General features: G+C 37.8%; 1 long non-coding RNA gene across 1 annotated transcript; it reads right to left on the bottom strand.

Moving 5' to 3' along the window:
- Positions 1-28,272: 28,272 nt before the first annotated feature.
- On the bottom strand, positions 28,273-29,438 carry LOC123571688 (uncharacterized). The gene is made up of 2 exons (XR_006695905.1): positions 29,169-29,438; positions 28,273-28,470 (listed from the first exon to the last, which is right to left on the bottom strand). It is a non-coding gene; the product is annotated as an uncharacterized lncRNA (long non-coding RNA).
- Between the last annotated feature and the right edge of the window lie 42,651 nt (positions 29,439-72,089).

The raw sequence follows: 72,089 nt of genomic DNA on the forward strand, positions 1-72,089 counted from the left end.
CTTGTTCTCAACTCATTTGCAGGGCAGTGATCTGTATAGTTTGTTTTGTTTATACAAACATTTATTGAATACCTGCTATTATGCCAACCACTGTACTTTGAGATTGTGCTGAAGTTAAACAATGAGAAACAATCCCTGAATTCAAGGAAATGTTAGTCCATGTGCAGAACCAATAAGCACACAAATTATACAAGGCAGTGAACCAAATGCTCAGTCAAGTCTGAGAATGGAGCCTCCAAGCTGAAATATTAGTGTTTAGAGCAGAGGTCCTGTGGGCACTATACCTTTAAGGTTCCTAAAGACAGGAAATGAATCTTGTTTATTATTCTACCTCAACCTCTAGCAAGTACTTCAGTACACAGAGCCAGTGCTCAATAAATAGTTGTTAAATGAATAATTGCATCTACTTACAAATTCCGGGTGATCTCAGTTACATTACGCAGGTTTCACAGAGGCAGACCAGGTAAATGAGAGTACTCTTAAATTGTATCCCAGCAGTGCAGTTCAAGAGAAAGAATTCTAATGTTGGGCTGGTCCTGAAATCAATGAAACATGCGATTTCTCCTAGCAGCCCCATCTGCCCACATGACTTATCTCTACTGAATATATCCGACAGATCCTCAGGTTCAACTGGGTACTTGAGCCTGCAGTCTTTTGCAACCTGTTTGAAAACTTCCAGAAGCAGAAGATTCACTCTCCATGGGGCTCAGTGCAGCTCAGACAAACCTTGACGTCCTTCTTTTTGATGAGATGACATGTGTCTTCCTGAAACCTCCACACATTTGCCCTAGGTTTGGTCCCTGAAAACACAAAGAACAAATATGATACTTCTTCCAAAGAATAGTTCCTCCTCAGATACATGGAGGTTGAAACTCATTGAACCTTCTCTTGGGCTGCCTAAAACTGTCCTCAATGTTACCAACTATCCTTCACTTTCTGAGTCCCCTCATGATCTTGACTAGTCTCCATTAAACACACCCTTAATTTCTCACATCATTTTTTGAGTTTAGTATCCACAATAGAAGAATAGAATATAGTACTCCAAGTAACACCTGATATCAACATAGAGAAGACAAGTGCTATCACCTCCTCTACTCTAGATATTATGTCTTAATTAACATGGCCTACAATCATATTAAATTTTTATCCCAATCATAGCACATTTCTGATTTATGTTGTGTTTACTATCAAATACATTTTCATATAAGGTATTGCCAAGTTGTATCTCTTCATCTAGGCATTGTACAGTTGATTTTTGACCTAAGGGAGGGGTTTTTCACTTTTTCCCTATTACATTTTATCACGGTAGATTCAACTTATAATTCTAGTAGATCTCTTTAAGGTCCTAAGTCTGTCATTCAACAACTTCAATATTTTTTCCCAGTTTAAGTTAATTCATTTATCAATTTTAAATGGGTAATTTATTGAGTGCTTCCTGGGTGCTGGACATTGCTCTAAGCACTGAGGATTCAACAGTGAACAAGACGGACAAAGCTCCTCTTTGTGTGGAAATCACAAGTGTTAGGGTACAGGTAGGAGAAGGGCTGGGAAAGGGGGCATTGTGAGGTGAGGAAAGAGAACAATTCCCTTTGCCACCTCCCGATGCCCTCATGAGATGGGCATGCCTTCTATATGTTAGATGTTTAATAAGAATTAAACTGATCTCGCTCTCCAAGTTGAGAAAAACACTGGGTATGTTCTCCTGACCAGCTACATTTCTCAGTTTCCTACAGGAATGCCCACTGAGAAACTGGCATCAACAGTATGTGGCACTTTCTTGGTTTTCATCCAAGTACTTACTCAGGTGCCCTAAGAAAACCTTTCATAATCCCCTTGGGAATATAACTGGTCTGACTCACTTCACCAGTCTGAGGTACAAACACATTCATATCTATTTTACTTTTCTAATTTGTCTATTAATCCCAACTAGTTCTCCTAAGAGAACTGCATACCAAGGGAATACAGATAAAAGCTGTCTTCATAAAATCCAAAGACTCCTGGGATCGTTTCCTCAACATAACAGATGCCTCTGTTTATGTAACTAAAGGGAACTTATGATTGTTCATGGAAGTATAAAAATATAAGAGAAAGATAATTTGCTATCTTCACTTCTGTATTTAGAAGAGGCTAGAATATTAATTTTAAGTACACTAATCCTATTAGCAGTTAGGGGAGGGATGGCACTTCTTCATAAGAGATCAATTTGAAAAAAAAAAAAAATACAAAAGGCCCTAAGCATTTCCAGGCAGAGGCTTTAAAAGCCCTGGCTTATGTACATAATAAAGATGAAAAAGGTAGAGAGGTAAGAGACCTAGAAATCAGATCGACTTTTCCAGTAGGCAAAGGAGGAAAATGCTCTTCTCTTTTTTCGTGGTTTCTATTTTTCTTTTCTATTTTAACTTCGGAAAAAGAAGTCAAGTCTGAGGGAAGAGAGACTGCTGAGCTGGAATAAACTGCAGAAGCTGGGTTAGAAGACAATGAGCTGGCCAAAAATACAATACATTTTTAAATTTCAGCTTTCCAAACTAGTCTTGACATCTCACCCCAGGCACTGGCAACCTATCCCATATCCAGCTACAGGCAGCCTGCTGGGGAATTTCAGTGCCACATGAGCCATTCACCTGCCCTCGGCAAGATACGCTCCCTCACCTTCCTACCTCCTTCTTACCAGCCTGGTCCTGCAGGCACCCAGGGGCTGGCACTCCACCAGGCCATTCCTCCAAACAAAGTCAGCCTTTCACCAATGGTCCCAAGTGCAAGATTCCCCTTCCTACACACTCTAGGCATCGGCACATCCTCATGCCTTATCCGATCTTGGTTATCAAACTCTAGATGAAAAAAATGAAACCCAGTTCATTTATACCTTAGAAAAGAGTTTGTTAACCAAAACACATTTCTCAGAAGTGGAATATGACTTACTAGGCTTTATATTATTCCATATTAATTTTTCTCCTCTAACTATCAAAAGTGAAAAACACAGGACATCCACATGACTCATTTGAACGCAACTGCACCCCTGTGTTAGCAAGTGACTTGCACCAATGCCATGGGGCTCAGTCACAACAAAGAGTCACCACTTAGAGGAGGTGAGGTTTGACCAACAAATTCTTTAGACCCTGATAGTCAGGGCAAGGGCTTCTGCTGCATATAATAAGAATGATAATAATGTTAAAAGTAATAGCAGCAGCTAATATATACACAATTAAACAATGTACATTACATGGATCATCTCATTTCATACACGCAACAATCCTTTACAATTATACTAATTCCACAAAGCAGGGAATTTCTGTTTTAACTAGTCCTTCAAGAGGCAATGACTTTACCCCAGTGTTCTACTCTTAGGACCGGAAGGATGAGACTTTGCGACCAGAAAGACCCATCATTAGAGTGGGCAGCTCCTTCCTTCCTCATGCCACACCCACAGGCAGCTGCCTTCCCTTTCCTGCAGCAGACAGGTCCCATCATATTCCACAGATGCAACAAAATGATTTCATCTTGCTTTCAGCAATTACACGAAGAGGCATATGACTGAATCAGCCTATTATCCTCATTTCTCAACAGCCCCCACAATATTGCATTTATAAAATTTTGGTGTCATGACCTTCAAAACACATTGGTATTGTGACGTTCCTAGAATGATCCTTTAGAGTCACAGATACTTATTAAAACAAAGACCATGTTGTCTGGTAATAAAAGCTAAGGGAGGGTATGAGAATTTATTCTCCAGGTTAACAAGGACAAGATAACCCTGAGCATGTATCCACAAGTACGATGCTGTGTGGGACACTCCCTTACCAAACTCTTCCCTGCATAGTAACCCTCAAGAGAAGCCTGAAATGTCTTCTTATTGTTACGCTTCTGCATGTGCACTTGTATTACCAATAATACCCTGTCAATGCATTGAGTTTGTTTGCTGTTTATTTCCTAACAAGAAAGTGTTCATGGTATGAAGTAGAGAAGGAGTATTTTCATGGGATAGGCATTTTGGAGAAGAAACAAAGCAAATGAGAGAAGTGGGGAAATGCTTTCAGTGAAGGTATTTGCCTTGATTCACATTTCTTCCAGAATTTGATTTCTTTCTCATTACAAAGGTTGGATTTCGAAAGTCTTTGTTACCCAATGAGTTTAAGAGGTGCTTAGAGGCATCTGAAAGCAGAGCCTTGGCCAAGTAGGTGGCCTATTCTTGCTCTACCACTCACATTTCTATTCCTTTCACCTTTCACATTGGCAGTGAGAGGTTAATATCTGCAAGGTAAAGCACTAAGCAAAATTTAATGCCTGAAGACTCCCTTAGCCTTTGATAATTGTTAATTCTTTGGCAATAAGAACGTTTACATCTTTCTCATCCCCAGGCCCAGCACAGTGGCTGGCACTCAGAGAGCAGATGATTATTTGGTGAATTTACTTGAGTCAAAATGAACACTCAACCAACTCATGAGCCTGCCAAGGAAGAGGAGAAGCTCTTTGGGACAAAGAGGTAACAGATCAGACCAAGTGGTAACAGATCCCACAGAACCATAAGCTTCTTCCAAAGCTGCCCCAAAGCAGTATAAGGAGAATGTTATTAATTAATAAATCCAGATATGATAAACTTATTTCTCTAAACACAAGAGAAAATATATTCCCCAAAATCAGAAAATAGAAAACAAAGCAACATGAATCTACCAAGAAAAGGTTAACAGTTAAGCACTTTGCTGCTGAACTTGGGTTATTGTAGACGGACGATGCTAGTATATGAGGTAAACATACAGACTTTTGTTACTAGATTTTTCAGAGCTGATTTAAATAGAAACCAATAAGATATCTGGAATCTGGAAAACTTGTGTGTTCCACTGGCAGCAGTAAATCTAATCTTTTGGTTTTGGTTTATTTCATTCTTAATTTTACATAATGTAATTTTTATCATTCTGAATTTTAAAATAATGAGAGTTGAAGCAAACATTATTCTCATTTAAAATAATGAGAGTTGAAGTAGAGGGAAGTCCTGATGACTTCCCTCTACAAGCCTCCCACTTTGAGGAAACTATCTTCTTTCACTGGAGCAAAAGCACATACTTTCATACTTTTTCTTTCTTTTTTTTTTTTTTTTTTTTTTGCATACCCTTCCTCAGCCTTAAATATGAAATGTATGGGAGTTCTTCCTCACTGTAATAGTCAAGCAAAAATATAAACCAGTTAATGCTCTTTGTGTTTGCCCTCCCTCCTCACTCCCACAGTCACTTTGCAATACCAGGTCCTCATCACCTTAAGTTTTTTTCTAAATAAGACTTTTGATAGCCTCATCCTCCCCATCTCCAGCCCAGACTTCTCCCTTAGACTGCTTCTGCTTACCTGTAATTTCCTTAAGGGCAGGCACCATATTTATTCATTTGCATTCCAAGCACTCTGTGCACCGTCTAATACACAGTGAGTTTTCTTTAAACGATTGATAATTGAGGGAATGGATAACCAAGCTGGCTTCCTAAATATAACTCATTGCATTATTCCACTGCTGAAATCTTGCTAATGGCTGGCTACCACCTGCCTCATCAAAATAGAGTTGATGGCATTATTACATATTTCCTATTTGTGAATTCACCTACTTGCTAAAATTTCTCTGTAATCCCAAAATCAACACTCAAGTGCTTTCAAGGTCACTCATGGGCATGTGCAGAGCAGCAAATTTTGAGTCACCCAATGTGCATGTTCCTAGCTGAGGCTGAACAGGGCAACGCTCTGCCTTCTTGTTTCAGCTCTCAGACGTTAAACAAGTGTCCCTCATAAACAAATGGAAGAACATACCATGCGCATGGATAGGAAGAATCAATATCGTGAAAATGGCCACACTGCCCAAGGTAATTTATAGATTCAATGCCATCCCCATCAAGCTACCAATGAATTTCTTCATAGAATTGGAAAAAACTGCTTTAAAGTTCATATGGAACCAAAAGAGAGCCCGCATCTCCAAGACAATCCTAAGTCAAAAGAACAAAGCTGGAGGCATCACGCTACCTGACTTCAAACTATACTACAAGGCTACAGTAACCAAAACAGCATGGTACTGGTACCAAAACAGAGATATAGACCAATGGAACAGAACAGAGTCCTCAGAAATAATACCACACATCTACAGCCATCTGATCTTTGATAAACCTGAGAAAAACAAGAAATGGGGAAAGGATTCCCTATTTAATAAATGGTACTGGGAAAATTGGCTAGCCATAAGTAGAAAGCTGAAACTGGATCCTTTCCTTACTCCTTATATGAAAATTAATTCAAGATGGATTAGAGACTTAAATTTCAGACCTAATACCATAAAAACCCTAGAAGAAAACCTAGGTAATACCATTCAGGACATAGGCATGGGCAAGGACTTCATGTCTAAAACACCAAAAGCAATGGCAACAAAAGCCAAAATTGACAAATGGGATCTAATTAAACTAAAGAGCTTCTGCCACTCCGAAAGAAACTACCATCAGAGTGAACAGGCAACCTACAGAATGGGAGAAAATTTTTGCAATCTACTCATCTGACAAAGGGCTAATGTCCAGAACCTACAAAGAACTCAAACAAATTTACAAGAAAAAAACAAACAACCCCATCAAAAAGTGGGCAAAGGATATGAACAGACATTTCTCAAAAGAGGACATTCATACAGCCAACAGACACATGAAAAAATGCTCATCATCACTGGCCATCAGAGAAATGCAAATCAAAACCACAATGAGATACCATTTCACACCAGTTAGAATGGCAATCATTAAAAAGTCAGGAAACAACAGGTGCTGGAGAGGATGTGGAGAAATAGGAACACTTTTACACTGTTGGTGGGATTGTAAACTAGTTCAACCATTATGGAAAACAGTATGGCGATTCCTCAAGGATCTAGAACTAGATGTACCATATGACCCAGCCATCCCATTACTGGGTATATACCCAAAGGATTATAAATCATGCTGCTATAAAGACACATGTACATGTATGTTTATTGCGGCACTATTCACAATAGCAAAGACTTGGAATCAACCCAAATGTCCATCAGTGACAGACTGGATTAAGAAAATGTGGCACATATACACCATGGAATACTATGCAGCCATGAAAAAAAGATGAGTTTGTGTCCTTTGTAGGGACATGGATGCAGCTGGAAACCATCATTCTCAGCAAACTATCACAAGAACAGAAAACCAAACACCACATGTTCTCACTCATAGGTGGGAACTGAACAATGAGATCACTTGGACTCGGGAAGGGGAACATCACACACCGGGGCCTATCATGGGGAGGGGGGAGGGGGGAGGGATTGCATTGGGAGTTATACCTGATGTAAATGACGAGTTGATGCATGCAGCACAGCAACATGGCACAAGTATACATATGTAACAAACCTGCACGTTATGCACATGTACCCTAGAACTTAAAGTATAATAATAAAAAAATTTTAAAAATTAAAAAAAAAAAACAAGCGTCCCTTCCATGGTCTATTTAGTGCCATATTGTCACACATTTTTGTGCCATTCATTCATAATTTTGCTGTTTAAAATGACCCCTAATTGTAGTGCTGGAGTGCTACATCGTGTTCCTAAGTGCAAGAAACCTGGAATATTTCTCAGGGAGAAAACGCATGTATTAGATAAGCCCTGTCCAAGCATAAGCTACAATGTGTTGGTAGTGAGTTCAATGTTAATGAGTCAACAACATATATAAGGTGTCTTTAAGCAGAAACACATATCAAACAAGGTTATGTATTGCTTGGTTGTAGAAAATGTGAACAGAGGTCCACAGGAACCTAACCCCGAATTTCCCCTAGGATCAAAAATTCAGTATTTGCTAATTCAGTGTTCAAGGGGACCTCATGGCTGCCATGAATAACTAGAACCTGTTATAAATTGTGTCTAATTGCATCCCAGGGCCCTCAGATTATTGAGGACCATGCCTATTACCTCAGCCCCTCAACCCCTCAGCAGTTAAGTATCCACACAGTTACCTTGCTCCCTCTAAACCAGGCTTCTGTCGTCTGCTTTCCTTCATGTTTAACTGTAAGCTCCTCTCCAGATCTCACTTTCTCCATGAAGTCTCTTCTACAGAGTTTAGCCCCAATTAACGGACTCATCTTTGAACCTTTAATGTAACTGTTACCTTGTCTGTATCATAATACTTAACATTTAACGATATGCAATCTTGATTTAGTCCCTACTTAATGTTATTTGCTAGCCAGTTTGGTTACAATCACCTTAAAATCACCTCATATTTATATCAGTTTCCTTTATTTATATGTATATATAAATATACTATCTACCTAATAAGGCCAAGTGGTTCTAATCTACCTTTTTTCATATTATTATAGAATGATGGAGCTATAAAGAGCATAAAACTCCTCTAGGCCATCCTATATTTTTATAAAGGAGGAATCCAGGACCTAGCAAGTGCTCAAGGACATGTCATTTTTATGTCTGAAACGGAAGTTGGGGCCATGACTCTCAGCTCTGTGCAGTTTCCATTGCTCTAAACCAGCCATAATGAAATCCTTTCTGTTAACATTTATTTTTATAGAAACAAAGCTAATGCATACTTACATCCATGAAAATAAAAAATAGGAGTCAGCTGTAGCTGCACCCTAATTCACTCTAGAAATGGGTCATGTTCATCCATGGACATATGAACCAACCAGAGGGAAAAATAAGCCACTACCAACTCCATGAGAGGTGTCCCATCAAGGACATTTTCCTTTTAAGTTAATGATTGTTTCAAATTGTCTGTGTTTTGATTTTGTGTATACTTTTTTCTACATTTAAAGCCTTATAGTCACAGAAAATTACAAAGTAATTTAAGCTTCAGTAAATATTTTTGTTACAGAAAGATGAGATAGGGTACTTAAGATAGGATTTTGGAGAATAAGACAAAATAGGATAAAATTAGAAAGGAAAAGTAGAATAGAAATATAAGTACAAGAAGCTAACAAAGCAATCTCAAACTTCTGACTGATAAGAAAATGTGTTCATGTATATTTTTAATGAATTTTTGCAATGTCTATACATCATCTTAAAATATTTCAACACATATGGTAATTTTTTTTTGTTTGTTCCAATTAGTTTAAATGTTCACTATAGGAGAAGTCCGTTGCCTTAATCAAAACTATGCTGTCCAGGGGTGATCAGATGGGGACTTAAAAGGGAACTTTCTAATCCAAATGCAGCTAACAAAAGTCTTCTATTATCCACGTCTCCACCAGAACGGAGGCTTTCTAAATGAATATGGTGAATGTCAGAAATGGGTTTTAATTAACAGAAATACTGGCCTGTAGATCAGCATGATGAATATTGAAAATTGGCTCTTTGACATAATTAAGGGAATTCAGATATGTGGCTTGGCTAAACATACTTTAGACACTTGTGTATATTTGTTTTAACAGACTATGTGCTAGGCTTGATTCCCTAAGTCCTGACTCCAGCTAGTGGCTTAACAGGAATATTGGATGGCTGGTGCTAATTATTCATATGACAGAATCTTTCCATAGAGTGTTATTCTTGGCCTTAAGAGACTCTTTCAGACAAAGAGTAGCTGAAGCACATAGAAGAACAGAGGGCTGGTGTGTCACTGAATTTACAGAAAAAGTTGCAAGAACTGAGTTGAAGCAACTTTGTTACTTAATGTTTGTTCATCAGTATCTGCATGGTGGCAAAATTTGACATGAGATGCAAGTCCATGGAAGAATGGCTGCCACTCCCTCAATCATTTTTTGCTTTTATCATTGCCAAGCCCATTACTATTTGATGATGCTGTGTTAGAGCACATTTTCACAGGTCAGTTGGCTAAACAGGTGGTAGAGTATATCAAACTGCTAGAGTATCTGGATTCCATGGTACACATTTAAAAGAGTAACGTAATTTCTGGTAACACTATTTAAACATAAAATGAATAATTACAAGTGCCAACTGCAAAATGCATGATTAGGTACATAGTTCTGCTGCAGGATTTAAGTGGTACGTGAGCAAAAAGTTTGAGCATCACTGTTCTAAGCTGCCTGCAGGTCTATCTTGGCTAAGGACACTTACACGTCTGTTAGATGTGGTTCATCTGATCCCACTTACTGCTTCTGCTGCACAGTTCACCTTCCCACTTGCCTCAGTTAATTTACCCTCTGCAGAGCAGCTCACCTGAACTCCCCCCAGACCTCAGGAGTGACAGCAGAGAAAACACCACCTAAAAAATGATTATGGTAATGCAATGGCCCAGAACCTACAGAAGCATGATAATGTGGGTAGGAAGAGTGCTGAGAGAAAGTGGGACCTGAACGTCCATGTGAAACCTGCACCTAGTGTGCAGGCTAGAGTGGTTGCCACAACAACCCCTCCTTAAGGGCCAATTTGCAAAGGCTGCCTTGCACCCAACCGAGCAGGACTTCTGAGATCAAGCAGTAGGTGAAAGACTTAACTCTTCCATCACGGACAATAACAGGGTGATGGAGGTATTTGAAATCTCTTGAGGTAAGCAGTGTATGATATTGGTGCAAACTCAGGGTCTCCTTCTCCAGGCATAGAAATTGGCTATGCAAGTGGTGATTACATCCAGAATGCTACTTCTAAAATACACAATTAGACATTTCCCTAACTTAAAGCTTTTTCGCAATTTCCTATAACTTTCAGGCTGACAGTCAAACTCCTTAACTGAGCACGCAAATGCTTCATAATGTAGCACATTCCATACTCTCTGGCTTCATCTGCCGGAAAGCACTCTGCATTCACTATGGCTATCTCCAATGAGGAGCAGGCCTCCAGCTGTGTCAGGTTATTGTCCCAACTTTGGGACTATACAAAAACTAGTAAGTCTGCCTAGAGAGCCCTTCCCACTACTTCACCTGGCCTGCACCTCTTCCTCAAAGACACAGCTCAAGTATCACCTCCCAGACCTCACATTTCCATTGTTTATTTCCTTGTGCCCCTAAAACAACCCTGATTTGGCATTCATTATATTGTGCTGTATGTATTCATTCATTCACTGGCTAGCTCTCCTTGCGATTTCCTAGCAGGCAAGGCCTGAGGAAAGAGGAAACCAGTTAATTATATAAATGAACTAAACAACGACATAAAAGGACCTGGGAGATGGAGGAGTTGGGATAAGAAGTAGAAATGAGGAACAGGAAGAGGTTCAGAGGCAGAGGGAATCAATGGGTTCTCCCCACCTGCTTTCCCATCCCAACATGCTGGCCTTCGCCCCTGCTTTGTGCTCTGTCAGAAACACCAGCAGGGCTCAAAAACCAGCCCTGCCACTTAGCTGTGTAGCATGGCATAAATTACTAATCCTCTCTCAACTCCAGTTTCCTCCTCTCTAAAAAAAAGATATAATTACATTAACTTCCGTCACAGAGTTGTTATAAAGATGAAATTCGATAATGCTTATGATGCACCAGACACAGAGCCTAGCACATAATAAACACAGGGATAGATATTAGCAAAAAAAAAAAAAAAAAAATGCATTTCTAGCTCATGTTGGAGAATAAGAGAGCACACTTTTTGTTGTTTTGTTTTTTATTTTTCTTTAAGTTCTTTTGTTTTTTTATTTTTCTTTAAGTTCTACATGTGCAGAACATGCAGGTTTGTTACATAAGTATACATGTGCCGTGGTGGTTTGTTGCTCCAATCAATCTGTCATCTAGGTTTTAAGTCCCGCACGCATTAGGTATTTGTCCTAATGCCCCTCCCCCGCCTTGCCCCCAACTCCCTGAGAGGCCTCCATGTGTGATGTTTCCCTCCCTGTGTCCATGTGAGAACACACTTTTTCTCAGGCTTCATAAGGCACATGGCCTGGACTAAGGCATTGGACTAGTCTGATAGAAAGTTATACTCTGATCCAGAACATTTCATCTCAGTGTTGAGCATATTAGAGCAAACCTAAATCAGTAATGTCACCACCAGTTTGAGTCCATTCTTTAGCTGAAGGATGACAGCAATAACAAGCTTGGGGTTGGGGTCAGGAGGATTTTGCTATTATCTGTATTAACAACATAGTTTTAGTGTCTTGACCCTTAGAAAGAAAATTAAAAGGCATATGAGGTTGTTATAGGAAAGATCTAAGGAGGATCCAGCCCCACAACAAAAGAGGCTTCACTTAGCAGGGCCTGAGCTTCGCAAGCCTCCTGGGAATGCTAAAAAGTTATTTTTCTTCTCACATGCATAGTAACAGAGTATTTGCCTGTTGACCCAACCACTAGACTGGATTCGGAGGTAAAATATTATCCAGTTGGATTAATTATTATATCACATTGGACTGGATGCCTCTGCCATGCATCAGATTTCTTGGTTGGTCACTGATTAATAATTATCATCTTAACATTCTAAACATGCTGCCTGATTAGTAGTTCCTGGCAGCAGTGGCTGATAGCAGTTACTGGAATCTCTCCTTACTGGGTGATTACGTAATAGCTACACCTAGCTGCACAGCTGGTCACGATAAGCCACAACGTTTGTCCTGAAGATACCGTCATGTTCACCACACTGATCTCCTCATTATTTGCTCAGCACGCTTCACTTTTGCCACCTTTGTGCCTTGCTCTCTCTCTTTCCTCCCCCTACAATGACTTTTCTTCCTCTCTAATTGTCCAATTCTACAAGTGTTTTAAGGCCCAAGTCAAATGCCCCTTTTGACCATCATGAATTCAAGTAAAAAAGCTTGTTTTCGAATTCCCACTGCACTTTATTTTCTATGCAGTGATTTTTGTTTTAGATCCTCTTTCTTTACTAGCGCAATGCCTCACACACAGTAAACACTCAATGACAGTTTTTTGAAGGCATGAACTAGTGACCCACTACAACTAAGGCTGCAATAGATTACTTGAAAATATAAATAAATAGGTCATCTTTGTGAAAAGAAAACACTTTACTCCATATGAGGAAATCCTGCTTTGTAACCAACAGCTAAGTCCACTTCCTGCTCTGTGTCTCCTGAAGGGCTTGGGAAGCAGACTCTAGGCGGAATGCATTCTAGAATTTCATCTCTGGCTTGTCACCAAAATAACTTGGCCCTGCTCTCAATCCGTGGATACTGAAACTATGCCCTAAAGTATTAGCAGCAGAGTTCAGAGTTAGAGAAATTTGGAAGTGATGTGATGACTTTAAGTTGATGCTTTGGATTGAAGAGAAAAAATGCCCTCCACTTCGTGGCTCTACTCATTCCTAGAAATGAGAGTCTTTGAGGGCCTAGAGGTGATCAAGAGTTGGGTCAGGGTAAAAGTTAGGGAAAAATAGAGGAGATTTATATAGACTCAAAATTCAGGAATTATTTTCAATGGTCAGATTGAGCAATGGCATGCTTGTTACGAAATAGAAAAGCCTCACCAGTTAGAGATGCAGGCTGCAAAATGACATGATTTCTGGGATTTGCTTGAAATACTCAAGAGAAAAAAAGGAGGAATGAAGAGGGAGAGCAAGATCTGCAAAATGTTGATAGCTCTTTAATGGATTGATTAGTGCATGAAAGCTCATCATACTAGTCTCTCTACTTAAGTGTATTATGACGTTTCTACACTAAAAAGATTTAAAAGAAACACTCTTTTAAGACAGTAGTTGTCCTCTTCTAGCTGATCTCCACACAAGAGTTTTGTCTGAAATGACAAAGAAGGGGGAAGGGGAATTATTATATAGATCACCAGATTTTGCCATCTGATTTAATCCAGACAACTCCAAATGTTACGTGCTCTGTTAAGAAAGTCAAAAATCTATGTGTGCACCATGACCTGGAAAAGATATCCATTGTCTTAATTTCAAACACACTAAAAGTTATTTACATTGTGTCCTCAGTTGAGACTTCAGTCGTACTCCGGTAGACCAGTTCTTTGGTGTGTGTTTGTGGAGTGGGTAAAAGGGAAGAGAGATCATAAGTAGCCTATAGGTTAATAAAATTCCTGGCAGTGTACCTGGTAATAATCTTGGTAAACATGTAGTTATTCAGCATATCTGTCCTGATTTAAATTTAGCTGTAAACCATTAATCAAATAAAGTATCTTTCACAGAAGTTAATTAATAACTCTGTGCTTTTCTTTACTTTTTTTTTCTTCACCGTAAGGCAAAAATCAAAGAAATTCAGACCTTTTCCTGTTGTCTTAGAGTAAAATGGCCCAAATTTCTATTCACAGAGTAATGTAAGACACCAAATGGATTTGTTTTGTTAAATGTAGCTTGTTGCTGTTTGCAAGTACCACCAAGGACTGGAATCCTCAGATAGCTGAGGAACATTTTTTCTTCATTGCTATTTTTTTCCCTGGGATGAGCATATGTTTTTAGAAAAAAACTGTACATTTTTTGGTCCCAACGTCACTGAGTATCAGATGGTAGAAGATGATAGAAGAGACAGGAAGTAATTTAATTGACTTGCCTAATAGAACTGGCTTGGCAACATATTACAGGAAAAGGAACACTCTAGTTAAGGTTAAAAAATAAAAATAAAAAACCTTAGCGAGCCCCTTTATCAGCTGCTACTTGCATAGAAAGAATTTTACAGGGTTTGTGGGCCTAATAATACTTTAGCAGATCTAGGCTTTGGGAAGTGGAATTGACTAAGCTCAGCTTAAAGAAGCCGGCAGAGATACTGAAACTGGCAGCTGCCTACATTTTTACATTCCTCTGTCATTAGAGTATTATGTTCATTCGAATTTCTTTGGAAAAATCATCGAATTCAGCATTTCTTAAATATGTTTATGGAATTGAACTATTATTAATCATTATAAGAAAAAGTGCTTCATGGTCAAATGAAGCTAGGGAAATTCTGGGTCAAATCAAGTTCGGGTGTTTCTTTACTTTGAGACTCTCCAGTACCTTTAATATGTTAGTAGGTATCATGACTCTTCAAGAAGAGAAATGCTGTAAGACCAGAGCAGTTTTCAGAAATCGTCTTGCAAGACTAGTGTTCCAAAAATACATTGATGACTATGATCTGAAAATAAACCCAGGTACACACACATACACACACACACACACACACACACACACACACAGAGTGAACATTAACAAACTGGAAGATATTTGGGGACCATTTTCTTTACTAGTGTGAATAAGTCTAAAGGCAACTACAATTTTATGCCTACTGACCAGGGAATCTCTCTCTTTTGTTCAAAGAAATAAGAAAGACCTATTTTCCCAGCAGCCCTTCAGACTAGAATCTGGGCAGCTACTTCCTTCCTGCTCTAATGCTAGCAAATCCAGGAACCAAGAAACTGTTCAAGAAGGAGATTCCTTCCTTTCTGCTTTTAGGTAAAGAACATTTATTACTGTGGCAAAGAAACAGGCTCCCTATAAGCTCCAGGGAACTTACTAAGACCTGGCCCTGACTTTCTGTAAGCCTTGAAAGAAATCAGTAGATAAATTACTTTCATTCTTTCCTTTTCCCATCAGAATAAAGCAAGTATCCTTTAACTATCTTAAAAGCCATGGCTATCCAAAAAGAATTTAGTACATTTATACAGTAAATGACAATAATCATACACTGCCAAATGGACATTTGATGCTATGAATGTGATTGTTTTAGCTGTCTTGACGTAAAAATTAAAACAATTCCAATCCAATAATCACAACTCAATTCTGATAATAATAATAAAGACTATGACTAGAACTGACCCCTGAACTGGGAGACATGTTTATTTAAGCATTACATTTAGTCACAACTCCAGTTTCCTTTTCCATTTATTATTTGTCAGAAAGGAAAATTACTGCATGTTAGCCTGAATTGTTCATATCCTTGGGACACTACACCAAGAGCTCATATCCTCTCCATAGTATTGAAAAAGCAAATGCAAATTGTCGTTACAAAGAGTACAAATACCCTGATGCATAAGCCAACAATTTTCTTTGTTGTCATTTATAATAGGAACAGGAAGGAGCTTGATACAGAGAAGAATAATTAAATATCTATAAATACGTTAAAGTTTTGGAGTGAGTTTTGTTTATTTGCTTGCTTTTTATCTTTTTATTAAATATGCACACTCATAGAATGATACATGCCTACCATTACTTCTTGTTTTGATTGTATTTTGATTGTATTCACTGATTCCATTAAGAAAAATGTTCATAAAAGATCTTTTTAATATTTTCAGTAAATACACTTTTATTTTCTTTCAGGAAAAGGAAATAAGACATTAACTCCATTGGAGTGACCCCCTATTTTGAGGATCCCAACCCTTCGTGCCAAGCATCCTGTCTCCAAATATTCTCAAAGGTTTCACCATGCAGAATACTAGAGCAGTCAGTGCTAGGTTCTATGGGGAGAAGCAACTCAACTTTTCCCAGCTGTGGTTCTAGATTGGCAGTAAAGGAGAAGAAAGCAGAGAAAAGGGTGATTAGTAACTAAGAGATGTGACCAAAAGGAAATCCAGAGGACTCCTCAAAGGAAGCTAGAACATTTATTTTTTATAATTCTAAGTGTATATGGTTATATATAAATTACAACTGGTTAAAGGGATACAGGTATGCTAGGTATTCAATGCAAGGCACTGACACAGGAAATGGAAAGAAATTTCTGTGTGTGTGTGTGTGTGTGTGTGTGTGTGTGTGTGTGTGTTTGAGAGAGAGTCTCGCTCTGTCATCAGGCTGGAGCACAGTGGCGCAATCTCAGCTCGCTGCAACCTCTGCCTCCCGGGTTCAAGCAATTCTCCTGCCTCAGCCTCCCAAGTAGCTGGGACTATAAGTACATGCCACGATGGCCACCTAATTTTTGTATTTTTAGTAGAGACGGGGTTTCACCATGTTGGCTGGTATTGTCTCGATCTTTTGACCTCATGATCCACCCGCCTTGGCCTCCCAAAGTGCTGGGATTACAGGCGTGAGCCACCGCACCTGGCCGATAGAAAGTAATTACTTAGGAAGATAGTGAGAGTAAAGGACTCCTGGGCAAGGCTTCCCTTTTAACAAAAAGCAGCCCCAAAATCATTTCTTTTCTAACAAAGAGCAACCTGAAAAATTGAGCTGCAGACATAGGTAAGCAAGCTGAAAGCTGGCATGGGTAAATGCTGGCAGCTGTGCCAATAGAAAAGGGCTAACTGGAAGCCAAGTATGTTCAACATGGAGGCGCCATCTTCCATTTTTTCTGTCACCACATGTACGGCAAAGAACCAGGCAACATGGCCCCTGCCAGGCAAAGAACCCATCAGCATAATAAGAGGTTAGGGTGGGGCAGCCAGCTTTATCACATGCCATACAAACGGCACAAACTAGTACTAACCAGTTTTTTGCACCTTATGCAAATAGCACACCTGGTCTGGCCAATTTTTTTATGCCCTATGTAAAACAGACACCGTCTCCTCAAGCTCATCTATAAAACCCATTGCATTCCACCACAGAACCGGCAACCCGTTTCTCTGGGACCCCTCTCTCTGCAGCAGAGAGAGCTATTCTTTCTTTCGCCTGTTGATCTTCCACTCTTAACCTCCCTTCGTGTGTCCACGTCCTTGATTTCCTTGGCGTGAGGCAATAAATCTCAGGTATTTACCCCAGACAATAACAGCGCTTCAATAAAAGAGCAATAGGAATAACTGGTTATGGCCCCATGTGCATAGCTTTATGTTTATGTTCCTGAGATTCTTACATGAGGATTTTGTCCTCCCGTGAATAAAAAAAGAGGGGGGAGGGTCATTGTTCGGTTGTTTGTTTGGTGTTTTTGATTTTTGTTTTTTGTGTTTTGCTATTTGCAAAGAGAAAAACTCTAAACTCTAAATATGAGCTTTATTATATTCAACGACAAAGCTTCCCAACGAATCTGGAAACGCTTTGAAAAGGCCCAGTGATGTATGGATAGACCACTCGTTTGTGGTAGAGGTCAAGAATATGTTCTAACCACCAAATGGAAAGTCTGGGCATTTTTGTTTCTTTTTCTATTTTTACATATGTATTGTTTGAATTCACACCACCAACTTGAGAATACATTTGCAAGAACAATATTACAAAAAAAGCAACGACTTGTAGTATGTTTCAATTTTGAATAATATATAGCTACCAGCTTTCAATTATAAATCAATGGAAATTATATATTTCTCATTTATTTAACACCAGAGAGAAAACATACTTCCACATGATTAGATAAAAACCCAGTTTTTGTGCTTTCAGCATAAAATGCCCTTCATGTTTTTCTCCCTTTTCACTTCTTCTGTTATATAAAGGAAAGATTTCAACAGAAACTTATGAAAGAAGACAGACCAAAAAAATTCCCTTATTTGGAAGTTGATGTGTGATGCCAGTTCTGAGAGACTACAATGACTTTTAAAATAACTTGTATAAACCCAGAAGTCTATGTAACAACTTTATGAAATGATCCAGGGTAAGATAAAAGAAACATTCAATCAAAATCTAAGAATAAAGCCAAGGTTAAATTAAGCTGTGTTTACCAGAAGTTATAAATTAATGACAAAGGTATGCAATTTTATATTTAAAAGTATATATATATATATATATATATATATATATATTACTTTAAACATTTTATTTTTAGAAAGCTTTGTTACATTGTTTATGTTTAAATAAAGAAACTTTTTATGAAAATAATTTAAAAGTAAGAAAATACATTAATATCAGTTTACTGAAGATTACGCCTAGTTCCAGAATGTAGTCAAAGTACCTCATCACTATCCAATAGGAGCCTAACTAGTTAAATTAAAAAGTGATTTAACCTCCTTAAAATAGGCTCTGCAAATAGAAATGCTAAACAATAATTTCACATAACAGCCCCTTTGAATATTTTTAACTAGTAGTCAGAACTGGCTAAGAAAAAGGCATACTCAGCTAACACCTGCAGCATTTGATGAGAAAATTCTATCTCTTCTCAATGCTGAGGTGGATAGGTATTTATGGAAAGTCACTGGTGAGCAGTGTAGCTCTTCACAAATATGGGCTTCTGTCTTCTTCATACTCACATATTGACTCATGGATTTTCATGTTTTTCACTCTCTTTCTCACAGTTTTATCTCTTCTCCATTCAGTCCAACCCAGCCTCTATGAATCAGCCCACCACAGTCTAGGTGCCAGCCTCAGTTCTACTTACACTATTGCTGAGACAGAGCCTGAGGGGGAACTCTGTTGACAATGGTTGCCAAGCCAACTGCAGCAGCTAGAATTAAGGCAAGAATTAAGAGTGAAGTCTAAGCCCATGAAACCCAGGTGGGCAAAAGGTCAGGTGCAATCCTACATGATGGAAGGAGAGAGCTAAGTTTGAAGAGTTGGGGGGTAGATTTCAATATGGCCAGAGATAAGACCCAATCCTAGAAATAGTCTACTACATTCAGAGGGATGGTGACTGGGGAGAGGGTAAAAAGCAACCAGCATCCTCAAGGACCACCATCAGACTTTATTTATTATTACAAACAAATGCCTCTAGTCATGGTAGACCAATGCAGGCATCAGGTTATCTGAAAGTGATGCCAAAGTGTTCTTATGCTATTGCACACATTCTATTCTTCTAAGTAGGATATATCCATAAATAACCTCTTCTGAAGAATTATAGAATGGTCACATTGAGAAAAATACCTGGAGGTCATAATAAGAAAGATATAATTGAATCTTTGTCTTTTGTGAGTAAACATCCTGATATAGTGAACTGGAAATGATTAATGCTTTTCTTCTTTCCTTGCCAAAAGACAGCCATTTGCTTAATTCAATAGAAACAGAAAAGCCTTTTTTCCCATAAATGGAATGGAACTCAAGTGGCTTTCATAGGCAGAAAAAAAAATGAAGCTCTCATTAGATTATTTATAGAAGTAATCCAGTTTTGGAATAATAACACTCTCCTAGTGGTTTTCCATGGAATTATGGCAATAGGTAGTTACATGCAAATTCAAAGCTGGTTCAAGTGAATCCTCTGAAGCAGGACTCCATAGACACCACAGAAATATGAGGATATAACAAAAGGTGAATATGTACAAGTAAAAATAAGAGTGACATAAAACAAAGCAATGGAAAGATTTTGATGGGAGAAGTAGATGCAAAAAGAAGATTTCCCATGTATTTTTTGGTGGAGTATGGAAACCCTAAGTCTGACTATTCTGTTATGAAGCTAGTAGCCTCTGTGCTGCCTTTCAGCCCTGCCTGCTTCCCTTTGTGGTCATGTTTTATTTTTACACCCATGAGAATCTAATTCAAACAGATGTCTTGCACACAACCCTTGTTTATTTAGATTATTTTAAAATCTGTGTCAAAGGAGTGAGTAATTGAATTAATGTGTAACGTGAATACTATTTACCCTTTTTCCACCTTCTTCCTTCTGTCAGCTTAATGTCCTCCTATTCATTTTTCACTTTCCAGAAGTTGAGGGAAATACCAATTGCATGTGGGGAATTCTATTTTGGTATATAATAAGGGGATTTCTTGATTGTTCATGTTCTGTGCACTCTAGGTTTCTTGGTGCTTTTCGTGTCTTCCATAATCATTGAAAACTCCCCCAAAAAGCATAGGTTATTTTATTGTTACATTTATTAATAAAATCCAACAAACTTTTCTTTATAATTCCATTTTTTTCTATCTTCTGTGAGTTTGGAGGCCACAATAATGTCAATGTTGTCTTAACATTAAATCTTAGTCAAAGAGGACCATGGCTCATTTTTTTTTATGTATGCATATTTGATATGGCTTTGTTGTTTTAGCAAACAATTCAAGCGGTGCAGAAAAATACAAAAGAACATAATTGTCACCTGAAGTCCAGCACTCAGATATTTCCAATGTTAACGTTTCTCTGAACATAGGCCCCAATGTGTCTCTGTGCCTACAGACACATATGAAAATGAATATATAATTTTATATTAAGGGGATCTTTCTATTCAGGCTATTCAAAACATGGTTTTTTTACTTAACCATATCTTGGACATGCGATTCCATGCTTATAAAATCAGAACTCTGGCCGGGCACAGTGTCTCACACCTGTAATCCCAGCACTTTGGGAGGCTGAAGTGGGCAGATCACGAGGTCAAGAGATCGAGGCCATCCTGGCCAAAATGGTGAAATCCCGTCTCTACTAAAGATACAAAGACTAGCTGGGCATGGTGGCAGGCCCCTGTAGTCCCAGCTACTCGGAAGACTGAGGCAGGAGAATCACCTGAACCCGGGAGGCGCAGGTTGCAGTGAGCCGAGATAGCGCCACTGCACTCCAGCCTGGGCGACAGAGTGAGACTGCATCTCAAAAATAAATAAAATAAAATAATAAATAAAATAAAATAAAATAATCCTCGCAGCTTGCAAGGCTGAGTGTAATCTGGCCCTGTCCACTTTTCCTATTGCATTGGCGACTTCTCCCACCTTAGTCATCTCACTGGTCTGCTTGTCATTCCTCAAGCAAACAAAGCTTATTCCTACCTGATGGCCTTGTATTTTCTGCTTCCTTCTTCCTGATGCTTTTTCTTATGTTTTTTCTTGAGAGACCACGTCATGCTTGACATTTAGATCCCAGCTGAAATATCCTCTATCTAGAGATCTCCCACGATGACTTTATATGAAGGGGCTACTCAGTCCCTCTACATTTAATCACCCTGTTATTTTCATGAGAATATTATCTCTGTCTGAAGTTATTTGATTAAGTTGTCAAATGACTGGGACATTTTTAATTGAATCATCTTAACAATAAGGAGATTAATAAACCAACCAACGGTACTTCAAGCAAATCAAGACATTATCAGAAGCCAAGACTCAAGGAACAATGGGCATGACTTTAGAATAACTTAGGGATCCTTGACTTATATCTACAAACACAAAATGACAACTGGAATGTCATCCAGAGCATACCAAGAAGTCTCACAGTTATCATTTATAAGTTAAAGAGTTTAAACCATCCTGGCATAGCTTTCTTTATTATAATATTTATAAACTGCAAGACAGTTGTCAAAATCTAAATTTTAGGTACATAAGCTTCCAATAAGTAAAATTATCTTTATGTTGTAAGGAAGATTAGAAGTTTAGCTTCAATGATGAGGTCCCTAAGACATAAAAATGGTAATAAAATATTTTTTCTCAAAATCTACTCATTAATAAGCAATCTGGCAATGGAGTCTACAGCCAGATTTTCTGTGAGTAATTGTAAATATAAATAATATTAGCATTTGAGAAAAACGTGCATCTCATCTCTGAGAGGAAAATTTTTAGAAACATTGAGAAAGAATGACCTGATTCAATTAACATGAATACGATGGACATTTGAAGAAAAAGGAGACTAATGATTCTAAAAATCATTGAATAAAGAGCATTTTATTTGATTTAAAATAAAAATGAAAACCACTATTTTGAGGACTGTTTTGGTTATTTCTTAGTAATAAATTTACAGGGCTTTAGGACTCTCAGAAGTATCCTGAAAAATGTGAACATGGGCACTAAACATACACATTAAAGAATAATTAGTAGAAAACAATTCCTGTAGAAATCAGGACAAAGTGCTTACAGTTCATTTAAGTTAAAAAAATGTATTTTCCGATTTTAAGGATACTTGAAAATTAAGCATGTCTTTCTTCCCACTGAACTATATTTTTTAAGACAATTTGGGATCTTCAGTTGGCCATGAATGTCTATTGAGTATGGATGTGTTTCCTCTACCCAGAACTTGAACTCATTAAGGGAGTGAAGCATTGTTAATTTCATAATTGTACAGAAAATTCACTTGTAGAAAGGCCTGCTGTAATTGAAGCATTGTGTCGAGCGTTCTGAAGTTGTCAAATGATATTGAATGATGAGAATGATTTTGGTGATGGTTGTTTTGTACTATTGGGGTGAATCAATTTTTCTATCCTTTTATTAAGCATGTTACAAGTCTGCAGTGTTCTTCCCATTACTCCCCAAATACAATAATCAAAATCTCCCATTCCACTTGCACAACATTCATATCCAGTCTTTTTAGGGCTCCCTTTCCAGGTGTTTTTAAGGGTTTCAGTGATTGCATGTACATGTTCCACAACTCTGTGTAGGTTGTTGGATATCCATTGTCAATTCAGGCAGCTGCTCCACAGATCTCTGCTGCTGCAGCTCTCTGAAGTCCAGATCACAGTGTTCAATAACACTTTACTGAAGACTGGGGCATTATAAAGGGAAATGGGGAGTCAGAGACAGAAAGCTTAAAAATGAAATTAGTTATTTCTCCTCCTAAAGACAATTGGTCATATCTTCTCACTGGAAGTCTCTCACCTGATCTTCATCCTCCTTAATGCTGACGCTCACTGCCAACAGGTTCCTTCCCACAGACAGAAGCATTCTAAAGGGACCATTACATTTCATTGCTCCCCCTACTTAATCAACATGAAACCATAAAATGTGTAGGGATGCCACTCTGCCCACAAGAGTCAAGGTTTCCTATAACAGAACAGTTGAATTTTTCTTTATTCCTAACTTTTCCAATACAGAATGGCATTTTGGATTTACTTATGGATAACTGGAAGGGGACATTAGAGTTTTGCCCAAAAGTAAAACACAATCTTGACCCAAGGATAAATTATGGCTCCACCCTTAGAGCAACAGAGAAAACTACTAACAGCTTTAAAATCATAATCTGGTAGTTTGAATGAATAAATTAGATCTATAACATAAATTGATCTGGAAAATATTAAAATGTTGCAAAATAACATAGCATAAAATAATTTATGTAAATGTATTTTATATAAAGATACATATGGACGGTAAGTGTACAGAAACATGAGCAGGGAGGTTCTTCAACAATCTTAAAATATTGGTTGTGCGTGGGGAAGAAGACAGAATGAGCTATGAAAAATAACACAGATGGGACTTCAATTCTATAAGATTTTATTTTCAAAACTAAAATGAAAAAAATGGCAAAATATGTACACAGTATAAATCCAGGTGGTAGATAAGTGAATGAATAAACATATTTAGCAGTTCTGGTTTTGATATTTGCAGAGTAGCTTATGGTAGATAAATCATTCCATAGACAACAATCATAAAGTCTGGATAAAATTTAAGAAACAACAAGTTGACGTCACTGTAGCATGACCAAAAGAAGATAGATACCAGGAGGGAATTATACTGTGTAATGTAGGTATATTAGGCTTTTCCACTTTGTATATTTTCCAGTCTGTATGTCTCACCTACAATTCAAGCAGAAAGATGCAGGCATAGAACCACTGTCTATAGAAAGGTGGTTAAGAACCTGAACATAACCAGTTTAATTGTCTAACTAAAAGAAAAATATTTTCCATAAGATTTAAACAAGGCCTATAATTTGCTTTGGCTGTATGTCCATTTTAACAACACTGATTCTTCCCATCCGTGAGTACAGAATGATTTCCCATTTTTTGGTGTCATCTCTAATTTTTTTAGCAGTGTTCTATAATTCTCATTGTGGAGACCTTTCACCTCCATGGTTAGCTGTATTCATCAGTGTTTCATTCTTTTTATGGCTGCTTGAAAGTGGAGGGTGGGAGGAGGGAGAGGATGGAAAAACTACATATCAGGTTACTATGCTTATTACCTGGGTGATGAAATAATCTGTACACCAAACCCCCATGACAGCAATTTTACCTATATGATGAACCTGCACATGTATCCCTAAACCTAAAATGAACGTTAAAAAAAATAGAAAATAAACCAGATCTACAGTCACATAATGAAGTATTTAAAATATTCAAAATTTCCAGGACATAATCCAAAATTATTTGATACACAAAATGGGAGGAAAATGTCAACATCTTGCAAAGTAAAAGGCAATTAGTATATGCTAATTTCAAAATTACCTGGATATATTGATATTGTTAATAATGCCTATAAAGCAGCTTTCATAACCATGCTCCAAGAAAAAAGGTAAGCATTCAGGAAACAAACAGAAAGATAAAATGTCTCAGCATATAAACAGAATATATAATAAAGAACCAAATAAAAATTTTAGCACCAAATAGTATAATAATGAAATTTAAAAGTTACTCGATGAGGTCAATAACAAAATGAAAGTGACAGAGGAAAGCTTTAGTGAACTTGAAGATAGATTACTAGAAATTATCTAAGCCACACACACAAAAAGAAAAATGATGTTAAAAAAGATAAACAAAGTCTCAGAGACTTGTGGGGCCATACTAAAAGACCTAACATTCATGTCATTGATATATTAATAGCAAATGAAGAAGACAAAGAGTGAGTGCAGAAAAAAAATTTGAATAAATAATGGCTAAAAGCTTCCTAAATTTGGAAAAAGATGTGAACTTATGAATTCAAGTTCATTGCACTCCAAAATAGTATAAACTAAAAGGAATTTATGTCTAGACACATCATCATCCAAACATATGCAAATATCACAACAGAAGTCATGAAGATAGAAATAGTGGAACAAAAATGAGAAGAAACCAAGGTTTAAAAAGTAAATAAAATAGTAGACCTAAATCCCAACATATAAATAATTAAATTAAAAGTACAAATGATACAAATACGCCAATTAAAAAGCATATTTCAGAATGTCCAAAAGTAGATCTAACTATGTGCCATAATCAATCTATACTTTAAATGTAATGATACAGGTAAAGTAGAAATAAAAGGATAGAAAAAATGTAACACCTAAATACTAATCAAAATAAATCAGGATTGGCTATATATTATATTGGTCTTCAGAAGGAAAAAAAGCTTTGAGCTAAGAAAGATTTTCAGGGATAATAGGGGACACTACTTAGTGATAAAAGGATGAACTCATCAAGAGACTTAACAATCTTAACCATTTATTACCCAACAACAGAGCCTCAAAACACATGAGACAAAAATTGACAGAATTAAAATTGCTGTTGGAGATTTCAACACTCTCACTCAGTAGTCGATAGAACAAGTAAATAAAAATTAACAACAATATGGAAAAACAACTCACTGTTAACTAATGAGCTGGTTAACATTTATGAAACATCCCACCAACAGAAAGAATGTGCGTTCTACTCAAGTGCACATAAATATATACCAAGGCAGACCATATCTTAAGTCAACAAAAACCTTAACAAATTTATTATTCATTTTTTTAAAAAAATAAAACAATACAAGATGTGTTCTCTGATCACAATGCAATTAAACTAGAATTCAATAACAGGAAGATAACTAGGAAATCTCCAAATCCCTTGTAATTAAACAACACAATTCTAAATAATTAATAGATATGCTCTGGTTTCTCTTCAAATCATATAAATCTTTTACCTTTTACTAAATAATTCACAGATCAAAAAGGAAGTCATAAGGGAAATTGGAAAATCTTATGAACTGAATGACAATGAAAATTCAACATATCAAAATTTGTCAGATGTAGTTAAGGTGGTGATTAAAGAGAGATTAATAGCACTCAATACTTATACTAGAAGAAAAGAAATTTCTCAAGTGAACAATTTAAGTATCTATGTTAAACTAGAAAATGAAGATCAAAATATGCCCAAAGCAAGCAGAAGAAAGGAAATAATAAAAATAAGTGTAGAAACCAGTAAAATTGAAAACAGAAAAATAATATAGAAAATTAACAAAACCAAAAATTGATTAATTGAAAACAACAATAAAATTGATAAACCTCTAACCAAGCTAACACAAAAAAAGAAAGAAGATACAAATTGTCCATAACAAGGACAAAATAGCAGATATTACTAAAGACTTTGCAGATACCAAAATGATGATAAGGAAATACTACAAACATAAATTTGACAACTTGAATGGAATGGGCCAATTTCTTAAATAACATGAGCTACCACAACTCACCTAATATGAAATAGATAATTTGGATGTTCCCATATCTAATAAAGAAATTGATTTTACACTTTATAAACTTCCCTAAAATGAAGCTCCAAACCCAATGATTCACAGATGAATGCAAACAAAGATTTAAAGAAGAATAACATTAATTCTATAAGTATCTTCCAAAATTAATTCTATAAGTATCTTCCAAAAAATTGAAAGAACACTTCTCAACTCATTCTGTAAGGCCTGCTTTACCCAGATACCCGAACCAGACAAAGACAATATGAGAAAAGAAAATTATAGGTCAATATATAAAATATTACCAAATCAAACAGCAATATACAAAAGGAGTAGTACACTACTACCAAGTGGGGTCTATCCCAAAAGTGCAAGGTTGATTCAATATTTGAAAATCAACCAATGTCATACACTATATTAACAAGCTAAAGAAGAAAGAACACATGATTATATCAATGTATCTGTTAAAATTCAAAAGTCATTCACGATAAAAGTCTCAGCAAACTAGGGGTAGAAGGGAACTTCCTTAACCTGATAGAGTGAATCTATAAAATTTTCACATCATACTTAATGGTGGAGACTGAATGCTTTTCTTCTAAGATCAGATACAAGCCAAGGGTTTCCCCTCTCACCACGCATATTTAGTACTGTACTGTATGTTCTAGCCAGTGCAATAAGCAAGGGAAAAGAATAAAGGCATACAAATTAGAAACCAAAAAAAAACCATCTCTATTTGCAAATGAAATGATTACATAGAAAATCTGAAGGAATCTTTTTTAAAAAGTGGGGCTGGGGGCAGGGTCCTAAAACTAGTAAGTAAATTTGCCAAGACCTCAGCCTACAAGGTCATCATTTCAATATCAATAGTATTTCCATACACTAATAATAAACTATTGGAAAGTGAAATTTTAAAAAAAAGTCATGTAAAGCAGCTCCAAAAAACAAACAAAAATTTTAACTAATACTTAAATATAAGTATTTTCTACCCCCCTCCCTAATGGGTATTATCAGGTCTTCGGTCTACCCCAATTTTAGTGTCATGAAACAGGATCCTCCACCTCTGCCAAGTCCTAGGCTATACCTTATACATAAATAAAATCTGCAATTCTGATGCACATGCTTTATGATGGCAGAAATCTGTGGAAAGGAAGTTCACAGTTGGTTTGGCAGAACAAAAACAGAAAATACAGATGGCGATAGAGTCACGATTCAAGCCAATGCATTGAGAGGAAAGAGCATTTTAGAGTCATAAGTGACCACAAGAATGTAAGGACTCTGGTAACACAAAATCCTGAAGTGGTGGCATTTGGATTTTCACATGGCATGAAATGAAGATTTGACAAAATTCTACATCTAGAGTAACCATCTGACTCAGAAATGACACCTATGTACTGCTACATTAATTAAGAGAACCTTCCAAGTATTTCAAAGGGGATGCTGTCTCCTCCTGAGCAACAACAAAAAGATTCCTCTGGTTTCAGTTGTGTTTAGACATTATTTTTATTCTCATCTAGGTTCTGTGGCCACTAATAACTAGCTAGTGATTTTGGAAAACTTTCTGGTGCCAGTTTATGAATACTTTCTGAATAGTGAAGCCTCGATTAAAACAACTTTAAAAATACTTTTATTATTCATGTCCCACCAGAAAGCAAAATTTTATTTTTATATCAATACGTGCCACTAGCATTAAAAGGAAGATTGTTGAGTTGGTTTGATTGATTGATTATTCCAAGGGGTGGTAGTGCTTCTGTGAGCAGTGGGAAGTTTGTCCTGTGGATCCACCCTAAGGAGGTTCTGTGAATGTGATTGTGACCCTTGCCTTGCTCTGCAATGGAGAAAAATAATTATTATTCAGAAAGAAAAAAAATAGAAAAACTTGCAATTACATATTATGAAAAGTAATTGCAGCCTTTCTTGAACATTAAACAAAGGATACCCTTTTTAACACTTTTGAGTCAATGTTTTCCTTTCCTTCAGTGGACAGCATGCATAGGAGTAAAATAAGATCATATAGGACATGGCCAATCTAATTAATATGGCTTACTCTCATCTATCTATTTAATCTGTACAGCTATTTCATAATAAAGGTTAATTTGCTAAATATAATATAACCTGTAATTTGTAAACTACGTATTGCCTAGAAATGAAAAGTGGTACCATACAAAGTGTGAATTAAGCAAACTGTATCTTTCTTTTCCACATTGCCTTTCTATGATTTCCCCCCACCTGCCAACCCCAAATCCTTCATTTAAACATGTACTATCCAATATAGGAGCCATTAGCCACAGTTGACTATTTATATTTTAATTTATATTAATTAAAATTAAATAAAATTTAAAGTTCCAATTCCTGAGTCACACCAGCCACATTTCAAGTCTTCTATACTCACATGTTGCTAATAACTACTATATTGAACAGCCCAGCTGTTGAACATTTTCATCATTTCAGGAAGTTCTAATGGACAGAGTTGATCTAGACTCTGAGTCCTTCTGCTCTCCCTTCTCTGGCCAGGATTCTACCTACCCCGGGCACGCCTTCCCAAGTATCTTCAGATTTTTCTTCCTTCCACTACTGTTACCCTCATAACTTCCCTGTGCCTTCTCATGATGTCCCATAAAGAGCACAATTTTGTAATTCCTTCCTTGAGGACCTTTCTCTCAACTTAAATAACTTGATAAACTGGTTCATGCTTAGGCAATTTGGAGTGCTCAGAGTTCACGCATTCTCTCTCCAAAATAACACATTGGTATTTTAGCTGAAAGCTTCTGGAGACATTATGCATTTACAGAAAGGGCTGACTCTCAAAGTGGTGACTTTAAGCACCACTGTAGCCTAGTACCTTGGTGAACAAACCTCAGAATGCAAGTGGCTCTAAAGCACCTTTCAAATTACATTACCCTGTTGGCCTGTTCACCTACATTGGCCTTGGGTCACTATGCTGATTTGTCTCCTAGGAATGCTGGAATATCACTCATTGTTACCACAGAGGCATAATATTTATGCATCTAACATGACATGTATGAATAGTAGGTCCAAAGAAATATGTTTGTTTTCCTCGGAACTGTGAAAGATGCTAGAGTTCGGGATAGGGTTTTGGTATCAGAATCCACTTACTCTGTCCATTCTGAGGGCTCCCTGCCAAAGTATCACACAAAAAACAGTTAATAGCAAAATCAGAGATGATATAAGCCCCTTAGTAATAGCTTGACAAATGTTTCCTTCTCCCCCAGTATAATGCTTTGATCAAAACTGAACTAGAAAATGCAGCTTAGACCAAGAGATATGAAGAACAAACAAAAAGGCTTCTTACTCCCTAAGTAAGAGACGATTAGGGAAGCAGACAAACTCTAGTTTGCCCTGTGGTTCATTCACTGGGTTAGAGAGAGGCTGCTGTGACTCAGGGGACAGCCCTCCCTTGCCTGCTTTCCGCATGCAACGAGAAAGACAAGAAATATCCCCTCTTGCTCAGAAGGCCCTGGCTCTCTTAACATGCTCAATAAAAAAGGCAAAGGAGAAAAAGAAGATAGCCAGGCCTGCCTCCGGAGAAACTCAACTGCTGTGTCCAGTGTTCCACATCTGGACTCAGTTAGTTGCTTCCTCATGATGTCATTTAACTTACTTTCTGTATGTAGAAATTTTATATAACTAAACCTCCATTTTTACAAGAAAAATATTCATATCAATGGCATCTCTCCGATGTTTTGTTTGCTTATTTGGGGATTTTAATTATTTTTTGTTGTTCTTTGAAGTAACCCATGCATGTAGTACTCATAGTGAAGTAGTATTAAAAGGTTTGTTTTCAAAAGAAGCAGTCCCCTCTGCTCTCCCTACCCCTCCCGGAAGCCACACTTTCATCTCTTTTTAGCTACTCCTTCTGGTTGTCACTATTACAATATTCTGGTAGTTACTGAATATTATTGTTAAGACATTTTGTTATGGAAAATTCCAAATGCATACAAAAGCTAGAGAGTAGCGTGAGGAACCCACCCTTTGTACTCAGGACTTAGCTTCAGTTATTATCAACACGTTGTCAATCCCATTTTATCTATACAGCTACCCATTTACTCACCAACCTCAGTACAACACAGCATATCATTTTAACCACAAACATACCATTCATTGTATATCACTAAAGAATAGTTCTCTTTTCAAATACATCTAATTCCAATTATCTCATAATTCTTCCTTACAGTTGGTTTATACAAATTAGTGTGCAAGACGCATTTTTTTTTTTTTTTTGCTGTCATTTAAGTCTCCTTTTTTAAAAAGAAAAAAAAAATCTATCATCTTAGTTCTCAACTGGAGCAAGTTTGTTCCCAGAAGACATTTAGCAATGTCTGGAGATATTTTTGGTTGTTATAACTTGGTTGAGGAGAAAGGGGGAGAGTTCCAATGGTATGTAGTGCCTAGGGGCAAGGATGCTGCTAAAAGCTCCAAAACACAGGACAGCCGCCACCAACGAAGAATCATCTGGCACAATATATATAACAGGATTCTATTCCCTGCCTCCTTCTCTTATTTCTTGAAGGAACCAGGTCATTTGACCCCTAGAGTTTATCACATCCTGGATTTTGCCGAAGGCTTCCCCATTTTGTCTTGGAACATGTTTCTCATTCCCTATACTTTCTGTAAATTAAGAATAAAGACAGAACACAGGAAAGTACTAAGCCAATAGAGAACACTGAAATATCAAAATTTCCCTGTGAAAATGTGATTCAAGTGGTTGAGTCATAGGAGAGCCTACGGGTTTTTTATTTTTATTTTTTTGAAAGTTCATCCCTCTTGTTTTTGCAAGAACAAGGACATTGAGGCTTGGGGAGGTAATAGGAGTTGGCTAAGTTCACAATCAAATTTCCTGAGTCTCTGCCTCTTTGAAATTTGAGATATAGCTCTATTTTTTTGAGAGATAAAGTCTTAATCCGATTAAGGTTTGATATTTTTGGCTAGAATATCTTATAAGTTGTGATGTGTACTGGCATTAGAAGGCATGGAATATCAGGTTGTCTTTTTTGCTAGCAGTCATTGATGATCCTTGCCTAAAGCCATTATTTCATTAGGGTTTGCTCACCAATGTTTTAAATAGTTCATTTCTTCCTATTGAAATATTATTTAATGAAAATATCTTTACTTTTTGACTATGAAGTTAATGTTTAATTTTTAAATTTGTATTTAACAATACAAATACACGTTTAGTTTTTTTTGGATGGTAATACCAGCCCCCCAAAATAACTGCTCTAAAACTTTGGCTTATATTTTTCCACACTTTTTAGTCATATATACATACGTGCAAAGTGTGATTAGATAATATATGTAATATGACAATTTTGTCATTTTCATTTTTATTTAATAATATATAGGAAAAATATGTTCATATCCAGTACATGCATATCTACTTTTTTCCTCTTTTTCAACATTATAAGATTCCATATATAAGAAATACCCAAGATACGTAAATCCATCGTGACAGAAATCAGGTTAGTGGCTGTCCAAGACTGAAGGGGAGCAGGAGAGAAGTGGCGGAGAAAAGACAGTCGTTCTAACTAAGCCCTACCAAATTTACAGATTCATGAGCAAAATGTTTATTGTCGATTTAAACCGCCAAATTCAGAAGCATTTTCTTAGACAGCAATTAGTAACTGCATTCCTCATTATTATTCTTTCCAAATTTTATATTCAGTATTCTTCATATAAAATTTATTATCAATTTTGTCAGTGGTGGATTCTGATTGGTGTATTACTCAACATATAGATTATTTGTGGAGAAAGTTGATATCTTTATCATCTTTCCTCCAAAAAATACTGTATGTGTTTCCTCATATATTGTTTTATATCTTTCATGTATGTTTCATAATGCTCTTTATATAAATGTCTTCCTAGACACTTTCTAGTTTTTATTGCTATTGTAAATCTTGAATATTTTTGTACCAATTATATATAACTGAATAACAAACTCTAAAATTTAATGGTTTAAAACAATACGCATTTATTTGTTCAACATTTTGTTGATTGGACATTTGAACTAAGCTCAACTAAGAAAAGGGTACTTTTTCTGGTCTAACCAGGGTCAGTCATACAGCTGTAGACATATGGTGGTTTCACTGGCACTGGATTTCGTAGCATGGTTTTACTCACATGTCTTGTGTTGGTGCTGGCTATTAGCTGATTAGTTTAGTGGGTATCAGCTGGTTAAGCTCATTCCCGCTTCGCATGGTCTTTTATCCTAGAGACTACAGGATGGTATTGGACTCATCTAGAGGACTTTAGACCAGATACTGGAGTTCTTCACATCATGGAGTAGTGTTTCAAAAGAGCCAAAGGGAAAGCTGCAGGACCTCTTGAAACTGAGACTCAACGCTACATAGCCTCAATTCCCACACATTCTGTTAGTCAAAGCAAGTTCAAAGCCAGCCTAGATTTATGAGAGTGTAGAAATCAATGCCACTGCTCATGAAAGGAGCTGAACAGAATCTGTGGTTATCTTTAATATTCCACATTGATCCATCACATATGTAATTTGCTATATAAGAGAAAGGTTTTTATTTGTGCATAGTAATCTTAAAATGAACCAATGAGTTGAGCTTCTTTTTACCTTTAATATTTTAATGTATAATCTCTTGGACTTTCTATTCATAAAATCCTATCATTTGAAAATAATGATCTTTTTTCTTCCTATCTATGATGCACATTTTTGTTTTATTTTCTTGCTTATTGTATTGGCTAGAATCTCCAAAACTGTTGATAATGAAAATAGTTTCATCTTATTTCAGACACTAGAAAGAACATCTTTGGGTTTTAAATAGCTAATATAATTTTTAATATTGGTTCCTAATAGGTTTCTTCTTTTTTCCAACCAAGGACATGAAATTCAATAATCAAAACTCTAGGGTCATAATAATATCCTCATTATTGGACCATGAACAGCTCTTTTTTCTCTTTACTTTCTTTTTTTTTTTTTTTTTTTTTTTTTTTGAGACAGAGTCTTGCTCTGTCGCACAGGATGGAGTGCAGTGGCCAGATCTCAGCTCACTGTTAAGGATGTTTCTTCTATTTTTACTTCACTAAGAGTTTAACAGTAGATATTGGACTAAATCAAATTCCTCCTCTACATTTACTAATATGATTTTCCTCCTTTAATCTATTATTAGATTACTTTTCATTGTGCTATGTCCCTGGACTAAATCTTACTTGGTCATTGGAATTATTAGTAGCATATTTATTTTTATTTTATTTATTTATTTATTTTTAGAGGGAGTCTTGCTCTGTTGCCCAGGCTGGAGTGCAGTGGCGCAATCTCGGCTCACTGCAACCTCTGTCTCTGGGGTTCAAGCGATTCTCCTGCCTCAGCCTCCCAAGTAGCTGGGATTACAGGCGCCCACCACCAAGCCTAGCTAATTTTTGTATTTTAGTAGAGGCAGGGTTTCGCTATGTAAGTCAAGCTGCTCTTAAACTCCTGACCTCAAATGATCCGCCCGCCTCAGCCTCCCAAAGTGCTTGGATTACGGACATGAGCCACAGTGCCCGGCCGCAGCATATTATTTTATAACTGATTTGCATGTATTTGTTTAGGGTCTTTTTCCATTTATAATTTTGCATGAGATTTGTTGTCTTTTCATGAATGGAGTTTACATTGGTATTGTGATTTTTTTTGAAAGTTCATAGGATTTTTGGTCTGAAGACTGAGTTATAACTACTGTTCTTCTACTAATAAACTGGGCAAGTCACTTAACTTCTTTCCTCCAATTATAATAATGTCCACTTACCTATTTGACAAGTTGTCACAAGAAACAGATGAGATAAAGTATATGAATGTTCTTTACAACATACAAGGTAAAACTGCTAGTCATTATTTCAGCAAGCAATAATTCAGAATAACAATAGTTAGCATTACTGAATGCTTGCTAATACATGAGGTTTTATGCTATGGATTTTACATGAATCATCTTATTTAATCCTCTCAATAAACAATGAGACAGATACTCTTATTACGTTAAAAACCATAGGATTTAAAAAGTTAACAATTCAATTAAGGAATTTAATTGTTGAATTCTTGTCAGGTTAATCAATTAGGAGAAGTCCGTCATCCTCTGTTTTTGTTCCGTCGTGACCCTCTCCTACAGTGTACAGGCTATGCTGTTTGCTCTTGCAAAACTACTCCTTATACTGCTTTGTGACTGGGAATCCTGGCTTGTATAGACAACATCAATGGATTTCCATGTTCTCTGACTCTGGCTGGGCTCAGCTGATAGACATCACAAGTCACTGTACCTGTATTTTATGCTTAGGAAAAAAATTCAACAAAATTGAATTTGTTGTGTGCCCAAAAGTTATATAACCTACCTTTCTCATCTGTTCTATTTTTTTCCTGATTTTCATTACTGCCCCTCTTTAAGCCTTATATCTTCAGAAATGTAGATAGGCATAGTTATGAAATTATGTTCTTTTTTAAAACTACATATCAAGGCAGGGTATGGTGGCTCACGCATGTAATCCCACCACTTTGGGAGGATGAGGTGGATGGATCGCTTGAACCCAGGAGTTCGAGACCAGCCCGGGCAACATGATGAAACCCTATCTGTACAACAAATACAAAAATTAGCCAGACATAGTGGTGCATGACTGTGTCCCAGCAACTCAGAGGGCTGAGACGGGAGGATCGTTTGAGCCCAGAAGGTTGAGCCTGCAGTGACCAGCGATCATGTCACTGTACTCCAGCTTGAGTAACAGAGCAAGACCTTGTTGAAAGAGAGAGAGAGAGAGGAAAGAGAGAAAGAGAAAGAAAGAAAGAAAGAAAGAAAGAAAGAAAGAAAGAAAGAAAGAAAGAAAGAAAGAAAGAAAGAAAGAAAGAGAGAGAGAGAAGAAAGAAAGAAAGAAAGAAAGAAAGAAAGAGAGAGAGAGAGAGAGAAAGAAAGAAAGAAAAAGAAAGAAAGAAAGAGAAAGAAAGAAAGAAAGAAAGAAAGAAAGAAAGAAAGAAAGAAAGAAAGAAAGAAAGAAAGAAAGAAAGAAAGAAAGAGAAAGAAAGGAAGGAAGGAAGGAAGGAAGGAAGGAAGGAAGGAAGGAAGGAAGGAAGGAAGGAAGGAAGGAAGGAAGGGAGGAGGGAAGGAAGGGAGGAGGGAAGGGAGGGAGGGAAAAAAAGAGCAAGCATATCAACATGAGCCTGGTTGTTTTTCATCACAGCATTGATTCTCAGATAATTACTTCTAAATTCTGAACTTCTCTGTAATTTTAAAGATATGGTGTAGCTCCAAATTACATATTAAAGATCAAGTGCTTTGCTACCACAAGACATATGGTGGATAGAATAAGAGGTAATTGTATACTATTGGGTTGGTGCAAACATAATTGTGAATGTTTTCCATTACTTTCAATGGCAAAAATCACAATTACTTTTGCACCAACCTAATATCTTCCCTGGCCAAGCCAAAGATTCTTTGTGACCTCACATTTTTTGAAGGCACAGAAAAGTCAGAACATTTTCAGAGGAAAGGGATCCAACTGGCAAGAAAACATACAAAGAATAATAAAAGTTCTGAACGTGCTTAACCTGGAAGGTAGAACTTTGAGAGGGAGCAGGAAAAGAGAGTTGACTTCAGTCTTGAAAGGTGGCCACATTAGAAGGTAATTATGTTTGTTCCATATAGCCATTGCGAGTATTATAGGAACCTTTTGACTAATAAATAAAAAGTGTCTGTTATTAGCTTAATACAAGCATGGTTTGAGCTCAAGTCTAACATCACTGGAGTCAGATCTATCTAGTAAATTAAAGGGACAGGTCCAAGTCCCATTTGCAAGAAAAATTAAGGAAATTCCTGGATGTCATTTCACTGTAAGTAAAGAGGTCAGTGGGCACAAAGCTGTCAACCCAAACACAAAGCTTTCTTCAGCTAAGGGAGAGTGGACTCAGAAATGCATGGTGATGTCTCCTGATTTAGCCTCTTGATGAACTCATGACTGCATCTTCAGCAAGAGAGATGGAGAGGTAGATGGGTTAGTGCCATAAATAATAACCAAAAGTACCATTTTTACTAGCAAGTCTACAAGACTATGGGGCAAAGCGTCTCTGGGTTGAAGCCGTACTGACTAAAAGTTATTTAAAGGGAATTTTTTTTTTCCTACTGACTCACAACACAGGAAAAGTGCAACAGGACAAGAAACAAACAGAGGCTGCTTCATGGTAACTGAACATGACTCACTGAGCACATGTGAAACATTCCCTGGATACACCTCAACAAGCTGGGAGCTGAAGGACGTTTTAGGTGATAGAACCCTGTATTATCAGGGGAGGTATGAAAAAACCAAACTCAGGTTACTTAAAGAGACTTATCCACCAGTGTGAAGTATCAAAACATGAAATAAGCGACCTAGAGAATACACTCTCAGGGTTAGGAGAAACACGTCCTCATATCCAGTCCAGCACTCCTATAGAGTAGGCTTTTAATAAATATTTACTGAATGGAAATTTAGCTTTTCTTTTTAAAATGTTTTTATTTTAATTTTTATGGGTACATAGTAGCTGTATATATTTACACGAAATATGCACTATTTTGATACAGGCATACAATGTGTAATAATCACATCAGGATGAATGGAATATCTATCACCTCAAGCAGTTATCCTTTCTTCATGTTACAAGCAAACCAACTGTACTCTTTCAGTTGGTTATAAATATACACTTATAAATGTACAATAAATTATTGTTGTCTATAGTCACACTGTCTGTGATCAAATACTAGATCTTATTCTAAATATAATTTTGTACCCATTAAAAAATGTCCCCCCGTCCGCCACCTCCCTACTCCCCTACCTTCACCCCACCCTCACACTATCCTTCCCAGCCTCTGATAACCATCATTCTACTCTCTATCTCCATGAGTGTAATTGTTTTCATTTTCAGCTACCAAAACTGAGTGGGAACATGCAAAGTTTGTCTTTCTGTGCCCAACTTATTTCATTTAACATAATGATCTCCAGTTCCACTGATGTTGAAGCAAATGACAGGATCTCATTCTTTTTATAGCTAAATAGTGCTCTATTGTGTAAATGTATCACACTTCCTTTATCTATTTTTCTGTTCATAAACACCTAGGTTGCTTCCTAATCTTGGCTATTGTGAATAGTGCAGAAATAAATATAGTGGTGGAGATACCACTTCCATGTACTGATTTCCTTTCTTTTGGGTATATACCTAGCAGTAAGATTGCCTAATAATATGTTATCTCCATTTTTAGTTTTCTTGAGAAACCTCCAAACTGTTCTCCATAGTGATTGTACTAATTTACATTCTCACCAATAGTGTACTAGGGTTCCTTTTTCTCTGCATCCTTGTATTTGTTATTGCCTGTCTTTTGTATAAAAGCCATTTTAACAAGGATAAGATGATATCTCATTACAGATTTCATTTGCATTTCTCTGATGATTAGCGATGTGCCTTTCATCAGTCCCTTTTCATATTCCTATTTGCCATTTGTATGTCTTCTTTTGAGAAATGTCTATTAAAATCTTTAGTCTATTTTTAAAATGTATTATTAGTTTTTTTCCTATAGAGTCATTTGCACTCCTTCTATATTCTAGTTATTAATCCCTTGTCAGATGGATAGTTTGCAAATATTTTCTCCCATTCTGTGTGTTGTCTCTTCACTTTGTTGATTGTTTTCTTTGCTGCTCAGAAACTTTTTAACTTGATGTGATCCCATTTGTCCACTTTTGCTTTGGTTGCCTGTGCTTGTAGGATATCATTCAAGAAATCTGTGCCCAGTCCAATGTCCTGGAGAGTTTTCCCAAAGTTTTCTTTTGCTGGTTTCTTAGTTTGAAATTTTAGATTCAAGTCTTTATCCATTTTGATTTTATATTTGTGTGCAGCAAGAGATAGGGGTCTAGTTTCATTCTTCTGCATATGTCTAGTTTTCCCAGCACTGTTTATTGTAGATGTATGGATTTGTTTCTGGGTTCCCTGTTCTGTTTTATTGGTCTGTGTGTCTGTTTTTATGCCAATACCATGCTGTTTTGTTTACTGTAGTTTTGTCATATAAGTGGTCAGATAATGTGATTTCTTCAGTTTTGTTCTTTTCACTCAGGAGAGCGTTGGCTGTTCCAGGTCTTTTGTGGTTCCATATAAATGTTGGGATTTTTTTTTCTTTTTCTATGAAGAATGGCATTGGTATTTTGATAGAGATTGTACTGAATCTGTAGATTGCTTTGGGCAATATGAACACTTTAACAATGTTGATTCTTCCAATCCATGAACATGCAATATCTTTCCAGTTTTTGTGTCCTCTTCAATTTCTTGCATCAACGTTTTACAGTTTTTATTGTAAGGATTTTTTACTTCTTTAGTTAAGTCAATTCCTAGGTATTTAATTTTATTTGTAACTATTGTAAATGGTATTACTTTCTTGATTTCTTTTTCAGATGTTCACTGTTGGCACATAGAAATACTACTGATTTTGTATATTAATTTTGTATCCTGCAATGTTACTAAATTTATCAATTCTGATAATTTTTGGTGGTGTATTTACATTTTTCCAAATAAAAAATCATATCATCTGCAAACAAGAACAACTGGACTTTCTTTCCAGTCTGGTGCTCAGTATTTTTTTCTCTTATCTGATTGCTCTAGCTAGAACTAACAGTACTATGTTGAATAACAGTGGTAAAAGTGGGCATTCTTGTCATGTTCCAGATATTAGAGGAAGGACATGAAGTTTTTCCCCATTCAGCGTGATACTGGCTGTGAGTCTGTCGTATATGGCTTTTCTGTGTTGAGATATGTTCCTTCTATGCCCAGTTTCTTTAGAGTTTTTATTATGAAGGGATGTTGAATTTTATCAAATGCTTTTCAGCATTAGTTGAAATGATCATATGATTTTTGTCCTTCACTCTGTTGATACGGTGTATCACATTGATTGATCTGCATATGTTGAAACACCCTGGCATCCCTGGGATAAATGCCACTTGGTCATGATGAATAATCTTTTTCATATGGTGTTTAATTTCATTTGCTAGTATTTCATTGAGGATTTCTGCATCAATGTTCATCAGGGATAGTGGCCTATAGTTTTCTCTTTTTGATGTGTTTTTGTCTGGTTTTGGTATCAGGGTAATATTGACCTCATAGAAGGAGTTTGGAAGTATTCCCTCATCCTTTGTTTTTCAGAATACTTTAATTAGGGTTGGTATTAGTTCTTTTAATGTTTGGTAAATTTCCAGAATAAAACCATACAGTCCCAGACTTTGCTGGGTGATATGGTTTGGCTGTGTCCTCACCCAAATCTCATCTTGAATTGTAGCTCCCATAATTGCTGTGTGTTGTTGGAGGGACCTGGTGGGAGATAGATTGAATCATGAGGGTGGTTTCCCCCATGCTGCTTTCGTGGTAGTGAACAAGTATCACGAGATCTGATCATTTTATGAGGAGTTTCTCCTTTTGCTTGGCTCTCATTCTCTCTTACCTGGTGCCATGTAAGATGCCCCTTTGCTTGTCCTTCATCTTCTGTCATGATTGTGAGGTCTCCCCAGCCATGTGGAACTGTGAATTCTTTAAACGCCCTTCCTTTATAAATTACCTAATCTTGGGTATGTCTTTATTAGCAGCATGAGAACAGAATAATACAGTAAATTGGTACTGGTAGAGTGAGGTACTGCTGTAAAGATACTCAAAAATGTGGAAGCGAGTTTGGAACTGGGTAACAGGCAGAGATTGGAACATTTTGGAGGGCTTAGAAGAAGACAGGAAAATGTGGGAAAGTTTGAAACTGCCTAGAGACTTGCTAAATGGCTTTGACCAAAATGCTGGCAATGAAATCCAGGCTAAGGTGATCTCAAATGGAGATAAGGAACTTGTTGGGAATTGGAGTAAAGGTGACTCTTGTTCTGTTTTAGCAAAGAGACTCGTGGCATTTTGCTCCTACCCTAGAGATGTGTGGAACTTTGAACTTGAGAAAGATGACTTAGGGTATCTGCTGGAAGAAATTTCTAAGCAGCAAAGCATTCAAGAGGTGACTTGAGTGCTGTTAAAAAGCATTCAGTTTTAAAAGGAAAACAGAGCATAAAAGTTCAGAAAATTTGCAGCCTGATGATGTGAGAGAAAAGAAAAACCCATTTTCTGAAGAGAAATTCAAGCTGGCTGCAAAAATTTGCATACGCAATGAGGGGGCAAATGTTAATCACTAAGACAATGGCAAAAATGCTTCCAAGCCATGTCAGGAGATCTTTGCAGCAGCCCCTCCCATCACAGGCCCAGAGGCCTGAGACGAAAAAATAGTTTTGTGAGCTGGGCCCAAGCCTCTCTGCTTGGTGCCCTGTGTCCCAGCCACTGTAGCCATGGCTAAAAGAGGCTAAGGTATGGCTTGAGCAGTGGCTTCAGAGGGTGCAAGCCCCAAGACTTGGCAGCTTCCATGTGATGTTGATCCTGAGGATGCACGAAAGTTAAGAACTGAGGTTTAGAACCTCAGCTTTGATTTCAGAGGATGTATGGAAATGCCTGGATGTCCAGGCAGAATTTTGCTGCAGGGGCAGAGCCCTCATGGAGAACCTCTGCTAGGGCAGTGCTGAAGGGAAATGTGGGGTTGAAGTCCCCACACATAGTCCCCACTGGGGCGCTGCCTAGTGAAGCTGTGGATCACCATCCACAAATCACCAAAATGGGAGAGCCATTCACAGCTTGCACCATGTGCCTGGAAAAGCCTAACTCAATGCCAGCCCATGAAAGCAGCCAGGAGGGAAGATGTACCTGCAAAGCCACAGGGATGGAGCTGCCCAAGATGATGGGGACCCATCTCTTGCATCATCAGCATGACCTAGGTGTAAGACATGGAGTCAAAGGAGATCATTTTGGAGCTTTAAGATTTGACTGCCTTGTTTCATATCAGACTTACATGGGGCCTTTACCTCCTTTGTTTTTGCCAATTTATCCCATTTGGAATGGGTATATTTATCCAGTGCCTGTGCTCTCATTATATCTAGGAAGTAACTAACTTGCTTTTGATTTTACAGGCTCATAGGTGGAAGGGACCTGCTTTGTCTCAGATGAGACTCTGGACTGTGGATTTTTGAGTTAATGCTGAAATGAATTAAGGATTTGGGGGACTGTTGGGAATGCATGATTGGTTTTGAAATGTGAGGACTTGAGATTTGGACAGGGCCAGGAGTGGAATGATATGGCTTGGCTGTGTCCCCACCCAAATCTCATCTTGAATTGTACCTCCCATAATTTCCACATGCTGTGGGAGGGACCTGTTAGAAGAGAATTGAATCATGGGGGCAGTTTCCCCCATACTGTTCTCGTGGTAGTGAATAAGTTTCATAAGATCTGATCGTTTTATAAGGGGTTTCCCCTTTTTCTTGGCTCTCATTCTGTCTTGCCTGCTGCCATCTAAGATGTCCCTTTGCTCTTCCTTCATCTTCTACCATGATTGTGAGGCCTCTCCAGCCATGTAGAGCTGTGAGTCCACTAAGCCTCTTTCCTTTATAAATTACCTAGTCCTGGGAATGTCTTTATTAGCAGCATGAGAACAGACTAATACACTGGGGGACTTTTTATTACAGCTTCAATCTCATTACTTGTTATTGGTCTGTTTGGGTTTTGGATTTTTTCCAAGTTCAAGATTGGTAGGCTGTATGTGTCTAGAAATTTATCCATTTCTTCTAGATTTTCCAATTTATTGTAAGTGGAGTGTCTCTCTCTCTTCATGTCTAATAATATTTGCTTTATATATGTAAGTGTTCCAGTGTTACATGCATATATATATATATATATAGTTGTTATATTCTCTTGCTGAATTGACCCTTTTATTATTATATAATGATCTTCTTTGTCTCTTGTTATAGTTTTCGTTCTGAGATCTATTTTGTCTGATCTAAGTATAGCTACTCCTACTCTTTTAATGGTTTCCATTTGCATGGAATATCTTTTTCCATCCTTTGTTTTCAGTCTATATGTGTCTTTATTGAATTTTGTTTTGTTATCCATTCAGTCACTTTATGTATTTTGATTAGAGAACTTAGTCCAGTTACATGTAATGTTATTATTGATAAGTAAGGACTTACTCTTGCCATTTTGTTATCTGTTTTATGGTTGTTTTACGATCTTAAGTTCCTTCTTTTCTTCCTTCCTGTCTTCCTGTTAGTGATGCTGATTTTCCCTGGTGGTATGTTTTAATTTCTTGTTTTGTAATTTTTCTTTATCTGTTTTATGTTTTTTGATTTGAGGTTACCATGAGGCTTGTAGATAATATCTTACAACCCATATTTTAAACGTAATACAACTTAACACTGATTGCTAAAGAAACAAAAAAGAAAACAGAAAACCAATAAAAAACTACACTTTAACTTTTTCTCCCCACTTTTTAATTTTTTGTTTCTATTTATATCTTATTGTACTATCTATGTTTTGAAAAGTTGTTGTAGTTATTCTTTCTGGTTGGCTCATCTTTTAATCCTTCTACTCAAAATATGAGTAGTTTACACACCACATTTACAGTGTTATAATATTCTGTGTTTTTCTGTGTACTTACTATTACCAGTGAGCTTTGTACCTTCAGATGATTTCTTATTGCGTCCTTTCCTTTCAGATCAAATAACTCTCTTTAACATTTCTCATAGGACAGGTCTGTTGATGAAATCCTTCAGCTTCTGTTTGTCTGAGAAAGTCTTCATTTCTTCTTTATCTTTGAAGGATTCCTTTCGTGGATATACTATTCTAGGAAACAAGTGGGTTTTTTTTTTCCTTTAGCACTTTAAATATGTCATGCCTCTCTTTCCTTGCCTTTGAGGTTTCCACTGAGAAGTCTGCTGCCAGACATATTAGAGCTCCATTGTAGGTTACTTCTTTCTTTTCTATTGTTGTTTCTGGTATCCTTTCCTTGATCTTTTGAAGTTTGGTTATTAAATATCTTGAGGTAATCTAATTTGGCTTAAATCTGTTTGATGTTCTATAACCTTTGTACTTGAATATTCATTTATTTCTCTAGGTTTGGAAGTTTTCTGTTTTTATCTCTTTGAATAAACTTTCTACTCCTATCTCTCTGTGTCTCCTCTTTAAGGCCAATTACTCTTATATTTCCCCTTTTGAGGCCATCACTACTAGGACTGTGCTGGGTCAGACACAAAGCCAGAAGACCACTTGATCTCACCTAAGGCCCATGGTAACCACTGTCTAGCTACCATCTATGTTCACTCAAGGCCCAGGGCTCTACAATCAGTAGGTGGGGAAACCAGCCAGGATTGTGTCCTTCCCTTCAGAGTGGTGAGTTCCCCTTGGTCTCAGGCAGGTCCAGAGATGCCATCTAGGAGCCAGGGACTAGAGTCAAAAACCATAATAATCTATCTAGTGCTCTAGCCTACTGTTGCTGAGCTGGCACCCAGGCCACAAGATCTTCCTGTTCTTTCCTCCTAATACCAAAATCATAAGAGTCCTTCCCCATGGCTACCACCACCTCAGGCCTGTGGTGAATACTACCTAGCTACTGTTGATGTTCACTCAAGGCCCAAGTGCTCTTCAGTCAGCCTGTGGAAATGCTGCCAGGTCTAGGAATCCCCCTTCAGGGCAGTGGGCTCCACTCTGACCTATGGCAGGTCTAGAAATCCTCTTTACTCTTTTCCCTTTCCTTTTCTCAGGCAAAAGGAGTCTCTCCCCATAGCCATCACAGCTGGAAAACACACTGGGTCACATCTGAAGCCAGCACATCTCTGAGTTTCACCCAAGGTCTGCAGTGAGTACTGCCTGACTTCTACTGCTGACTATTCAGTGCCCAAGGATGCTTTAGTAAGCAGGTTTCCACTGACCACACAGAAATACAAACTCAGAGACTACTAATAACACCTCTATGTACATAAACTAGAAAACCTAGAAGAGATGGATAAATTTCTGGACACGCACACACACCCTCCCAAGACTGAACTAGAAAAAAAATTGATTCCCTGAGCAGACCAATAATAAGCTCTGAAACTGAATCAGTAATAAATAGCCTACCAACCAAAAAAAGCCCAGAACCAGACGGATTCACAGCTGAACCCTACCAGATGTACAAAGAAGAGCTGGTACCATTACTAACTACTGAAACTATTCAAAAAAATTGAGGAGATACTCCTCCCCAACTCATTCCATGAAACCAGCATCATCTTGATACCAAACTCTGGCAGAGACACTTGATACAAAAATCTGGCAAAAAAGAGAACTTCAGGCCAATACCTTTGATGAACATTGATGCAAAAATCCTGAATAAAATACTTGCAAACTGAATCCAGCAACACAATGAAAAGTTAATCCACCACTATCAAATAGGCTTTATTCCTGAGATGCAAGGTTGGTTCAACATATGCAAATCAATAAATGTAATTCATCACATAAACAGAACCAAAGGCAAAAAACACATGATTATCTCAACAGATGAAGAAAAAGCTTTTGATAAAATTCAACATCACTTTATGTTAAAAACTCTCAATAAACTAGGTATTGAGGGAACTTCAAAATAACAAGAGCCATCTTTGACAAACCCAAAGCCAGCATCATACAGAATGGGCAAAAGCTGGAAGCATTATCCTTGAAATCTGTCTCAAGACAAGAATGCCCTCCCTCATCACTCCTATTCAACATAATATTGGAAGTCCTGGCCACAGCAATCAGGCAAGTGATTGGAAGACAGAACGTCAAACTATCCCTATTTGCAGATGACATGATCCTATATCTATAAAACCCCATAGTTTCATCCCAAAAGCTCCTTCAGCCTATAAACAACTTCAGCAAAGTTTCAGGATACAAAATCAATGTATAAAAATTACTAACATTCCTATACACCAACAACAGCCAAGTTGAGAGCCAAATCAGAAATTCAATCTCATTCACAATTGCCACAAACAGGATAAAATGCCCAGGAATGCAGCTAACTAGGGAGGTAAAAGATCTCTACAATGAAAATTACAAAACACTGCTCGAAGAAATCAGAGATGACACAAACAAATGGAAAAACATTCCATGTTCATAGATAGGTAGAATAAATATTGCTAAAATGGCCATACTTTGGGCAATCTGTAATTGCTCAAAGCAATTTACAGATTCAGTGTTATTCCTGTCAAGCTACCAATGACATTCTTCACAGAATTAGAAAAAACTACTTGAAAATTTATATGGACCCAAAAAAAGAGTTCAAGTAGCCAAGGCAATCCTAAGCAAAAAGATCAAAGCTGGGGGCATTACATTACCCAACTTCAAACTATATTACAGGGCTACAGTAACCAAAACAGCATGACACTTGTACAAAAACAGACACATAAACCAGTGGAACAAAATAGAGAGCCCAGAAAAAAAAAGTCACACATCTACAACCATCTGATCTTTAACAAAACTGACAAAGACAAGCATTGGGGAAAAACGTCTTTGTTTTTTGTTTTTGTTTGTTTTTAGACAGAGTCTTGCGCTGTCACCCAGGCTGGAGTGGAGTGGTACAGTCTTGGCTTTCTGCAACCTCCGCCTCCCATGTCCAAGCAATTCTCATGCCTCAGCCTCCCAAGAAGCTGGGATTATAGGGATGTGCCACCACACCCAGCTAATTCTTATATTTTTAGTAGAGATGGGGTTTTGCCATGTTGGCCATGCTGGTCTTGAACTTCTGGCCTCAAGCAATCCACCTGCCTTGGCTTCCCAAAGTGGTGGGATTACAGAAAGTACTTATTCAATAAGCGGTGCTGGGATGACCGGCTAGTCATATGCAGATGATAGAAACTGGACTCCTTCTTACACTTTATATAAAAATCAACTCAGGATGGATAAAAGACTTAAACGTAAAACTCAAACTATAAAAACCTTGGAAGACAACCTAGGCAATACCATTCCAGACATAGGAACTGGCAAATATTTCATGACAAGGATGCCAAAAGCAATCACAACAAAGGCAAAAATTGATAAGTGGGATCTAATTAAATTTAAGAGTTTCTGCACAGCAAAAGTAACTATCAACAGAATAGACAGACAACCTACAGAATGGGAAAAAACATTTGTAAACTATGCATCTGAAAAAGACCTAATATCCAGCATCTGTAAGAAACTTAAATTTACAAGAAAAAAAAATACACAATCCCATTAAAAAGTGAGCAAAGGACACGAACAGACACTTTTCTAATGAAGACATATATGTCGTCAACAAGCATATTGAAAAAACATCTCAATATCACTTATCATTAGAGAAATGCAAATCAAAGCACCATGAGATACCATCTCATACCAGTCAGAATGGCTATTATTGAAATATCAAAAACTAGCAGATGCTGGTAAGGTTGGGCAGAAAAAGGAATGCTTTGACATTGTTGGTGGGGATGTAAATTTGTTCAACCATTGTGGAAAGCAGTGTGATGATTCCTCAAACAGCTAAAAACAGAACTACCCTTTGACACAGCAATCCCATTACTGGGTATATACCCAAAGGAATATAAATGATTCTACCATAGAGATACTTGCACACGTATGTTCACTGCAGCACCCTTCACAATAGCAGAGACATGGAATCAACCTAAATGTCCATCAACGGCAGACTGGACAAAGAAAATGTGGTACATACACACCATGGAATACTACTATGTAGCCATAAAAAAGAATGAGATCATGTCTATTGTGGGAATATGGATGGAGCCTGAGGCCACCATCATTAGCAAACTAATGTAGGAAGAGAAAGCCAAATATCACGTGTTCTCACTTATAAGGGGGAGCTAAATTATGAGAACCTATGGATACAAAGAGGAGAACAAGAGATTTTTGGGCCTACTTGAGGGTGGAGAGTGGGAGGAGGGAGAAAATCATAAAAAATATCTATCTAGTACCTGCGTCACGAAGTAATCCATACAACAAACCCCGATGATACAAGTTTACCTACGTGGCAAAGCTGTACATGTACCCCTGAATCTAAAATAAAAGTTTTTTAAAAAAAAAAAAAGAAGAAGAAATAAGACCTAGTATTTGATAGCACAACAGGGTGACTATAGTCTATCATAATTTAATTGCACATTTAAAATAACTAAAAGAATATAATTGGATTATTTGTAACACAAAGGATAAATGCTTGAGGGGATAGATATCCCATTTTCCATGATGTGATTATTATACATTGCATTCCTGTATCATAACATCTCATGTACCCTATAAATACATATACCTACTATGTGCTCACAAAATATTAAAAATAAAAATAATTTAAATAATTTTTTTTAAATTTCAAGGTCATGAAAGATAAGGAAAAACTGAGGAACTGTCACAGATTGGAAAATATAAGAAGACAGGACAATTTGTTTTTCAAGTTTCAATTTCAAAACAAATTGTTTTTCCTACTCTTACACACTTAACCGTCACCACACCACAACAACATAACACAGACTCTTTCTGACAGATTGGAAGCAGGAGCTTCTCCCTACTCCAAGCAGCTCTCCAGTGAACGGCAACAAAGTGTTGTAAAATTCAATTCATTTCTGACATTATCTACCTGGAGTTAGAGTCAGATCCCACCCACACTACTGCCCCCCAACTTCAGATGCCAATAACAGGGTTGTCACCTATACTTCTTCCTGACTGGCTGTAAATCAGGGTATCTATGACTCCCTTCTCAGGTTCAATTAATTTGCCAGGATGGCCCACAGAACTCAAGAAAACACTTCCATTTACCAGTTTATTATATTAATAAAGGGTATGATAAAGGATATCAGTGAACAGCCGATGGAAGAGATGCCTAGGACAACATATGTGAGAAGGGGCTTGGAGCTTCCATACCCTTTACAGCTACACCACCCTCCAGGTACCTCCATGAGTTCACCAATCTGGAAGCTCCCCAAACCCTATCCTTTTGCAATCACGGTGGTGGAGGAATATTGTTCTTCTGCAAAGAAATCTGTCAACCAGTCCTAACATCCTAACATTGTTCATTCCAAGAAGTGGATGATAGCAATGGTGTTTTCCCTAGAACTGTCTGAGTTGTGGTTGGGAGCTATTCCTGACTGTGTTGCTCTTGACTGTCCTGCTTCCAAGCCTGGATTTTTGGCCCTCTTCGGATTTTGTAAACTATCGTATATTGTGTAATAAATCTTTGTCTTATTAAACTAGCTAGTGTAGATTTTGTAGCTGACAATTGAAAGCCTACCGTTTACTTGCTGTGCGCTCTTGAATAAATCATCTCAACTCTCTGGGCTTCAGTTTTCACATCAAAAATAAACAAGATTACTACTTCCTTTGTATTATTTATTTAAGTGATATAAATAACTTTATTCCCTTAATTTCAGTACCTACCATAAAGCAGGTTCTCATGAAGTGTGAGGTATCATTTTCGAGGAAGAGATGGCCTGCTACTCAAAATGTAGTCTGTGGACCAGTGGCTGTCAACAAGCTGTGAGAATGAATCAGTCTTTGATCTTTTTCTACCTCAGTTTCTTTATTTTGAACTGGAGATAATTGCAGTCAGCTCCTCATAGAGTTGTTATGAGGCTTGTGGTAGATATAATAATAGTCTCCCACAAAATGTCCACATCCTAATCCCCAGAACCTGTGAATATGTAAGGTTACATGGAAAAGGGGAATTAAAGTCGCAGATGGAATAAAGGTGATTAATCAATTGAAAATAAGAAGACGATTCTGGATTACCCAGGTGAGCCCTCTATAACCACAAGAGTTAAAAGATGGGAAAGGATAGTAGAAGTATGAACATCAGTCAGAGAGCAAGAGATCTGAAGACGCTAAGCTGCTGGCTTTGCAGATAGAGGAAGGGGTCACAGCCGAGGAATACAGGCATCTTCTAGAAACTGAAAAAGGCAAGGAATTGGATTCTCCTCTGGAACTCCCAGAAGGCATCAGCCCTGCCTTGAGCCCAGTGGGACTTATTTCAGGTTTCTGACTTCTGGAACTGTAAGATAATAAAGCTGTGTTGTTTAAAGGCAAAGAAAAAAATCCTGTTCTTTGGAGTTTTATGGAGGCTTCATTATGTAGGCATGATTGATTAAATCGTTGGTTATTGGTGATCAACTCCTCTTCAGCCCCTCTCCATTCTCCCTTCCCTGGAGGTCAGGGGAAGGGGCTGAAACTTCCAACTATCTAATCACAAGATTCATTCTCTGGCAAACAACCCCCATCGTGAGGCTATCCAGGAGTCCACAGTAATCACTCTTTTGATGTTTCTATCATTCAGAAAACTACAAAACTCGTAGGAACTCTCTGTCAGAAACTACGGTCAAACACCAAACAGTAGAAAAATGATTATCATAGCATCTCTGTCTGCAAAGAGTTGAGGGGCTCCTAAACTTCCTCTCATATTTTCTATTATTTCACAGCTAAATGCAATGCATAATCCTGGAACAGAAAAAAAATGCATTAGTGGGAAAACTAGCAAAATCCAAATAAATCCTGTAATCTAGTTAATAGTAATTGAGTTCTAAGGTAAATTTCTTGGTTTCACAATTGTTTCAGGACCACATAAGATCTTAACAGAGGGAAGGAAAGTGAAGGGGATATGAGAACTCACTGAACTGTTTTTGCAACTCTTCTGTAAGTCTAAAATGATCTCAAAATAAAGAAGTTTTTAAAAATGTGATGAACATATCTTGGAATTTCTAGGACATGAGGAGTACAACACTGGGTAAAATCAGTACACACTCACTAGTGTTAGGAAACAGTTTCAAAGGAAAACAGTTTCAAAAAGTTCAGGGAAATGACAGACATGATCTCACATCCAGAGATCCTGAAGAGAAAGTGATTCAAGAAAAACAGTGGACTCCATTATAAATAGCAAAACGGAGGGATTTCTGAATCATCTTCCTGCCTCTATCCTTCCCTTATAACCAATCAATCTTCTAATCCTATCAGTTCTACGTCCTAAATGGGGCTCATTTCTAACCCCTGCCCTCCATTACTCTGTGCTGAACTAGTCGGTATTTTCATCTTCCTCTTGACTAATGATTTCCCTTCCTCAAGCTGTCTGAGTCTAACACATCCTAAGTTGATGTTACCAGAATATTTTTTTAAAACAGTAATCTCACCATTTTTCTCCTCTGTTCAAAAACTTTCAAGCTCATTCCATTTGAGATAAATCCAATTTCCTTACTATAACATACAAAATCTTTCACTATTCAGTCAGTCCTTAACTTCAGCCTCATGTCTCTTTACTCTCCCAAAAAGTAGATTAGAGTCTAGCTGCAGGATTAGTAATAAAGCCTGGATTACATCATCTACTCTGGCCTCTGTTCAAGTTATTCATTCTTCAGAGGATACCATGTTAGCCTGCTTCTCTGTCCTGCAAGCTCTTATTTATTCTTACTCAAACAGCACTTCTGTTTCAGACAGACTTATCTGATTCTTCACAATCTCTCTACCCTATTCTTCATGCCCTGCTAGCAGAATTAACCCTATCCCTCTGCTACACTCCCCCAGGGCATTTTGAATACTGTTAATGAACACATATGGCATTGCACATGGCTTGTGGTATATGAGCTATGAGCTTGATTCTCTTAGTAAAGTATGACTCCTTTGATGTCAAAGTTCATGTCTACTTCAGTGTTGAATCCCCAGTGCTGGCTCAAGACCTGACTCTTAAGGGTCAGTCAACACCATTGATTAGATTGAACTGATTAAAATGTAATCAAATCTGATTCCATCACATGCAAAGGGAGCAGGTGTTAAAGAAATCGATATAGCTACACATGATTTCTATTGAACTCAAATTTTACAATGGCACAAAAAACCTGGGGAGAAAAATCATATGTATATGATTATGGATGAACATAAAAGGGTAGTATAGAGCTACAAGTTTACTACTAGAAAGGCTAATAACAAGAATGGTCTAGGCTTGAAAAAACAAAAAACGTTATTGATAACAGAAAGGGCCCTAGTAGCTACATTAACTTCAAGAAGAATAAGTAAGGAGAAAGCTCACTCTTTGGGAAGATGAAAATAATGTCAAGGATTAAAAGCAGAAACCAGAATTCTTTAACTTTCCTTTTGCTTACCTCTTTTTCCCTCAAGAAGATATTCACATTATAAGGCACAGAAATAAAAGCAATTTGCTTCAAAAGAAATTATATCGGTAGATTCAATTATATCCAAGGGTAAAAACAACTTGCTGATATGAACCATTTACACAAAATTACTGTCAGCAATTTGTAAGAAATTATGAAGGATAGAATTGTGCAGGGGCCTGAAGATGAAAAACAAAGCTGCAATTAAAAACAGAATAAACATGCCGCTACACTCCAGCCTGGATGATAGAGAGAGCAAATGAAGAAAAAGAAAAGAAAACAAAACGAAGGAAGGAAGGAAGGAAGGAAGGAAGGAAGGAAGGAAGGAAGGAAGGAAGGAAGGAAGGAAGGAAGGAGAGAGAGAGAAAGGAAGGAAAGAAGGAAAGAGAGAGAAAGGAAGGAAAGAAGGAAGGAAGGAAGGAAGGAAGGAAGGAAGGAAGGAAGGAAGGAAGGAAAGAGAGAGAGAGAAAGGAAGGAAAGAAGGAAGGAAGGAAAGAGAAAGAAAGGAAGGAAAGAAGGAAGGAAGGAAGGAAAGACAGAGAAAGGAAGGAAAGAAGGAAGGAAGGAAGGAAAGAGAGAGAGAGAGAAAGGAAGGAAAGAAGGAAAGAAGGAAGGAAGGAAGGGAGGGAGGGAAGGAGGGAGGGAGGGAGCAGAGAGACTCATACATTGTAGGAACTGCGATTCTCTCAGTTTAATATTGAACTCTAGTTAAATTATACAATAGTTACTTGACAAATGATTTGTCAGATATTGTCAAGCTGTGCTATCCAATATCACAATGACTAGTCACATCTGACTAAATTTAAATTATTTAAAATTTTAAAAAATGGACAAACTGCCTACTGAGTTGTACTAGCCACATTTCCAGTGTTTAGTAGTCACAGAGAGCTAGTAGGGTACCATATGGGGCAGCAAAAGTCACAGAACATTTCCATCATTGCAGAAAATTCCCTTGGACAATGCTGTTAAAGAAAATAGTGATCATCAGAACGCATATAATTAATTGAGAATGCTACACTGAACTAATAAAATCTCTATCATTTGATGGAACTGTTACACTGTTGGAGACGGGAAATGCTGTCAATAGACTCTCTTGATTTCAGCAAAATATCCAACAAAATTCCTTAGGAAACCCTAATTGATAAAAATGAAGAAATATGGACATGACATAATATAAATGAACAAACAACAGTCCCCAGAGAGTGCTGATTGATGAACTAATATAATTTGGGAAAGAATGATCTACTAGTTTATCCCAAAATCTTGTCATTGACCTTCTCTTGCTGAATATTTTTATCAGTAATTTGTCTGACAAAAGGAAGAGTTATGAAGTTTTCAAATTACAAAGTAATTTTGAGCTTATTTTATAACGTTCTGGAGATCAGTTTGCTAAAATATGTCAAAATTGGTCACCACTATATTTCCAGCAGTCAGCACAATGTTACACACATTGTGGATGTTTAAAAATATATGTCAGGCCAGGTGTGGCGGCTCACACCTGTAATCCCAGCACTTTGGGAGGCTGAGGCAGGTGGATCATGAGGTCAGGAGTACGAGATCAGCCTAGCCAACATGGTGAAATCCTGTCTCTACTAAAGATACAACAAAATTAGCTGGGTATGGTGATGCACGCCTGTAATCCAAGCTACTCAGGAGGCTGAGGCAGGAGAATCTCTTGAACCTGGGAGGCAGAGGTTGCAGTGAGCCAAGATCGCACCGTTGCACTCCAGCCTGGGTGACAGTGCAAGACTCCGTCAAAAAAAGAAAAAAAAAAAGTCAAATAAAATTTGAATAAAGTGAGGAAAAAATCAAACTATAAAAGAATCTATGTAACATAATTTTTGAAATAAATGTATATGTACTATATTGTGAATGTAATAATATACATATGTGCATAGAGAAGAGCACTGTATAGACATACACTAAAATGCCAATAATATGTATTTCTGGTAATGATATTTATCTCCCTGACAATGAGTTAGGAATCATCTTTGTTTTCTTCTTTTAGCTCATCTGTACTTTCTAAAAGTTCTGTTATAAACGGATGGCTCTTCAGCTTGAGAAAAACATTTTAAACAAGGAGCAATGGTGAATACTGTATATTTGATAAAATAACCAATATTCCAAAGGAAAAAAGCACATTTCAACATGCTAGAACAACAGCCTATAATGTACAGGAGGAAGCTTAAAAAGTATATATAAGAAAATCTAGGTTTGAAATTCTGAAAATCCTCTGGAAAAGTACAGTTTGGAGGAGACTAGCCTAACAACTATTTTGGTAAAATAAACATAAAATTTTTAAATAAATTGAGTACCAAAATTTCCAAAAGAGTGACAATGGACTCATAACACTTACAGGATTTATCTTGCCCAGAACGGGGAGAGTGATGGTTCCTCCATACTCAGTCACTTTGTTTCATAAAGTAGAGCTTACCAAGAGGTGGAGAACCAGAAAACCGAATGTACTAAGAATCCTACAACATGAGGAAAATTGGCAGAATTGATGATTTTTAGACTAAAATAGAGAAACCATAGGAATTCCTTGATACCTTGTCTTCATGTACTTAAATAGTTACCACATGGAAAAGAGCTATCACATGGAACAGCAGATCTGGTCAGCAATGCAGAGAACTTACAGGAGATCAGATTTCCAGTTAGTGTAAGAGAAAACAGAACAAGTAAAAAATAAATTGAATTCATAAAAACCTGCATATGAATGTTTATAGCAGCTTTAGTCACAATTGCTAAAACTTGAAAGCAACCAAAATGCCCTTCAGTAGACAAATGCGAAAAACAAATTGTGGTACATTCAAACAACGGAATATTATTTCAAGCTATAAAAAAAAATTTATCGGCCGTGTGTGGTGGCTCACGCCTGTAATCCCAGCTCTTTGGGAGGCCGATGGGGGCAGATCATTTGAAGTCAGGAATTTGAGACCAGCCTGGCCAACATGGTGAAAACCTGTCTCTACTAAAAATACAAAAATTAGCTGGGTATGGTGGTACACACCCATAATCCCTGCTACCCAGGAAGCTGAGGGAGGAGAATTGCTTGAACCTGTGAGGCGAAGGTTGCAGTGAGCTGAGATCATGCCACTGCACTCCAGCCAGGGCAACAGAGCAAAACTCCATCTCAAAAAAAAAGGGGGGGGAAATAGTTATCAAGTCATAAAAAACCATGGAGAAAACTTAAATGCATATTTTTAACTGAAAGAACTCAATCTGAAAAGGTTATATACTGTATAATCCCAACTATATGTATGGCTTTCTGGAAAAGATTAAAAGGATCAGTGGTTGCTAGGGGCTTGGGGAGAGGGAGGAATGAATAGGTATAGCTTAAAGGATTTTGAGGGCAGTGAAACTGTTCTGTATAATACCATAATGGTAGATCATGTTACTATATATATACACATTTGTCAAAACTCTTAAGATATACAGCACAAAGAGTGAAGCCTAGTGGAAACTATGGCCTTTGGTTGATAACGATATGTCGATGTTGGTTCATTGACTGTACCATATGTACCACTCTGGTGTGGAATGATGATATTGGGGGTGGCTATGTGTGTGTTAGGGGAAGAGTACGTGGGAGATCTCTGTATTTTCCACTCAGATTTGCTGTGACCCAAAACTTGTCTAAAAATAATAGTCTACTAGTTAAAAATAAATAAATAAATAACAAAAAAGACATTGAACTTCTTTGTGAGGTAGCGATCTGCCCATCACTGTAAATAAAGGCTAAGAGAATGGCTGTCAAGAATACTACAGAAGGAATGTCTGAATTATAGAGAAATTATATGTCTAACCTCTACATTTTTCTCCTATCTCTTAAGTTCCTATTATTTATTTATTCAACAAATACACTTTCTAGTTGTTTTTAAGCCTGAGATATTTGTACCTCGGGGAGTATGTGATGGTAGACCAGTAGATACCAAAGCCACAGAGTATACAGGATACATCTTCCAACAGCATTGATTTTTTCAGATTTTTTTAAGCTAAAGCTTATTTTAATTCATGGAAATTCCATTATTTATAAGCACTATAGAAGCAGATGTTCTAATTAATTTCCTTTTTCTGTTTCCCTCTTTGAAGTACATTTATGGTCACACAGTGTGTGCAGAGAGAAAGTAAAACAATTTATTTCTATTGTAGAAAAAATTAATACATTTTGTGTGCTGATATGAACAGCAAAACTAAAGGAAGGAAAAGAGAGAAGCCAGACAGAATGAGATTGTTAATGAGAAATGTTAAACATGTTAAGATAATTGAATACATCTTGAAACCACGCAATGTCATAAAAACATTCCTATTGCTACATTCACATTACCAATAAACTGAAATTAGTCATATAGCTATATTCTCTTCATGTCAGTGCACTTCATTCAAGCATGAAGACAAACTCATAGACAACCGAGAAAAGTCAACATCCTTGACTTGTCTTTACACTGTCTGTTATAGGTACACATTGCCTCAAACTTCCTCATTCAACCAACAAAGTAATTGCTCTCCTTTCTAAGCTCCCACCCACTAAATTACTCTGAGAAATGCTTTTCAAATCATTCTCAGAAAAACTGAGAAGAAGAAACCAGCGTCCATGTAGAGCTTTAGGTTGCCAATGGCTCACATATTCTCAGTTTCCGGACTCATTCGTTCTTCATTCCTTTGTTTATTCATTCAGCAAACACATATTGCCCTTCTTCCATGTGCTAAGTACTGTGCTGTGTGGGTCCTTCCCTAATCAGATTTATTGTAATCCATTCATTCTTCCTGCAAACTGTTCCAGCATTGTGCTTCAGAGGACCATCTTTGATGTCACATTTTTCTGGGAAAGGAATTAGGAAACTTACTACTCTACTTACAAAGCCAATGGTTTGGCACTGGGGTCTGGTTTACAACACCGGGGCTGGGAGACTGGCCTCAGGGAAGAGGGTATCCCAGCCCAAGGCTCAAGGACTAACTCATCAGGAGCCCTCCTTCCAGAAGGTTCTGTTCATTTACACCAACAGGTGTATGTATACCTGTTGTTTATGTCCATTTACAAAATTCTCCTAAAAGCAATTTAATAGTGAAAGAGAACCTGGCATATCAAAAACTGGACTCCGTATTTACAAGATTCTATAGAAAGGTAAGTACATAAGATCTAGAGAATGCGCTGGGTGTCTCCTTCCTGTGAATATTTGAAGTTTACATTTTTATTTTATTTAAGTTATGGAAGATAAGTATTTGTTTTCTCTCGGTGCCATAAAAATTGTTTATCTACAGAAATCTTACAAAAGTCAGGTCAGGACTCCTGCCTAATGAATAAAACCAGATGTCAAGGAAACTTCTACCACAGGACTTTTGCTTCTAATAATGGTGCAGAACTATGACTGCACCAATATTTTATTGTTGATGGGTTTGATTTTGGTTTTGGGGTTTTGGTTTTGGTTTTTAGTATGGGGAAGTTTCAATCAGGAAAAGTAAGGCTAGAAGTAGGGTTTGTCTAGAGATTGGCCAGACACAGCAAGGAAACAAACTTGAGATTTACCACAAGAACAAAGTGCTTCTCATACAAAAAGGGCTCCTGGAAAAGATGTGATGAATGTTATTGGGGTGCTTTCTCGTTCACTGAGAAATCAGGAAGTGCTCGAGTCTTGAAGATTAGACACACACAGGGGACCAAGCCCTCGAGCTCAATACCTGTAATCCCTGTAAATATAAGAAGCAAGGAAACTGATGGTGTCTTTGGCTCTTTGCCTGGTTAGGGGTCTCAGCAACTCCCTAGTGGATGGCAGGATTTTCCTGTTATACAGCAGTGGTAAGATCAGGGCAATCAATAAACATCAGATACACCATAGATTACCTGGGTTTCTAGGTGTCAGGAGTAGCTGGTTTTCAGAGGGCTGCCAAATACTTTTTCATTCATTCAACAAATATTGTTGAACATGCCTGGCACTATCCTTTCTAGTTATACAGCAATAAACAAGTCCTTTTCCTTCAAGAAGCTTACATTCTAATGGGGAAAATGGGGAAGGAGAAGGAAAAAGAAGAAACAACCAGTAGCTGCTGACCAGAGGTCCCAAGGTAGACCACCACAAAGCGCTTTTCAGTCCAGCAGATCTCATCCTACTATCGTCCATCCTCCATGTCTCGTAAAGCCTATGTAATTGGTGGAAGGCTCAAACTGGGTTTTTGAGACAAAAGGCTATTTTCCAGCAGCAACCCCAAATTCAGATTACAATTTAGGAGCACTTCTATGGAACGTCAGTATTAATTTCTGAGCTTGCAGGGTTGTCTTTCTATGCATCTCCATTTCCCAGGTTCCTATGAGTAGCAGTGAACATAGTGGAAATTGTACAAGCTTTAGAGCCACGCCCACTGAGGCATTTGGAAATTAGGTGACCTTGAATACATTACTTAGTCTAAGTTTAGTCATATGTAAAATGTGGAAAATACTTATCTCATTACCTGATTATAAAATGAAATGATGTACAGAAGGTCTCTACTAGAGTGTCTGGCACATGGCAAGTGCTTTTGACATATAGCTATTATTATTATCATTATTATTATTATTATTATTATTAGGGTTGTCATTTCCTCCTTAACAGCCTGCCAAATTCCTTGCCAAGCAATACCAAGAGATGCATGTATGGCTGTGCTAGACCCAGGGAAGTGAGGAGTTATGAAAACCACCCTGCAGGTACCTTCGAAATCCATGTGACTGGGTGTACTCAGATATACCCACAGATTCATATAAATTTTAATAACTGCCCAATGTTATAAAATATTGCAAACTCCTTCACAAATTGACTAAGAAGTTAGCCCTGGAAGTTTAGTTGTTAAGCCCTCCCCTATGAACACTGAATTTGTTAAAATATTGTATGCCTCTTCAAAGTGGCATAAGATTCTTGGAAGTTATGGCTGTTCTTTAAGGAGACAGAACGAATAGGAGATAGATTAGATAGATAGATAGATAGATAGATAGATAGATAGATAGATAGATAGATAGATATTAGATATAGAGATATATGAGAGGAGCTTTATTAGAGGAATTGACTCATCCAATATGGAGGTTGAGAAGTCCCACTATAGACTGTCTGCAAGCTGGAAAACCAGACAAGTTGGTTGTATAGTTCAGCCCAAGTTGGAAGGTCTAAGATCCAAAGAAACTGATGGTACCTGAGACCAAAGGCCCAAGAGCCCCCAGAAGACCGCTGGTGAAAGTCCCCAAGTCCAAAGGCCAAAGAGCCTGGTGTTCTGATGTCCAAGGACAGGAGGGGAAGAGTGTTCCACTCTAGTGGGGAAAAAAAGAAAGGAAGCAGCATGACCTGAATATTCCTCTGTTTCTGCCTGCTTTGCCCTTGCCAGGCCCCCAGCTGACTGGATGGTACTCGCCCGCACTGAGGGAAGGTCTTCCCCACTCAGTCTACTACTTACATGCCAATCTCCTCCAAAAACACCCGCACAGACATATTCAGAAACAGTACTTCACCAGCCATCTAGGCATCCCTCAATCCAGTCAAGTTGACACTCCAATTAGCCATCACAGCTGGGGTTAATTTAAGTGCCAAAGCCAGTTGCCCACTAAAGACTCCTCTGATGATTAGCCAGTATCTAGGGTTTGCCATGGACAAACAGCTGCTCATACTGCACAGGTCGTCTGGTATGGAGTGGGGTGGAGGAGTTAATCTCATGTTGGCTACACGACTAGCTGTGTAGATGTAGAAAGTGAGCAAAAAGACAAGAAGGATAAACCAAAGGTTACCGAAGTGTTGGTATTTGAGGGTATCCAGGACCTAGGAGGCCTCCACAGATGCCTCTGTCACTACCCCCAATACCAAAGATTTCTTATATGCTTGTAGGGAAACATAGGGAAGAGCAAGTCACCTTCTAAACACACACCAAAAGGCAGAGAGGGAGGATTTTAGTTCTGCTGAGGATAAAATGGAGGACAAAGATGTAAGGAGGAGGCAAAAAGACAGGTAGGCGAGAGCTACTTGAATGGAAGGGTCGCAGAGGGTGTTCACAGTTAGATACTTTTGAGAAAGCTCAGGCTTCCAGGGAGGCAGGAAGAACTGCCAGGTGAGGCTACTCAGTGACAGGGAGGTGAAGAGACAATAGCCATTTTCCATTTTTATAGGAAAAGTGCAAATTGCCTGAATCACAGCAAAGCCATCACTCATGCCTTTGTAAAACATACAAATGAGAATGTGGTCCAGAAATGTAAATCCCTGTGCACAGAAGTGAAAGATTTGGGGGGTGAAGGTAGTTCTGCTCTTCCCAAGACAAAGCCTCTTTGCTCAGTGAGCCTCATGTATGTAGGCTTTTACCACCAGGTTCAGGAAGAGAAGCAGAACAGACTGTTCATTATGACTTGTCAGAGGAAAGCAAGAAAACGATGATGTGTGGAGTGTTACTCAAGTGTGTTACTCAAGAGTGTTACACCCTGGCTTGAGTAGGTGCAAGTCAGAAAAGCAGCCTTTCTTTCTACTCTGGGCTTGATGGAGTTCACAGCAGGTGTGGGAGTATAGATAGAGGGAAGGCTATGATTTGTGGAACTGGTGGTGTCTCACGGGATGGTACTGAGAGTTTTGGAATGGGCCTGCTGTGGGATTCAGACATGCCTGATTATGTTTGGGAAACTGAAGAATAGGTTGCATAGAAGCATTTCTTGTGTTCCTGAGCAGTCTCTAAGAAGAAAACTCAAGTCTGAGAAGGAGCCATGCATACTGAGTTTGGCTAATAACAAAAGACTAAGTTTTAATGGGAGATGGACAGGGAAGTATGAGCCCAAACTGGGGGCTGTTACTCTGATATGTCTCCAGTTGTACCTCATAATTGGGTGCTAGAGTGAAGAGAGAGGCTGTAAATAAAAATCTGAAAAGGAGGCTTAAAACTCAGCAAGACCGTAGTACAGATTTGAGGTCTTGCTCCCAGAGTGTAGCACAGCAGAAAAATGGAGTCCTCCTTTTTACTACAACCCACCCCACAGCAGGGCTTCACAAGGCTTCCAGGATCCATCAGTGCCTAAGGACATAGAGGGATCAAGCAGTGGTGCCCCATGATAGTTAAGTGCTTTGTGATGGCATGTGAAACAAACCCTGTTGGCAAAAAATTCTTCATGGGCACATTACAAGAAATTGAGGTTCTGTGAAAACAGGAGAGGCCGGAGTCAGTGCAACTGGTGATGTTCACACTGTAATGAGACAATATCGCGTTGTTGTTGATCATGTGGATGTGGTAATTAAACCTGGGTTCAAATTCAGGTTCCACACTAACTGGTTATGTGACCTTGAGCAAATGACTTACTAACATCTCTGGATCTGTTTTCTCATCTGCAAAATGGAGATAATCACGAGACCTAATTTAGAGCTGTTGTGACAATTAAATAAGTAAAGAGCTTGCAAGAGTTCCTGGCATATAAGAAATGCTCAACGAGAGTTTGATATTTGTTGCAGTTTGTTTTGCTTTGTTTTGTTCACTAACATGTGTACCCACTGTCAGGTGATACCTAAGAAAATATGTGAAAGAAACAGTTTCTTCATTGACAGCAAAAGAACTTTTTATCACCAACAATAAGACTTGAGGGACTTCTACTGGGCTCACAGATTTATTTTTCTTTTAACTTTTTAGTTTTAGAGGTACAGGTGCAGGTTTGTTATATAGGTAAACTTATGTCACAAGGGTTTGTTGTACAGATTCTTTGATCACACAATAGTCTTTTTTTTTCAGCTCCTTTCTCTCCTCCCACCCTTTACCCTCAAGGAGACCTCAATGTCTGTTGTTCTCGTCTTTGTGTCCATGAGTTCTTATTGTTCAACTCCCACATATAAGTGAGAACATTTGGTTTTCTGTTCCTGTGTGTTTGCTAAGGATGATAGCCTCCAGCTCCATCCATGTTCCTGCAACAGACATGATCTCATTCTTTTTTTATGACTGAATAGTATTTCATGGTGTACATGTACCACATTTTATTTATCCAGTCTGTCACTGATGGACATTTAGATTGATTCCATGTCTCTGCTGTTGTGAATAGTGCTGCAGTGAACATTTGCATGCATGTGTCTTCACAGTAGAATAATTTATATTCCTCTGGTTATATACCCAGAAATGGGATTGCTGGGTCAAATGGTAGTTCTGTTTTTCGCTCTTTGAGGAATCGATGTGGTGCTTTCCACAATGGTTGAGCTCCCACCAATGAATCTCCTATTTTCTCTCATAACCTTTCATTTGGCTCACTATAATGCCCACCTGGGTACACCTGGCTTCAATTCCACCCTCCACATTACTCTTGGTATAAATTACAACCACAGTTATCTAGAGCCCTAGTTTTCTCAAGGAACAGGTGAATTTCCTTTTCATCTTATAGCAGAAAGTGGAGTGGCTATTCACTGATTTACAAATTTAAAAGCCCTGACTTGCTCAGTGTGACCCTGAAAAAAAGCACAAACAGCTCATAGCTCTTAACACCCTACACTAGATCTTCCCAAGTTCAGTGTTTTTCATGTCCCTGCATCTCTTTGGATAACCTTATAAAACCCAACAAGGAGCCAACTCAAGATGAGTAATGGTGTAGTGACTCAGAAAAGAACAAGACGTCTGTGAGTGAAAGAAAACAGTGTGCTCCAACAGCAGGAAACCAGGAGCAGTAATCAACAGGAGAGCCAAAACTCAGTCTTGAATCAGCACAGCTGCCAACTGCTAAAAATTTCCTCAGGTTGTAATTGAACTAAAATAGTAACTGTGCTCTGGGTAAACTCCAGTGTCTAAAGTATGTTGTCTTCCCCAGTCTCCTTAAGTAAGGTTACCTTTTGAGACACACTTTTTAAGCATCTCTTTGGAACAGGAATTTCCCAAGCTTCTATTTTGCTGTATGAAGCAAAATAGAATCTACCCACTGAGGAAGGATCTGTCAATTCGCTTTTTATTTTTAGCTCTTGGGATGTAGTCATGGTACATACTGCTAGCTTCCAAACCAATATCCTTCTTTTCGTTTTATTTGATTAACAGAATCCACGTTTCAGAGGGCACAGTGATGTTTACAGATAAAACTTATATTACCCAAGTTTCCTTACATATAGCAGTAGCCGCATGACACAGAGTTCTGGTTCGGAATATGCAAGCAGAGATCATTGAGCGGGGCTTCTGGGAAAATTCTGAAAAGCCTCAGTTAGCACACACCTTTTTTTCTCCTTTTTTCTTTATCCTGTCTGAGATACAGGCTAGAAATGTAGCTGTAGCCATCATCTTGCAAACATAAAGGCAAGAGAATCATAAAGACCTTGACCCAAAGAGCATCAAGCTGCTGAACTAATGCCAGCAACTACCTACCTCTAGACTTCTTGTTATAAGAGAAAACAAAGCAAAATTTGATGAATTACTAATATTTGTGTCTGCTATGACGTGTACCTGATTTTAAAAAGGACTGATATAGTATCTTAAATGGGAAATAATGGAAGTAACTAATATACTATCCATGATCTATGATGTATCCTTTCTTTTGTGCACGTGATGTGTGCATCTGTATGCACATCCCTAGGTATAATACATTAACACTCAGATGATGTTATGTACTGAATGTTTGTGTCCCTGCAAAATGTGTATGTTGAAGCCTGAACCACTGTCCACCCCCCCGCCCCACGATGGTATTTAGAGATGTCTGTGGAATATAATTAGGGTAAGATGAGGTCATAAGGTTTGGTTCCTCATGACGGGACTAGTGCTTTTATAAGAAGAGATATCAGAAAGCTCTCTCTGTCTCTCCATGTATGCACATGTGCGAAGAAGAGGTCATGTCAGCATACAGCAAGATGGCAGCCTCCTAGAAACCAAGAGAAGAGACCTCAAGATAAAACCTACCTTGCCAACACCTTGACTTCCCATCCATTGGTACTATGAGAAATGTATTTCTGTTGTTTAAGCCACCAGTCTGTATATTTTGTTGTGGCAGTCCTAGCTGACTAAAGCAGATTATTTCTGATTCCCAAAGAGAATCAGTTACTATTTCTGTGGCCCCATCTCTACATAGCAACAATATCGACTTTAGCATAATTAACTTGTCCTTCTGAGTCATTTTTATGTCAATATATAGATATCAGTAGGACCAACAGTGTCACAGAACACATTATATTTCAAAATTTTTTTATTAATTATATTCAACACCTCTAGTGTCTCATTCTCTCACTGAATACAGTCCTTAGGAGAATGAACTTTCTTATTTCTCTAATTAATTTTCTTGAGAAAGCCTCCTCATGCCACTTTTGCCCTTTTTGTCATCAAAGACTGAGGTGGAGTCAGTTAGCTAAACAAATAATGCCCATATGTGTCCCATGAGTGAAGAGGAGGAAATAGGTTATGAAACCCCAGCATCCTAATAATTGTCTGATTAAGCAAATTATTTTATATATAAGATTTATTTTTATATGAACTACCCATTTGTATCTCATACACTAGATACACTTAATAATTGTCACCTATTTAATACATTCTTTTCCTTTTTTTTTTTTATATGGAGTCTTGCTCTTTTGCCCAGGCTGGAGTGCAGTGGTGCTATCTCAGCTCACTGCAAGCTCTGCCTCCTGGGTTCACACCATCCTCCTGCCTCAGCCTCCCGAGTACAGGCACCCGCCACCGCGCCAGGCTACTTCTTTGTATTTTTAATAGAGACAGGGTTTCACTATGTTAGCCAAGATGGTCTCGATCTCCTGACCTTGTGATTCGCCTGCCTCAGCCTCCCAAAGTGCTGGGATTACAGGCATGAGCCACCACACCCGGCCCTATTTAACAAATTCTTAAGGTATAATGGGCCTACCTCACAGATAATCCAGGTTGTGTTCCAGATCATCATAGGAAAGTGAATATCACAATGAAGTGAGTCACTCACATTTTTTTATTTTCGAGTGCACATAAAAATTATGTGTACACTATACTGTAGTCTATTAAGCATTCCATAGCATTATGTCTAAAAAATGTACATACCTTAATTTAAGATAAGTTATTGCTTTAAAAAAAATTGTAGACACACAGACACAAAGTGAGCACATGCTTTTGAAAAAATGGCATCAATTTTCAATTTGTAAAAATACGCAGTAAAGTGAAGCACAATAAAACAAGGTATGGCTGTATATCTTTCCCAACTTCAAAATATTTAGTGTGATAACAAGTCTTGTCACCTGGAACTCTCCTACCTTGAAATTATTGTCAACATTCAAATTTGTCAATCCCTAAGTGACAACCTAAGACCTCAAGGCTTTGGAAGGGTCTTTGAAAATTTTCCTGTAATGGTTGTTGGTTGATGTCTCTCTGGGACTTTACACTTTACAGAGCCCTTCCAAACATGATAACATTTAACTCTTGCTATATCCCTATAAGGTAGAGATCATTATCCTAATTACACACATGAATAAGCTGAAGCTTTAGACAAGAAATTCATGGGGAAATTGTCTATTTTAGTAATCATAAAATTAATGCAAATTAAAATAACAGTAAAACACTATTTTGCCAAAACCTTAACCAAAGAGGTAAATAATGAAACCAATATTCTTGCAGGACAAGTAAAAGGTCCATTTTCATATAGTGCTGATCAACGTATAAACTAGTATAACTCCTTGGTGAAACTATGTTCACCAAGAATATAAATATGTTCATGCCTTTAACCTGTGATCTCACTTTTAAGGCTCTTTTCTAAAAGAAACAAGAATAAATTTAAAAAAAAAAAAAAGAAACAAGCTAAATATTTAGCTATAAAGATAGAGTTTAGTATACCAAGGTATTGTGTGCAGTTGATAAAATAATGTTTATTCAAAATGTGAAACAATACAGAAAATGTTTAAAGCTAAGGTATAAAAAATGATAAAATTTTATATACTTACATCCTCACTCTTTAAGTATGGACTAGGTATAGTGACTTCCTTTCAAAGAGTATGTATGAAAAGGAAGAAAAAGCCTAAAGTGGAGAAATCGAACACTACCTCAGCCAGGTGATCAAGGTAACCATCATGGTGATAATACAAACCCTTCAAATGATGTGATGCAATGTCAGTTTATCTCTGTAGTCCTCCTTCCAAAACCCCATAATTCCAATGTAATCATGAGAAAAACAGCAGGCAAATTCTAGCAGAAAGACATTCTACAACATACCTAACCAGTACTCCTCAAAACTGTTGAGGTTATTAAAAACAAGATGTATTAGTCCATTCTCACACTGCTATAAAGAACTACCTGAGACTGAGTAATTTACAAAGAAAAGAAGTTTAATTGACTCACAGTTCCACAGGCTGTACAGAAGGCATGGATGGGAGACCTCAGGAAACTTACAATCATGACGGAAGAGCGAAGAGGAAACAAGCACATCTTCCCCCATGGTGGCAAGAGAGAGAGAGAGAGAGCAAAGCGGGACATGCCACATACTTTTAAACCACCAAATCTCATGAGAACTCACTCACCATCACAAAAACAGCAAGGAGACATCTGCCGCCATGATCCAATCACCTCCCACCTCCAACATTGGGGATTACAATTCAACATGAAATTTGGGCAGGGACACAAATCCAAATCATGCCATTCTTCCCCTGACCCTTTCTCATATCCTTCTTATATTGCAAAATGCAATCATCCCTTCATAACAGTTCCCCAAGTCTTAACTAATTTCAGCATTAACTCAAAAGTCCACAGTCCAGGGCCAGGTGCGTGGCTCATATATGTACTCCCAAAACTTTGGGAGGCTGAGACAGGTGGATCATTTGAGGTCAGGAGTTCAAGACCAGCCTGGCCAACATGGTGAAACTCCGTCTCTACTAAAAATACAAAAATTTGCCAGGCTTGGTGGCATGTGCCTGTAATCCCAGCTACTTGGAGGCTGAGGTGGGAGAATCACTTGAACCCAGGAGACAGAGGTTGCAGTGAGCTGAGATCGTACCACTGCACTCCAGCCTGGGCAACAGAGTGAGATGCTGTCTCAAAAAAAAAAAAAAAAAAGTCCAGTCTCCTCTGAGACAAGTCAAGTCCCTTCTGCCTATGAGCCTATAAAATTGAAAACAAGTTAGTTACTTCCAAGATACAAATGCATTGGGTAATACACCCATTCCAAAAGGGAAAAATCAGCCAAAACAAAGGGACTACACGCCCTGTGAAAAATTCACTTAATCTCTGAATCTTAGGATTCCCCCGCTATAAATTGGGAATATTAATGCTACCTACTTTATACAGCTATTATGAAGATTAAATGCAATATTTTTAAATTCCTTAGAGAAGGGACAACAAAAAATAAATGCTCAATAAACGCTGTTATTATTATTGATGATGATGATGATGATGATGATGATGGTGATGATGATGTTGAAGGTTATGGTGATGCCCTGAATTGTGTAATTGTCTCTAAACTTGCTGTATTTGCAATGGAGATGATCCTCTGGTAGATGGTAAGTAGCAATCATAGTTTCTGCTTTGTAATAAGTGAAAGTAAACATAACCAAGCATATACTTCTCTCTCTGAATGCAGTAATGTACTTATTCAGGAGTCTATGTTTTTGAAGAATCATAAGGGCAAACTAAGGGGTTAAAAAAACAACAACACAGAAGGCACTAAATAGCCTAAGTGGTTGTAATAAGGAGTTCTTATGTATTTACTTGCCCAAGGGCTTGAAAGGAATTATTGTACCCTAATAGGACTCAATGATAAAAATTATTTTGTTTTCCACAATAGAAATTTTAAGTAGGAGACAGTAGTATAAAGCCTGGGTTTTTGGAATCAGACCTAGGTTCGAAGTTCAACTTCAACACTCTATATTACAGAGCTTCCTACTATCAATCTTCCTCTAACTGTTAATACAACTTTATCTCAGGTTGGTAAAAAACAGTGTCCTTTGGTTGAGTTCCCCAAGAGCAGCCTCATTGAAATAATCTAGCAACAGTAATTTTATTCAAAGACAGGTTCTCAATACAAAAAGACCCAGGATATCTAAAATTAAACTAACTGCTCCTATTGGAGTAATCAGTCTTTGAAGACAGAAGCAATAGATTATTATTATTATAAACACAGAAGGAATATTTATAATATGGTGGAATCAAGTTGAGTCACCAAATTTACTACTTGCTTAGATATGTCTAAAAATTACAGGAAATTGAAAAAGCAATACTCTTGTTGAGTTCATAAAAGCTAACTAAAAAATTACCAATGGAAAATGTAGTGAAAATTAACAAGATGAATTATCCAAATTGAAAAATGAATTCAATTCAACATCATTTAGATGAATAGAAAAGCCCAGATTCTAGAGATAATACCTCAATGACATTTCCCATGTTGCTTTTACAGATGAGTGACCTACGTCTTCAGTTCAGTGGCATAAAGAGAGCACTGTGGATCTCTGGCAATGTTTATCTGAGGAGTTTTCTAAAGTAATATTACTTCTGAGCTGGAAGCACTGATTAGAAAATTGAACTATAGCCCTATGTTTAAGGGGTTATTATTTTTAATACCACAGACTAAAAAGCACATGGATAAAACAATAAATCAAGGCCTTCTGTGACATACAGACGCAAAGTGGCTATCACCAAATCACACAAGTCCTATCTGGTAAAAACAGAAATGACTTTGCATGTTCTCTCCCTCCCCAGAATTCCTAGGGAGGTGAGGGTTCCTTTTATTAAACAGGTTTTCACACTTCCAATTATGACACAGTGAATTGATTGTGTAATCACATCCCTAACACTGAAGTCACCCTAACTTTGTTTTGGTTTCTAAGGGGTGTGTTTGTTTTTTTCATTTCAACCCAGGATTGTGTATGTTTTCCTTGAGTTTTACCACTAAATGTGGAGCATTCACTTTCTTCTTAAATGTGTAGGCTTATCTTATCATCTACAATACTTTCAGGTTACACTTTGAGCATCTTAATTTGGAAAATTATTTTAACATAGGATTGTTCTGTAACCACTTAGCAAATTAAAGTTAATACTTTAGGCACAAGAAGGGAAATTTGGAGCCTTGGACATCAGCAAAATGACAAAATAGTAATCTCCAGTACTTATCCCTCACATAACATTAATTTGAACAACAACTTGAATGAAAATAGCTTCACAAAAACTAAGGAATTCAGGAGACAGATTATAGCACTGGGTGGAGCACAGAAATAATAAAAGATACATTGAAGAGAACTGTTTCATAACCTGAGTCACCCTTCTCCCAAGCCCATGCAATGCGATGCTGAGAAAGATATCCTCAGCTTGGGGGAAGGAGAGTGAGGTGAATATCAAACTCTGTCATGAACCAGACCTGCTCTAGTGAACCCTGATGCCATATCTACCCCCATGGACCCAAGTGCCAGGTCAGCCCCCAAAAACCCAGGCTCTAGGCCTACTGCAGCATCAGGCCAATCCCCATGAACCCAGGCTCTAGGCTCACCTCAACCTCAGACGGACTACTGCAAGCCTAGGTTCCATGTCAGCCCCCTTGTACCAGATTCCAGGCCCCACCTAGCATCATAAAAACCCACCTGGCCAAAGGCTCCAGGCTAACCCTTGCAGATCCACACACTAGGCCTAATCAAGTGCCAGGCCAGCCCCCATAGATTCAGCTTCCAAGCTAACCCCTACATACCAAGGCTCCAGGTCTACTCCAGTATCAAGCCAGCCCCTGTGGCCTAAATCTCCAGGTTTACACCTGTGTATCCACATTCTTGGACCACCCCAGTGCCAGACCAACCACCCACAGGATTAGGCTCAAAGCCTGCCCCAGTGCCAGGTCAGCCCCCATAGACCCAGGCTTCACGCTGACCCCCAAGGACACAGGATCCAGGCCCAGCCATGTAGACACAAGCTCCAGGTATGCCCAAGTAGACCAAGGTTCCAGGCCCACCCCTATGGACCCAGGAACAAGGCCACACTCTGTGGACACAGGTACCAGACCTGCCTCCTCAATAACCCAAGCACCAGGCTACCCTAACCAAGGACTCCAGCAGCAAGCTAGTTCATGGGCCGCATCAGCTTTCCTGCCCAGAATCTCTGAATAGGCTGACTAGTGAAGCGTTTTCTCTGCCAAAACCAGTATGTAAAGACCTGAAATGGTGCCGACTTCTTCAAATATGCAGACACTAATGTAGGTTACAAGAATCATGAATAATCAGGGAACAATGACACCATAAAAAAAAAAAAAAAAAAAAAAAAAAACACAAGATCAAGCACCAGTAATCAACCCTAGAAAAATGAAGATCTACAAACTGCCTGAAAAATAATTAAAAATAATTGTCTTAAAGTAGCTCAGTGAGCTGCAAGAGAGCACAGAGAGACAAGTAAACAAAATCAGAAAAATAATACATGAACCAAGACATTCAACAAAGAGGCTAAAACTATAAAAAAGAACAAAACAGAAATTCTGGAACTGAAAAACAAAAATGAACATAGATATCCATGAAGCCCTAAAAATTTCAAATGTATTAAACATAAAGAAATCTTCACCAAAACACATTGTACTCAAATTCTCAAAAATTCACAAAGGAAGAATTTTAAAAGTAGCAATAGAAAAATGACTTATAACATAGGAAGGAACTACTCCATAAAACTAAAAAAAAATTCTGAGCAGAAGCCTTGCAGGCCCCAGAAGAGAGCAAGACAATATAGTCAAAGTGCTTAAAGAGAAAAAAACTGCCAACCAAGAATACTACACCTGGAAAATTTGTCCTTTAGTAATGAAGAGGAGATAAACACTTTCCCAAACATACAAAAACTGTGGGAATTCACCACCACTAGTCTGTCTTACAAGAAATGCTAAAGGGAGTTATTCAAGTTGCAATGAAAGAATGCTAATTAATAACATGAAAATGTAAGAAAGTATAGAGTTCACTATAAAGTAAGAATATAGTCAAATTTAGAATGCATTGATACTATAATCGTGGTGCATAAATAACTTTTAACTCTAGCATAGAAGTTAAAAGACCAAAGTACTAAAAATACAAATAGTTACAATAACTTGTTAATGGGTACACACATAAAAATGATGTAAATTGTGACATCAATAAGATAAAATATCAAGGAAAGAGAAGTCTGGCCGGGCGCGGTGGCTCACGCCTGTAATCCCAGCACTTTGGGAGGCCGAGGCGGGCGGATCACAAGGTCAGGAGATCGAGACCACGATGAAACCCCGTCTCTACTAAAAATACAAAAAAAAATTAGCCGGGCGCGGTTGTGGGCGCCTGTAGTCCCAGCTACTCGGGAGGCTGAGGCAGGAGAATGGCGTGAACCCGGGAGGCGGAGCTTGCAGTGAGCCGAGATCGCGCCACTGCACTCCAGCCTGGGCGACAGAGCGAGACTCTGTCTCAAAAAAAAAAAAAAAAAAAAAAAAAAGAGAAGTAAAAGTGTAGAATTTTTATGTGGTTGAATTTAAGTTGTTATCAGCTTAAAATAGATTGTTCTAACTATAAAATGTCTTAGGTAAGCCTTATGGTAACCACAAAGAAAAAACCTACAATAGATACATAATAGATAAAGACAGAGAAATCACAGAATGCCACCACAAAAGAAATATCAAATCACAAAAAAAAAAGATACCAAGAGAGGAAGAAATAAGGGAAGCATAAAAGTCTGTAAACGGGCCAGACACGGTGGCACACATCTGTAATCTTAGCACTTTGGAAGGCCAAGGCAAGCAGATCACTTGAGGTCAGGAGCTTGAGACCAGCCTGGCCAACATGCAAACCCTGTCTCTACTAAAAATACAAAAATAAAAAAAATTGACTGAGTGTAGTGGTACATGCCTGTAATCCTAGCTACTCAGGAGGCTGAGGCGAAGAATCACTTGAACTGGGAGATGGAGGTTGCAGTGAGCTGAAATCACACCACCACACTCCAGCCTGGGTGACAGAGTGAGACTCCATCTCAAAAAAAGAAAAAGTCAGTAAACAATTTTTGAAATGGCAATAGTAACTCCTTCCATATCAATAATTACTTTAAATGTAAATGGATTTATGTCTCCAATCAAAAGACACAAAGTGGCTGAATGTATTTAAACAAAAAACAAAATCCAACTATGTGCTGCCTACAAGTGACTCACTTTAGCTTTAAAGACCTATATACTGAAAGTAAAGGAACAGAAAAATATATTCCATGCAAACGGTAACCAAAAGAGAACAGAGTAGCTATACTTATATTAGACAAAATACATTTAAATCAGAAACTGTAAAAACAGACAAAGAAGATTATTATAATAATGATTAAGAAGTCAATTCATCAAATGGCTATAAAAATTATAAATATACATGTACCCAACATCAGAGCACCTAAATATATAAAGTAAATGCTAGGAAAAACAAAGGGAAAAATAGATAGTACTACAATAATAGCAGGAGATTTCACTACCCTACTTTCAACAATGGATATATTGTTGAATATATCCAGATAAAAACTCAATATGGAAATAGTAAACTTCAACAACACTGTAGGCCATATGAACACAACAGATATATGCACAACTAGCACTTTGGAAGGCCAAGGCAGGCAGATCACTTG

This window comes from Macaca fascicularis, chromosome 2 (genome assembly GCF_037993035.2).
Source record: "Macaca fascicularis isolate 582-1 chromosome 2, T2T-MFA8v1.1".
Taxonomy (NCBI): Eukaryota; Metazoa; Chordata; class Mammalia; order Primates; family Cercopithecidae; genus Macaca; species Macaca fascicularis.